The sequence below is a fragment of the Microtus oregoni genome, unplaced genomic scaffold (genome assembly GCF_018167655.1).
Source record: "Microtus oregoni isolate MIOR12 unplaced genomic scaffold, Mior012 000025F_ref0000491, whole genome shotgun sequence".
Classification (NCBI taxonomy): Eukaryota; Metazoa; Chordata; class Mammalia; order Rodentia; family Cricetidae; genus Microtus; species Microtus oregoni.
Window position 1 is genome coordinate 25108896 of NW_024543084.1, and position 66749 is coordinate 25175644.

The 66749-nt window shown below is 54.5% G+C and overlaps 6 protein-coding genes across 8 annotated transcripts; 3 read left to right on the forward strand and 3 right to left on the reverse strand.

The window, feature by feature from the left end:
* Positions 1-7525: 7525 nt before the first annotated feature.
* LOC121462739 (plasmalemma vesicle associated protein) lies at positions 7526-19267 on the forward strand. The gene is made up of 6 exons (XM_041674607.1): positions 7526-7955; positions 12064-12160; positions 12263-12972; positions 13538-13595; positions 13695-13776; positions 18812-19267. The coding sequence occupies exons 1-6, from the start codon at positions 7590-7592 to the stop codon at positions 18816-18818; spliced, it is 1320 nt and encodes a 439-aa protein (XP_041530541.1). The 5' UTR covers positions 7526-7589; the 3' UTR covers positions 18819-19267.
* Positions 19268-25544: 6277 nt separating this feature from the next.
* On the reverse strand, positions 25545-30586 carry Gtpbp3 (GTP binding protein 3, mitochondrial). Its single transcript, XM_041675182.1, has 9 exons — positions 29861-30586; positions 29484-29731; positions 29288-29374; positions 28336-28538; positions 28109-28181; positions 27872-28015; positions 27605-27770; positions 26921-27205; positions 25545-26720 (listed from the first exon to the last, which is right to left on the reverse strand). The coding sequence occupies exons 1-9, from the start codon at positions 29911-29913 to the stop codon at positions 26495-26497; spliced, it is 1485 nt and encodes a 494-aa protein (XP_041531116.1). The 5' UTR covers positions 29914-30586; the 3' UTR covers positions 25545-26494.
* A 1949-nt stretch (positions 30587-32535) lies between these two features.
* On the forward strand, positions 32536-42767 carry Ano8 (anoctamin 8). 2 transcript variants are annotated; one of them, XM_041674406.1, is made up of 19 exons: positions 32536-32875; positions 33529-33639; positions 33736-33868; positions 34013-34151; positions 34222-34318; positions 34982-35098; positions 35179-35306; positions 35385-35546; positions 35810-35962; positions 36062-36188; positions 36286-36341; positions 36444-36518; positions 36720-36851; positions 37198-37998; positions 39716-39907; positions 39986-40117; positions 40203-40313; positions 41858-42380; positions 42461-42767. In XM_041674406.1, exons 1-19 carry the CDS (start codon positions 32770-32772, stop codon positions 42601-42603), a joined length of 3438 nt encoding a protein of 1145 aa, XP_041530340.1. In that variant the 5' UTR covers positions 32536-32769; the 3' UTR covers positions 42604-42767. The 2 variants fall into 2 exon arrangements, with proteins under 2 accessions (XP_041530340.1, XP_041530341.1); XM_041674407.1 differs by lacking the exon at positions 36720-36851 and having other exon boundaries at positions 32538-32875.
* An 894-nt stretch (positions 42768-43661) lies between these two features.
* Dda1 (DET1 and DDB1 associated 1) lies at positions 43662-49809 on the reverse strand. 2 transcript variants are annotated; one of them, XM_041674408.1, is made up of 5 exons: positions 49675-49809; positions 46737-46817; positions 46608-46659; positions 44902-44963; positions 43662-44282 (listed from the first exon to the last, which is right to left on the reverse strand). In XM_041674408.1, the coding sequence occupies exons 1-5, from the start codon at positions 49675-49677 to the stop codon at positions 44172-44174; spliced, it is 309 nt and encodes a 102-aa protein (XP_041530342.1). In that variant the 5' UTR covers positions 49678-49809; the 3' UTR covers positions 43662-44171. The 2 variants fall into 2 exon arrangements, with proteins under 2 accessions (XP_041530342.1, XP_041530343.1); XM_041674409.1 differs by lacking the exon at positions 44902-44963.
* A 4222-nt stretch (positions 49810-54031) lies between these two features.
* Mrpl34 (mitochondrial ribosomal protein L34) lies at positions 54032-55928 on the reverse strand. Its single transcript, XM_041674632.1, has 3 exons — positions 55529-55928; positions 54727-55270; positions 54032-54553 (listed from the first exon to the last, which is right to left on the reverse strand). The coding sequence occupies exons 2-3, from the start codon at positions 54876-54878 to the stop codon at positions 54337-54339; spliced, it is 369 nt and encodes a 122-aa protein (XP_041530566.1). The 5' UTR covers positions 54879-55270; positions 55529-55928; the 3' UTR covers positions 54032-54336.
* A 188-nt stretch (positions 55929-56116) lies between these two features.
* Abhd8 (abhydrolase domain containing 8) lies at positions 56117-63500 on the forward strand. The gene is made up of 5 exons (XM_041674631.1): positions 56117-56317; positions 57820-58543; positions 61452-61622; positions 61730-61946; positions 62863-63500. The coding sequence occupies exons 2-5, from the start codon at positions 57828-57830 to the stop codon at positions 63040-63042; spliced, it is 1284 nt and encodes a 427-aa protein (XP_041530565.1). The 5' UTR covers positions 56117-56317; positions 57820-57827; the 3' UTR covers positions 63043-63500.
* The last annotated feature ends 3249 nt before the right edge of the window (positions 63501-66749 follow it).

A 66749-nucleotide genomic window follows, 5' to 3' on the forward strand; every position in this document is an offset into this window, starting at 1 on the left:
CTCCAGACTGCTCCGGAATCCCGACCCAGACACCCTGCACTCAGCCTAAAGGACACTCGGTGGCCAGATGCAGAAGAGACTTGGTTTAAGGATAAAAGCAGCTTTGTACAGAGCAGACTAAGGTACGAGAGGGCAGCAGTGACCACAATGGATGACCCATTGCCAGCGGGCACCTCTGCCCAGAGACCTGAACTAACAGCACTAACCAAGGCTTTAAAGCTGGGACACGAAATAAAATTAACAATTATACAGACAGTCGCTACACCTTTGCAACAGCCCACATACATGAGGCTGTATATAAAGAAAGGGGCCTCCAGACTGCAGAAGGAAAGACTATTAAAAATAAGACTGAGATCTTGGAACTTCTGAGGGCCCTATGGGGGCTATTATACACTGTCCTGGCCATCCAAAAGGAGATGGGCCGATACAAACAAGGAAACAATTTGGCTGACAGGGTGGCTAAAGAGGCGGCAATGACTCCTGTCCTGATGCCAGTCCTGGAAGACCCCAGGCCACCAGCCTTGTCATAGGAGCCAACGTGCATGCAGCCTTCCTAAGGCACAACAAAAGTAAATGTTTTTGAAGTGTGATGCAGGAGTGGGACATGGTGGCTTATACCTTCAATGTGGAGGCAGAGGCAGGTGGAGCTCTGAGTTAGAGGCCAGCCTGCTCTACGGAGCGAGATACAGGACAGCTAGGGCTACAGAGAGAAGCCCTGTCTCCAGAGAAAAAAGAAAGACGGGAGGGAGAGAGGGAGGGAGGGAGGGAGGGAGGGAGGGAGGGAAAAAAGAAGTGTGGTACGGGAGAGCCTGGGAATGTATATCGGTGATGGGGTTGTGGGTTTGGAGCCCTAGACACAGTATCTTAAAAAAAAAAGAGTAAATAAAAATAAAATGAAAGAAAAATGACATTTTTGTCTTCCTTTGGTTAGTTGGAAATCAGATCGGAGGGTTTTCTAGTTGCCATCCCGCTGCTTGCCAACAGGGGTCGCCGCAGCCTGCAGAACGACGAGGGTGGGTCTGAGCCCGGGTAACGCAGCTCTGAGAGCTGGGAAAGGCCTATTATGATGAGGCGGGCACTGGACGGGGTTAGGAGCTCAGGGTCAACCTTGAAAGCTTGAGACTAGCCTGAGCTACAGAGACTGCCACAAACAAAAGCCATCTCAAGCGGTTGCTCCCACTCTGGCTGAGGCAGGATGATTATCAGGCTGGCTAACAGTGAGTGGGGGTGGGGTGGGGGAACTATTCAGAAAATATCGTGTCTACACACGGAGAGCAAAAGGGAGCCAAGCGCGGCTGTGGGAGAGGACGCTGCGAGCCACAGGAATTCAAGGTGACTTGAAGTGAGGGCACACCCAGAGCTGAGTCATGTGACCTGCCTGCCCCTCTGCAGGCAGTGCCAAGCCTGGTTTTTGTTTTGTTTTGTTCCACTGATTTTTTTAAATGTATTTATTATGGATATAGTGTTCTGGACACTAGATCTCATTATAGATGGGTGTGAGCCATCATGTGGTTGCTGGGAATTGAACTCAGGACTTCCGAAACAGCAGTCAGTTCTCTTAACCTCTAAGCCATCTCTCCAGCCCCTGCCTCTGATTGTTTTGAGATAGGGCCTCATGTAGCCCAGGCTGGCCTCCAATATGCTATATAGCTGAAGATGACCCAAATCCTGATCCTCCTGCCTCCATCTCCCCTGTGTTGGGGACAGGCAGGTACAGGGGACAGAGCCCAGGTCTTCACACATGCTGAACTAAGCTATCTACAGCTCATGAGTCATTTTTGTTTGTTTGTTTGTTTACAGGGTTGAGGATAGAACCCCTGGCATAGCCAAGTGCACACACAGCAATCGCTCCACCCTGAGTCAAGAGTCTCAAAAAATTATTATATTTTTTTATTATTGTTTTGTGTGTGCAGGTACAATGCTGCTCATTCGGATTTCAGAGGACCTTGCATGAGTGGATTGTGGGAATCGAACGAGGGCCTCAGGCTTGGTAGGGGAACGCCTGTCATCTCTGGCCTTCTTTCCCACTTGTCTCTTACCTGCGTGTCTACTTCTGTCCCCAGCTCATGCCCCTGGACAACTGTCCCTACTGTCTGGTCTCTGCCCACTCTGAGATCCCTCCTGAGAATACAGGAGTCGGGGTGGGGTTGGGAGCAGCAGCCCCAGAGTGATGATGACAGGCCTCCCTAAAACTCTCACTCCAGAGTCCACACCCCAAGGGACTCCGAGTCCCAAGGAGCTGCTCCCAATCTCAATGCAGTTCTGCTTCACTTTTTCCTAAGAGCAGAAAACATGTTTATGGGAAACTGAGAGGGAGGGTGTGTCCAACTGGCAGGAAAACCCTTCCCTCCACCAGGTTTGGTGACACACATACACACCTTCAGTCCTAGCACTTAGGATTCAGAGGCAGGAGGATCTCTGTAATCAGAGGCCAGTCTAGTCTACGTCAAGAGTTACAAGGCGGGGCTGGAGAGATGGCTCAGAGGTTAAAAACACTGGCTGCTCTTCCAGAGGTCCTGAGTTCAATTCCCAGCAACCACATGGTGGCTCACAACCATCTGTACTGAGATCTGGCGCCCTCCTCTGGCGTGTGGGCATACATCAAGGCAGAATGTTGTATACATAATAAATAAATAAATCTATTTAAAAAAAATCCAAAAAAAAAAGAGTTACAAGGCTAGCCAGGGCTATCTTAAAAAAAATAAAATAAAATAAAAATGTAAGGAAAAAGCCATTTCTTCCTTTATAACCTCCCAGGTGGCACACTTCTGTCACCCAGCACTCTGGAAACTGAGGCAGGAGGATTGCTGTGAGTTCGAGGCTAATCTTCAAGTAGCCTCAGACTACCTGGAGTACACAGTAACACCCTGTCTCAGAACAATCAGACTACCTGGAGTACATAGTAACACCCTGTCTCAGAACAATCAGACTACCTGGAGTACATAGTAACACCCTGTCTCAGAACAATCAGACTACCTGGAGTACATAGTAACACCCTCTCTCAGAACAACCAGACTACCTGGAGTACATAGTAACACCCTGTCTCAGAACACTAAAACAAAAAACAAACAGTAATTTTTTTCTAACCAAGATAAAACCTTTTTCAACCTCCTGTCTCCAGGAAGACTGAGCTGTTTAGCTGTGGCAAGTGCCGACTTCCTTCAAAAGGTTCCCACCTAAACAAACAACTCAGGCTGAATTGATTGTTTTCCATTTAGAGAGAAAGAGGGGGTGGGGAGCATCCGTGAGGATCCTGAGCCCAGCAGCCGAGGGACCAGGACACAGCATAAGCAAAGTTTCCTGTGACCATGACAAATTGTTCTCCGGAAAATCACAGAGCAGTCAGTGCCCCCAGGGAATGAGGCTGACCTGGCAGGGTATCTTCCCTCCCTTAGGGACAACCTGGCCAGGGCCGCAGGCAGAAGGGCTGCATTTATACAGTTCTGCTGGAATCACCAGGGACACTCTGGTGGCAGCTGTGTCAGTGAGAGACAGGGGGTTGACTGGACAGATTGGCTTATAGGATTTTCCCCACTGAAGGAAGTAAAGGAGGTGCTGCCAAGAGCCATGACTGCCACAAGGCTGGGAACCCACACAGAAAGGCAAAAGGCTCCGTGGACCTGGGAGGCAGGCAGGGCAGCTGAGTGGCAGTGGAGTCTGGGCTTCCACCACCAGCCCCAGGATGACTTGAGTTCAGGCCTCAGGACCCTCAGGAAGCAGAGACTCAGTTCTGAAGGTCGTCCTCTGAGCTCCACACACTAAGTAAGGAAATGGAAGCGTTGGGGTTTTTAAAACAGACACAAAAGAAAAAGAATCTTAAAGCAAAAATATTTAAAATTAATAAATTTAATATTTAATATCATTAATAAATTTAAATATTTCTGGGCGGTGGTGCGCACACCTTTAATCCCAGCACTCGGGAAGCAGAGGCAGGTGGATCTCTTTGAGTTTGAGGCCAGCCTGGTCTATAAGAGATAGTTCCAGGACAGGCTCCAAAGCTATAGAGAAACCCTGTCTCGAAAAACCAAATAAATAAATAAATAAATTTAAATATTTATTGTTTTTTCCTACCTAAAGGAATAAATATTGCTAGGCGGTGCTGGTGTACACCTTTAATCCCAGCACTGGGGAGACAGAGGCAGGTGGATCTCAGAGAGTTAGAGACCAGCCTGGTCTGCAGAGCTAGTTCCAGGACAGACAGGGCTACACAGAAAAATCCTGTCTTGAAAAATCAATCAATCAATCAATCAATCAAACAAACAAACAATCTAAGGAGGGGCTGGTGAGATGGCTCAGCAATTAAGAGAACTGGCTGTTCTCACAGAGGACCCAGGGTACAGTCCCCAGCACTGGAGGATCTGATGTACCTTCCAGCCTCTGAGAGCATTGGATGTGTGCGCGCGCGCGCACACACACACACACACACACCTGTTACTGCAGTAGTCTCTTTTGAGAGGGCCAGGGAGCCAGACCAGAGCCATGACAGGTTTCTAACGGACCCTGCCAGGGACCAGGCCTTGGTTTCAGTTTCATGGGACCGGCTGGAACTGAGCAGTTCCTGGGAAAGCCACAACCCCGGGGCAACCAATCTGAGGGTGCCCCACAGGTTGTGCAAGTTTAAGAGAACTAGAGACAATTTCTCTGGGCCACCAACCAATCCTATAACAACTCCCAAACTGTCTAAAACCATCAATTAATCAGCCCCAGACTAATCTCTCCTCCCTGGAATTCCCCTAGCCCGGTTTAAAAGGGGTTAAAGGAGACTGTGGGTTTCTCTCAGGCCGCCATGCGCCACTGCAAGGTTGGAGCTAATAAAGAGCTCTTGTTATTGCACAGGTGACAGTTGGTCTTTTCTTGGGGGCTTCTCTCGGACCCTAACACCTATGGTAGCCTGGGCTACATGAAAACTTGCTTCAAAAATGAATCAAAACTGTGAGACTGGATTATCAATGTGGAAGGAAAATAACATTTTGAACTTGATAGAAATGAAGTTGGGAGCCGGGCGGTGGTGGCGCACGCCTTTAATCTCAGCACTTGGGATCAAAGGTGTGCTCCACCACTGCCACGCACGACTATATTTAACACATTTATGTGTTTATTTGTGTATGGTGGGTGCTCACACATGCCCCAGCACCCGTCTGGAGTCGGAGACACGGTCCTGGGAGTCAAACGCACACTGTCAGGCTGGGCAGCAGGCACCTTTCCCACGGAGCCACCTCAGCTGACACACAACAGCTCCCGCACATCCCACGACACTGGGAACTCTTCTTGAACTGAGCCTGAGTGCTCTCAGGATCCTTGTTACACACATCCCACCCATTGTTGTCCCTGTCCTCTGGGCTTAGGGACAGTGCCCCCCACTGCCTCTCAGCCTGGCATCATGTGACAGCCAGAAGCCACATGGTGAGAGTTTCACTCTTCACTGCCTACAGAAGTCCCACCGCTTAGTGATTATGAAAATCTAATCATTTGATTTCATGTGTCTGGGTATTTTGCCTGCATGTATGATTGTGTACACATGTGTGCATGGTACCCTCAGAGGTCAGAGATAGACATCAGATCTCTGGGAACAAGAGGTTCAGACGGCTATGAGCCATTGTATGGGTGTTGGGATTCGAACCCAGGTCCTCTGAACTGATGCGGCACCCTCCAGCTGAATGTGCATCTGGCCCTGTAGGAAAGCCTTGGGAGCTATGTGGGGTGCTGGGAAGATGGCTTTGTGAATGAAGAACCTGCAAAAAGGTGGAAGCAGAGAACTGACCGCACAGACTTGTCCTCAGTATTCACGCTGACTGGGGCACCCGAGACACACCATAGACAATAGTGATCAGTTGGGAGTGTGCTCGGTTAGCGTGGACAAGGCCCTGAGTTCCATGTGCACACCCGTCCTCCCAGCTCCTGGAAGCTGGAGGCAGAAGAATCAGGAGTTTCAGGCCATCCTGAGCTACAAAACCGCTTGGAGGTCAGCCTAGGCTACATGAGACCCCCTCTTAAAGGGAGCAAAAAACTGCCATCTGTAAACAGGATAAAAGCAGAATTTCAGGGGAGGAAGTAAGTTTTCTGGGGTCACATGACAGCCAGGTGGTGTGCCAGACCCCAACTTGACATAAAACTGTGGCCCCTGTCTGCCTGGCCAACCTGGAGCCATGGGTGGTTGGGCCCCAGCTGCAGCCCCCAGTACCACTGCCCCACCCCCATGGCTGGCCAGGAAGAACCAGGAATTACCAGGTGGCTGCAAAGGCCAAAGGTCACATAGGGTTTCCTGTCTACCCCTGGGAACTTCCTCCTTCCCAACCCCACACCCGCCTGCCCAGCTCCTTCCCCATCCCACTCCTTCCCAGGCTTCTGGACCCCACAGCTACCACCTAGCCAGCTCCTGCCCTTGCCCCAACAGGTTAGGGCTGCCCGGAGGCAGGGACAGGACAGTGGGGTTAGCAGGTAAAGATTTCAGAAAACTCTCCCAGAGCTTTGGGGGCCACCCTCAAAGTCCTTTTCTCTGTGACCCTGAATTCTCACATCTTTGCCTGGGAGTTGTTCCACAGAGACCCTAGACCCTCCTCATGGAACCCCATCTACCAACAAGGCTCCCTGCCACCTCCTGGGACCCTGAAATCACAGCAGGCCAGAAACTAAGAATACTCTAGTCAGAGAGGGGGAAACTGAGGCACAGATTGGAGCAACCCTTGTCAGAGTTCACAGAAGCCTTTCTTCCCTTTCCCCACTCCAAGATCCTGCTCTCCTACTTCGGATCCCACAGATATTTTTGGAGTGTTGGGGGGAGTCTAGGCAGGGGCTCCAGCTCTGAGCCACGCCCCAGCCCCTCCATGTGGAAGTCTAGGCAGGAGTTCTAATGCTGAACCAGGCCCTAATCCTAGAGCACTCTGGGGACACCTATGTGTGCGTGCTGGCCGAGTATTTGTGGGAGGTGGTACCACTGTCCACCAAAAATCAGGCCTCTGTGAGGCTCCTCTGTGTAATAATTGAGCACCTACTGTTGCCCATAATGGAAACCGTCCCCGGGGCTCCTGGGTGGGAACTCACTCCCGCATCCTTTGCCTTGGGTCCCAAACTCCTGGTGTGGGGGTGCCTGAGAGCTGCCCCAGGGTTGACTGTTGACAGGGGGCACCTTGGTGACCTGGGCATGTTTGAACCCAGCCTGCCACAGAGTAACGACTGGGCCACAGGGCCAGTCTCTTGTCACAGCTGTGCCTCAGCTTCCCCTCCCACATAATGGGCCTAAGCACGGGCTATGACTGAGAAATAGTCCCAAGTGCAGAGTCGATCGCCTGGCCGACCTAATTTGGGGTGTTGTTGGTGGAAACTGAGGCCGGGCCAGGCGGAGGAGGCCAGTCTAGCCACCCAGCAGGAGCCGCACCCCTCCATCTATCACCTCTGCCTAGACTATTAGTCCTCAACAGCCAGGGTGGGACTGTTGTGATAACCCACAGCCCCCATTTCCTCCTGGCCAGGAAGGAGCCTGGCAGAGGAAGTATTAAGAGAAGTAATATAAACACTCCCCCTGCTTGGCGCAGCCCAAATCTGGCCAGGCAGGCGAGGGACAGTGAGCCTGTCCGACTGACGCTGCGCAAATGGGGCTTGCCATGGATCGCAGCCCGTACTCCCGCACGGGGGACGCGGCTCGTGGCTGCTGGTACTACCTGCGCTATTTCTTCCTCTTTGTGTCACTCATCCAGTTCCTCATCATCCTGGGCCTCGTCCTCTTCATGATCTACGGCAACGTGCACGCCACCACGGAGGCCAGCCTGAAGGCCACCGAGATGCGCGCTGACAGTCTGTACAGCCAGGTGGTGGAGCTGTCGGCCGTGAAGGCTAACCTGACCAAACAGCTGAACATCAGCTTGCACGCCAAGGAAACGGTCATGCAGATGCTGCTGAGTGCCAGGCGCGAGCTGGAGCGCCTCAACGCCAGCTTCCGCCAGTGCCAAGGCGACCAGGTAAGAGGCGGCCTGTGTGCCCTGGGCCGCAGCACCGGGTGCCCCCAAATTCTAAACTGCACCCGAGAAAACGTAGCTAGTCCTCCCGTTCTTTGTTTCCAACGTAGTCTTATGTAGTTCAGGCTGTTCTAGAACTTGCTGTGTAGCAAAGGATGTCCTTGAGCTCCTGACCCTCCTGCCTTTGGGATTACAGGCCGGTGTCGGTGTCGCCACGCCTGGTTCATGTAGTACGTGCTACACCAGAGAGCGACAGCCTTTCTCTCTCCTTAACCCCAGCCCCAGATAGGGCCTCACTATAGAGCCCCCCAGACTTGTTTAGATCTCACGGCAATTCCTCTGCCTTAGTCTCCTGAGTGCTGGGGTGACAGTGGTGCCTCACGGGCTGGTGAGATTCTTTAACAGTGTGATCGCCTGCCAGAAAGGGTCTGCTGCCCGCAGCACGATTTTTAAAGTTAGGTTTACTTATTCCACATGTATGTTTGCCCACCCGCCATGTCCGTGTGTGGAGGTCAGAAGATGCCCTTCCACCGTGTGGGCCCCAGAGATTCAGCTCAGGTTCTCAGCTGAGCTGTCTTTACTGCTGAGCCACCTTGAAGGCCTGACCACTCTGGAACTCATTGTATAGAGCAGGCTGGCCTTGAACTCACAGAGAACCACCTGTCTCTGCCTCCTGAGTACTGGGATTAAGGCCACTATACCCTACTCTCTGGAATTCATAATTTCATGGCTAGGCCCGTCCACTCCAGAGGCAGAATACCCTCTCAGGAAACTTTCTGGGTGAAAGCGGGGTGGGAGCAGGTGTAGACCCCAGCATTGTCGACTGCAGTTGGGGTTTGGCTGGGGTCCTGCTCACGGCAGCTTCACAGAGATGGGGAAATGGATTCTTCCTCAGTGTGACCCTGACGAACTGAGCCCAGGCATGGCTCAGAGCTCGGCTCTTGCCCAGCATGCATGAGGCCCTGTTCCATCCCCAGCACCCAGCACCCAGCACACAACCAAAAGGAATGCCATCCTGGGGCGTGGTAGCACACACTTGTCACCTTACTGCCTAGGAGCTGGAGCAGCAGGAGCTCCAGACAGCCTAGACTACATAGACTACATAAGATACACCGGGGTGGGGGGGCACTGAGAGACAGAGGGAGGGAGGGGGAAAGAGAGACAGTGGGGGGAGAAACACTGAGGGAGAGAGACAAACACTGAGAGAGACAGAGGGGGGAGGGAGACAGAAGGAGGGAGGGAGGGAGGGAGAGAGGGAGGGAGGGAGGGAGGGAGGGAGGAAGGGGGAAAGAGAGACTGGGGGAGAGAAACACTGAGGGAGAGAGACAAACACTGAGAGAGACAGAGGGGGGAGGGAGGGAGAAAGAGAGACAGAGGAAGGGAGGGAGGGAGGGAGGGAGGGAGGGAGGGGGGGGGAGGGGGAAAGAGAGACAGTGGGGGGAGAAACACTGAGGGAGAGAGACAAACACTGAGAGAGACAGAGGGAGGGGGAGGGAGACAGAAGGAGGGAGGGAGGGAGGGAGAGAGGGAGGGAGGGAGGGAGGGAGGGAGGGAGGAAGGGGGAAAGAGAGACTGGGGGAGAGAAACACTGAGGGAGACAGAAGGAGGGAGGGAGGGAGGGGGGAAAGAGAGATGGGGGGACACTGAGAACACTGAGGGAGAGAGACAAACACTGAGAGAGACAGAGGGAGGGAGAATGTAATTCCATAATTTGAGAATAAAATGTATAAGGATGTGTGCTCACCTAATTATCTTCCCCCTACTCCTCTTAAACTCTTCCTTTCTCATCGGTGAAGCAACTCTGTCCTCTGAAAAGAGCTTCCAGGGAACTGCAGACCTGTGGACTGATTTAAATGACAGGACCAGGATTCCCTTCTCACGTGTTTGCCCCCCAACACATACTCAGTTTTCCACCTCTAAAATGAACGATCTCTTAACCAAGTAGAGTATGTCTAACCTCACTACAGTAGGGAAAGGCTTAACAAAATGATTCTTTCTTTTTTAACCTTGGTTCTTACCTATCGATCTCCTTCTTCTCTGAGGTATTGGACATTGTTTCAGTTCGATTCTAAAAGGTTTCTGTGTGAAAGGCCTGCTGTTGGGCCTCTGAGAGGTGACCAGATCATAGGGGAGTGAGCTAGTCAGGAGGTCCTGGTGGGACCTTGTGTCCCACCCTAGGACCCCATCTTACCCTGTCTGCTTGCTGGCTGCCTTGGGGCAAGACTTTTCTACCATGGTTTTCTCTTACCATTTTTGCTTTAACACAAGCTGACAGTGAAATTGCCACTGAGCAAACCTGGTAAGGAAGCCTCGGTGACATCCTCTTTGGGTTAGGTCGCTGTGACACCTTGAGGCAATTCAGAGCGAAAACAGTTCATTTGGCTTCCAGGTTAGGCACACTCCATCACTGAGGGAAGTCAGGACACTAGGTAGAGTGGAGACCATGCAGGAATGCTGCTTACTGACTCGGTCCCAGACTCTCATCCAACTCTCTTCCTTCTACCACTCGGGCGTACCTGCCCAGGTATGACAACACATATGTACATTAATTAGTAATCAATAAAATACCCTCACAGAGACACCGAGTCTCACACTGAGAGACATTGGGGGGGGGAGGGAGAAGAATGAGAGAGGAGAGAGAGAGAAAAGAGAGAGGGTGTTTTAGGCCCTTTCCCAGGTGGGGCTGAAGCCATTGCGTCCTGTGCCTGTCACAGACCTGAGATCCTGGAGACAGCAGTCCCCACACAGACCCCAGAGTGTCAGGCACTGCTGACCATGTTCACCCAACACCTCCCCACACCACAGTGAGACCAGGACGCTGCAGCCTCAGGCAGCTTCTGGCCCAATAACAGGGGTGCTGGCAGCCGCCAAATTAGGGGTAAAGCAAGGATTCTCCTGGAGAGGACAGGGTCCTAGTGTGGCCCAGGATAGTAGTCTCCTCCTTGAGACCAGTCTGACAGGGTGCACAGTCCCCTAGCCACTTGCCACCCAGGGTCAGGATCATTGCCAACACCCACCTGGCACCCCACACTCCCTCACTGGAGAACACAAGGTCCAGGCTTCTGGGCTTTACTTTTCCCAGAGGCTCCTCAATGCTAAGTGAGCACTGTCACCTTGTCATACCCCAGCCCTGATTCTACATTTTTAGACTTTCCAGCCTGGGCTACATGACCTCCTGACTCAGGACACTGCAGTTCCTTGGCAAGCTGCCTTCCCTATGGTGGCCAGGAGCCCAGTGGCCACCCGAAATGCACCTTACTGGTGTCTGTCTTGTCTCCCTTCCCCAAAGGACAAAGAAATGTGATTTTTCGGCCATGCTTCCTCTTCCTCTGCCCCTTGTGCCTCATCTCTGACTATGTCACCCAAGATGACCTTGAATTTAGAGTTCCCTCCTGTGTGGACTGACAGGCGACAGTCACAAACCACATTTTGCTTCTGTGGTAATGGGCACAAAACACAGAGCCCCAATCTCAGCCTCTGTGTTTTATTTTTTTTAATTTATTTATTATGTATACAATATTCTGTCTGTATGCCTGAAGGCCAGAAGAGGGCGCCAGACCTCTTTACAGATGGTTGTGAGCCACCATGTGGTTGCTGGGAATTGAACTCAGGACCTTTGGAAGAGCAGGCAATGCTCTTAACCACTGAGCCATCTCTCCAGCCCAGCCTCTGTGTTTTAACCCTAGCACTTAGGAAGCACAGGCTGGAGGACCTCTGAGAGTGGGAGGCCAGCCTGGTTCATACAGGGAGTTCCAGGGCAGCCAAAACTCCAGACCCCATCTCAAACAAACAAACAACAAACAAGACCGCCTTTCTCTGTGATCCAGGCTGGCCTCTAACTCCTGGGGGTTGTCTTACTTCATCCTGAGGTTACAGGTAAGAGGTGTCACACCTGGTGCATGAGTCTGGGGTTTGAACTTGGGGCTTTCTGCAAGTCCCTCACCAACTGAACGGGCTCCAAGCACTCAACCAATGAAGGAGCTCCAGCCCAGCTCTAGTCAAACTTTTGGAGGTCACCCAGACCTCCAACCCTCTAAGGGTGTGGAGGGGGCTACTGCGTGTGTGGCCCTGGAGATGGGTGCTCAGCCGTGTTGTATGCCCACACCTGCAGGCCACCTACGTAAACTACCACCGGTTCATGGCCGCCATCATCCTGAGCGAGAAGCAGTGCTGGGAACAGGTGAAGGAGAACAACAAGACCTGCGAAGGTAAATGCGGGTCCTGGCGGGTGGGTGGGGAGTAGGGGACGACGACAACCTCAAAGCTTAGGGGCCAGCCTGGGCTCACCTCCTCTCGCCCCCGCCCCGCAGCCTTGCTCTTCAAGCTGGGCGAGAAGGCAAAGACGTTGGAGATGGAGGTGGTCAAGGAGAAGGCAGTGTGCGCCAAGAACAAGGAGAGCCTGCTGGCGGAAAAGCAGCGTGCGGAGGAGCAGCTGTCGGCCTGTGGCAAAGCGCGGGAGCGGCAGCAGCAGGAGCAGCAGGTGATCGAGGAGCAGCTGCGCAAGGTGCAGTCCATGTGCCTCCCGCTGGATCACGACAAGCTCCATGCGGATGCGCTGAGTATCTGGCGGGACTCGTTGATCCCGCGATCCCTGGATGGCCTGAGCTACCACTACCCTTCGTTGGCACCCGAGATCGTGTCCCTCCGCCGGATGTGCGAGCACCTGCCCACTCTCTTGAGCAACAAGGTGGATGAGATGGCGCGCGGGCTGCGCATGAGCATCGAGCGCGTGACCCGCGAGAACGCGGAGTTGCGGCGGCAGAAGCTGGAGGTGGAGCGCGGGGCTCAGAGCACGCAGGAGGCGCGGGCGCGTGTCGAGACGGAGGCGAAGGCACGCGAGAGCCAGCTGCGGGCGGAGTGCGCGCGCCAGACGCAGCTGGCGCTGGAGGAGAAAGCATCGCTGCGCTCGCAGAAGGAAGGCCTGGAGCGTGAGCTGGAGGCGCGCAAGCGCCAGCTGGAGCAGCTGCGCACCGAAGTGGACGTGCGCATCAGCGCGCTGGACACCTGTGTCAAGGCCAAGGTGGGTCTGGTCGGCTGGGTGGAGATGAGAGCCCTGGGAACAGTGGGATCCTGGAAGGGTCAAACTGGGAGTGGGTGGGAGCTGAGGACGGAGAATGCCACTGAAGGAAGGAAGCTGGGTCAGGGTTAGGGCCAGGTGAATTTAGCTCTGGCCAGATGGTGGGAACCGGGTTTGGAGTGGAGTTGAGTCCAACTGAAGGATCAGAGGTTCGCTGAGGGTTGCAGGTGATGTCAGCCTTGTGGTGGCCTCGATTTCCCGCCTAAGTTAAGCTCCTCCGTGATGCCTCAGGATGGTCTGGGTTAAGATCTAGGTTCCTTGAGCCAAGCATGGTCTCTAATCCCAACACTCAGCATTCACAAGCAGAAGGACCTCTATGACTTCGAGGCCAGCCTGTTCTAAATAGTGAGTTCAAGGACAGCCAGGACTACACAGAGAGACTGTCTCAAAACACAAACCATCACCAAAAAAAAAAAAAAAAAAAAAAAACCCACCCAACTAGGTTGCTTAGGCATTTGCAGGGCACAGAGGGCACCAACTCCTCCAACCTCTCCTTCTCTTTCTCCAGTCACAGCCAGCCACCCCGCCAAGACTCTTCAGCCCACCCCCAAACCCTCCGCCTATAGGTGAGTGACAACCAGAAGGGTCAGGAAACGGGACACCTGGCTCCCCACCCCATCTCTCCTCTCCGAGGCTGCTCACACGAACCCTCATTTTTCCTGCAGATCCTGCTAGTCTGGAGGACTTCAAGAAAAAGATCCTGGAGTCCCAGCGTCTCCCAATGGTCAACCCCGCAGTCCCACCCAGGTGAGATACCCACCCGCTGAGATCCATCCCAGAACCATGGATAAAGAGGGAGGCAGAATTCACACTTTCTGCCTCTATAATGGAGGGATGGCAGGTATACCAGGGCATAATGGAGTGCCTGCTGTATACTAGGGCATGGCAGGTATATCAATGCAGGACTTTGGACTGTGAGCTGGAGGAAGGAAAGCAAAGGGCCTGGTGTCCTGGGCAGCTGGGCTGGGCGGAGAAGGTCTGTGGATAGAGACCATGAGGCATACCCTGAGTGCCTTCGTGTACTCTGTACCCTGTGTACCCTGTGCGTGTCTGAACGTGCAAACTGGAGCCCAACCCTGGCTACCATTTCTCATCGTCACCCATTGTGATTCTTCCCCGTTCATTTATCTGTGTGTGGATGAGCATGGGTCCTGGGGATGGACTTCACCGCTCCACCATCTTGCCAGCCCAGCCACCATGGTTTTCGTCTTTCTCTTGAGACAGGGCCTCTATATTGGGCAGACTGGCCTGGAACTCACAGATCTGGTCCGGAGTGATGAAATTAAAGTCATGTGTCACCATACCTAGCCACCATGGTTTCTGACCCAGGGTTTCAAACTGGCCTGGCTGACCTGGGGGACTCCACCCCCCAGTCCTGTACAAGTGTGCCCATCCACCACATGTGGTAGCCTTTTCTTTTTCTTCCTTCCTTTCTCTCTTTCTTTCTTTTGTTTTGTTTTGATTTTGTTGTTGTTTTGAGACAAGGTTTCTCTGTGTATCTCTGGCTGTCCTGGAACTCACTCTGTAGACCAGGCTGACCACAAACTCACAGAGATACACCTGCCTCTGCCTCCCAGTGCTTGGGTTAAAGGCATGCGCCACCACCGCCCTGCCCACACACAGCTTTTTAACCTGTGTTCCGGGATTGAATTCAGGTCCTTCTGCCCCACAGCAAGGTTTCATGGAGCTCTCTCCCTGCCCCAGCGCCTCGCAGAGTGGAAGCTGGGTTGGTGACAGGTCAGTGGGTAGAGGAGCTTGCTGCTAAGCCTGACAGCCCAAGTTCCATCCCCAGGACCACACAGCAGGAGGAGAGGGTGGACTCCAGCTGTGGCATAGGCGCACTCCATGTAGTCATGGGAGCCTGTGTGGTGCACACTGGGAAGCCTGGGGTCACAGCATGAGGCAAGGTGAAGATCGTCAGATGGGAACTGTAAAGTGATGTCCACAGTCAGAGACAGGGACCAGGGCTGTCCTTGGAGCATGCCTAGGGCATCTGGCCCAACACCCACACCACCTTAATGTGTCAGCAGCCCAGGGTTTCTCTGTGTAGCTCTGGCTATCCTGGAACTCACCCTGTAGATCAGGCTCGAATTCACAGAGATCCACCTGCCTCCGCCTCCTAAGTGCTGGGATTAAAGGTGTGTAACACATCACCTGCCCCAATGTGTAGCCCAGGCTGGCCTCAAACTCAACCTTCTACCTCCACGTCTTTAGCATATCCTGCTGGCTCACACCACATCAGCCTTTTTATCTCATCTCTGTGTGTGTGAGGGCCCTGGTGTCTGGTCCTCTGAAGGAGCAGCAGCCTTACTGCTGAGCTGTGGTGTGTTTTGGAGGTGGTGTCTAATGTATGGGTTGGCCTCTGGCCCTAGATCATCCTGTGAAAAGGTGGGACAGTGAAAAGTCAGCTTTCATGGCACAAGCTATGAACCCAGAACTTGGAAGGCTGAGGCAGGGGGACTACATAATCAATACTTTTTTGAAAGAAGGAAAGTAGGAGAGTAAAGAAAATATTGAACACGATGAAAAGAGACAGACGAGTAGACCCCTCCCCCTCCAGGGTACCCTCCCACCCCATCCTTCTTGGCTGGGCAATCTCTATCCTGATGTCCACTTTTCAGAGGAGGGGACTGAGGACTCATCAGTCTCACGCAGGGGCTGGGCTGCCCGCCCAGGACTGTCCGGTCTCAGCTGAGAACCGGGGGAAGTTTTTGACATTGTTTACCTTGAATGACGTCTGTGCTGAGGGACAATGCTCACTTAGGCCTGTGTTGTCCCCACCAGCCGCCCCCCCCCCCGGATGCTAGTCAGGGCCTTCCCCAGGGACTGGGGCTATGCCTTCAAGGGGCTTCTTCCTCAGCGTCCAGAACCATCCTTCCCTCCCTCCTTGCTCTCACACTTGCGAGGCCGATGCACACTCCCTGTCTGATTGTTTTATTTTGAGACACCATCTGGTTATACAGCCTTGCTGATTCCAAAATTCAGGCCTTCTTTCACCAGCCTTGCAAGGCCAGGTGCCAGGCGGTGGTGGCGCATGCCTTAAACCCCAGCACTCAGGAGGCAGAGGCAGGTGGGTCTTCCTGAGTTTCAGGTCAACCTGGTCTACAGAGCCAGTTCCAGGACAGCCAGGGCTACACAGAGAAACCCTGTCCTAAAAAGGAAAGAAAAGAAGTAAGTGTGGGGCTGAGTCTGGGGCTGATGCCGGTCTCCACAACCGTGTAATTATTTAGTTTTGTTATTTTGAGACAGGATCTCATGAAGATCAGGAGATCAGGCTGGCCTGCAGCTCATAGAGATCCCCCTGAGCGCTGGGACTAATGGGGTACACCACCACCCCACGTACCACACATTCCCGTTTTGTTCCTCAGTATTTATCTGTTTATTTTAATTTTATGCGTATGAGTGTTTTCTGTGTGTCTGCCTGTGCTCCAGAAGAAGCCTGGAGCAGAAGAAGGTGTCAGATCCCGGAACTGCAGTTACAAGTGGTTGTGAGCCACCATGTGGGTGCTGAGAACCAAAGCCAGGTCCTCTGCAAGAGCAGCCAGAGTGCACTTACCCACTGCGCTCAGCGTCCAGAACCAACTTTTAAAAGAAAAATATTTCAACATCCAAATGTCCTTGTGTATGGTGTATGACCTGTGTAGACCCCTGTGGAAACCAGAGGAAGACAACGGTGTCTTCTGCCATTGTCCAGCTAATGCCCTTGAAACCAGGACTCTCACTGAACTTGGAGCTACTCGGGGCCCCAGCCCCAGCCTCCTGTGACCCAGGTATTTGGGTCACAGCTGCTGGAGCAGAGACACCCAGATTTTTGTTGTTAGTTTTATTTATTTATTTTTGTTTCTTTGAGGCAAGGTCTCATTGAATAGCCCAGGTTGACCTCAAATTTACAGAGATCCTCCTGCCTCTGCCTTCAAGGCCTGGGGTTAAAGGTGTGCGCCACTACACCTAGCCAGCACCCAGCATTTTAACTGGACCCCTGAGGATTCCAACTCAGGTCAGCTTGCTAGCAAGTAAGGTTTCTTCTCCACTGAGCTCCTACGCCTACTCTGTTTACACTGCAGACAGGAGTTGGGGGCAGGGAGGGGAATGCAAACATGGTTGCAAATATCAAACAATTGTTCCTCCTTTTGTTTAAAAATTGCCACCTGATTTATTTGTCTGAGACTGCAAGAGCTACAGCATGCCAGAACCCTGTAGGGATCAGTTGTCTCCTCTACCCTGTGGGTCTCTGGGATTGAACTGATTGAACTCAGTTCATCATCGTGGCAGGGCTCGATGGCAAGCATCTGAACTGGTTCACTGACCTACCATGCTTCTGGTCTGTTTATTCGAGCCAATTCTTCTCTGTGCATGAAGGTTCCATTTCTAAAGTTGGTTTGGGATTATTTTTTTGTTTTCTTTGAGGGGGAGTGTTGAGAAAAGGTCTCATGTAGCCCAGGCTGGCCTCAAACTCCCCGTGTAGCTGAGGCTGGCCATGAACTCCTGATCTTCCGGCTTTCTCTGCCTGTGTGAGTCCTGATACTTAGGTCTCACAGCCTGGAGGAGCTCAGAGGCAGGAGGGGACCATGTGAGGTCAGCTGAGGCAGGCTGCAGGAGTGGGCTGGGGGTCCCACATGGCCCACACTTCTGACTCCCCCCCCCCCCCAGTTGTCCTGCTGAGACATTCACTCTGGAACAACCCATGCCTGGAGACTTATTTGGACAAGTGTGATGAACTGTGTCTGTCTTCTCGGTACCACAGAGGCAGAGGGATCTCTGGGTGTTTGAGGCCAGCCTGATCTACCCAGTGAGTCCCTGTCTCAAAAACAAAGGAAGACAGACCTGAATGTGCTAGCCAAGTATTTGGCGTGCGGAAACGGATGTATCTTGTGAGGTTTCTCACAGTTTTTAAACTGGGACTGATGGCGCATGTGAACACGTCAGAACATGTGTGGGGAGTCGCTCCCTCCTTCCACCCTGTGGCTCCAGGGGACCCAATTCAGACTGTCCTCTGCCCGCTGAGCCCTTTGTGGGAGACACAAACTCTGCTGGGATCTTTCACATGGGCTGCTCATTGAGCAAGGGACTTTTAACCAGGAACCTAGACAAGGGAGGAGCCTGGGGATTCTGGGTAGGGTGCCTGGGAAGGAGTGACCAAGGGAAGAACAATCCTCCTCATGGCTGTGGCAAGGACTTTGTGGGGGGGTCCCCAGAGTCTATGAGCAGTGCCAGGGCTTGGTCTACGTGGAGAATCACTGGTTCACTCTGGTTGATTTGGGGGAAGTGACCGGGACAAGAACAGAGGTCACCAGGCAGTCCTAGCTGGGATCACAGCTGGAGCCAGAGAGGGGACCCAGAGCCAGCCCGACCTAGGGGCCCCAGGGAAGAATTGGGGAAGGAAGGGAGGGGGAGAGGAAGCCAGACTTAGCTGCAGACTCCCCCTCCCCACCAGGAAATGCCTCAGCTCCACCTCTGACCCCACCGAGCTCCTCTACCAGGCTGGGAGGGGGGGCATTCTAGACAGAGATGTTTCGGGGGGCACGGAAGCCTTTCGGAATTGTTGGCACTTGGGTGGGGCTGTCCCGGGCTGGAGGGATGGGGCCTTGGTGTCAGCTTCTGAAGCTGTGGACTCTGCTAGTCCTGAGGGTCATGGAGGGTGTGTGGGGCAGGCTCATTCAGACTTCTGGGAATGACTAAAGAAAGGAAAGAAAGGAGACGCTGAGGCAGGAGGGCTGTGAGTCTGAAGCCAGGCTCCTCGGCCTCTGTTGATTGCTGTGCTTTCTGCCTCTTCCTTCCCCAGTGGCTGAGGAAGCAGCTGTCGCGGGACCCTGGGCATGCGACTTGCCCACCTGTGGATGGGAGCAGCCAGATGCCCACAGCACTGGACACCGGCTGTACCCCCATGGGCAGCAACCTCCATCCCCATGCCGCCCCCCCCCCCCCCACTGCCCGCTGCTCCGCACCATCCCCTGACACTGGGTTTAAGGCACACACAGCTGTGGGGTGACCAGAATGGCACCCATTCGCCCACAGCTCAGCTGACCCAGGAGGTGAGAACAGGAGGCCTAGTCTCAGCTCCCTTGGGACTTTCCAAGCTCCCCTTAAAGGCCCCGGCTGTTTCCAGGTCCTCCTGGAGAGTTTCCAGGCCTCCCCTGGAGGGCTTCAAGGTCCCAAGAAACACAAAACTTCGTTAGATTTTAAACCCTTTTCCAGGCTCCTCTCCTCCCCACAGGCGAGGCCCCCCCCCCCCCCCCCCCCCCCCGTGGATCCCAGAGCCTGGAGGGATGCTTCCTCACACTCTGCCCTTCTTGTATCCCTTAAAGTCATTAGTGGCACATAATAAATATCAGAGTTCTTTGAAGGCTGTCTCTATTCTTTTTCTTCCTGTAGACTGGGTCTCACTGTATTCCTCTACCTCTGCCTCCTGAGGGGTGATTGGTGAGTGCCAATTGGAATTGGGGGCTACAGAGATGGCTCAGCAGTTTAGGGCACTGGCTGTTCTTGGAGAGGACCCGAAGTTGGTTCCCGCACCCACATGGCAGCTCACACCTGCATCCAGGGGATCAGCACCGGCTCCTGGCCTCCCAGGGCAGCACAGAAGCATATAGAGTAGAACAGTACATCTTTAAATCCATGGCCAGCCCCGTCCTGCGCGGCATGGGTGGCACCCCGGGCCCCATCTCCACAGGAACTGGGTGTGGTGGTGCACATTTGCTGTGCCGGCACCGAGGAGGCCGAGGCAGGAGGGTCAGGATTTCAAGGCCAGCCTGGGCTACAAGAGACTCTTCCAATTATCAAAAATAAATTAAAATGAAAGCTATCCTGCCTACTGCTGGTGCAGAGTTTGTAAGGAGTCAGACGCAAAGCAGAGAGTGGCCCCTGTGGAAACCAGCCCAAGAGGTAATAGAATTCAGCCTAGCATGGTGGAGCAGGCATGTCAGCACCGGTGTGCAGTGCGGGTGGGGTGCGGGGCTGAGGCAGGGGACTGAGGTGTGAGAACAGCCCACTAACCCTGACAGTGGAGCAGGCATGTCAGCGCGGGTGGGGTGCGGGGCTGAGGCAGGGGACTGAGGTGTGACAGCAGCCCCCTAACTCTGAAGCTTGTTCCTAAGAATCGGGCCACAAGCAGGAGCCGTCGATGGAAAGCAGGTAAGACGTGCCCAGGAGAAGGCTGCTCCCCCAGCACTGGCCTGGGCGGGAGCAGGGTATGAATCACGCGGCCGGCAATGCCACACTCTGCCACTGCTCCTTGGGGACAAAGCTGCGATATTTCCTGGATCCGGAAACACGGGCGAGAGCCTGTCACTGCAGGAAACACTCAGCTGGGTCCTGGCCAACCGGGCCACAAGGGTCAGCCTGGGAGGCCGCCGGGACAGCCGGGCTGGAGGCCCCAAGGAACTGGGGATGTCCCTGGCCCTGAGCCTGCGTCCTGTGATGAAGCCGACCTGGTGACCACAGCCTGATTAAGAGCTGAAATTCACAGTCCTGGGTGCGAATCTCACTCCAACTCGGCCTGTTTCCTCTCCCCAGACACCATGTCCCAGATCTGTAACCTCAGCTGCTCGGGAGACCGAGGCAGAAGGGAGCTTGAGCCCAGGAGTTCCTGGCCAGCCCAGGCCACACAGAAACCCCACCTCTACCAACCACAGCAACAGTTCCCTCGAGTGGAAAGCGCTGGGGCTCGAGTGGAAAGCGCTGGGGTACACAGTCCTCCCTGACCTGACTACTAAAGACAAGAAAAGGCCTGTTGCCAGCCGTTGCCTCAGTAGGGTCCTGTACTGGCCCAGAGCCGTCTTTCCATCCTGGAGTCGGTTTTTCTCACACCCCCGCCCATGGCTCCCCACCACAAACAAGGTCTAGTTTCTTAGCCCCCTTGTCAGCCCAGACCTGTGCAGCCCTAGCTGCTCTCTGAATTTCTGATTAGGCTCATTTGCTTGGTTTATGTTTGAGACTAGAGTCTCACTCTGTAGTCCAGGCTAGCCTCCAACTCAGAGATCCTCCTGCCTCTGCCCCACCAAGTGTTGGGGTGGAAGACATGTACCCCCACACCTGGCTAGCCCCATTTTTTTTTTAAAAAAACTGTCCCAACATCTGTGGAGCTGACCTTTCATAGCAAGCCTTCTGCCTCAGCCTCCACAATGTTGGCGCTGCAGGTGCACTGCCGGGCACTGTTTTTCCTTGCCTGAGAAACTTCTCTGTTCAAGACAAGGAGTTGCAAAATGAATTGTCAAACCATGCATGGGAGGGTGATGTCTCCGTGGGTGAGAGTACTTGTTGCTCAAGCTGGAGGAACTAAGACTCAGTTACAGAACCCACATAAAGGCTAAGGTGACGATTTACCTTAAACCCAGTGCTGTGGGGAGAGACGGGAGGATGCTGAGCACTGTGACCTGACCTGTAGGGTCGCCCCCTGTGCCCTCATCTGACCTATATGTCCCCTTGGATCCGCACGCCCACAAGTTTGGACTGCGCCACACACACCAACGAACAAGGGGCGGGGGCTTGGCTCAACTTTGTCTGACCCCTCCTCCAAGCAGCCTTCCTTGATTACCAAGGTATGGTCCTTGTCCCTTGGGGCCCCAGTCTCATCCTGGCTCCCAGGCCCCATGCAGTGCTCCCTGTCGGAAAGGGGCCGAGTGCCCGGTCGTAACCGCCTCCGCTGGGTGAGGCCCTGACTCTTTGGGGATTTCCTGCGTCCTCTATAAATAATCCCCCCCCCCCCCCCCCCCCCCGCTGCTTCCCACAAACTCCTCACCCTTCTTGGAAAAAAGGGACAGCGGCCAAGGCCTCCACGCAGCTGTGTGCCAGCCCCGAGGCAGGCGGCCCGCAGTGGGCGAGCTGCCCAGAGGTCTGGCCCCACCCAGGGCGAGGCACCAGGGGACCCTTCCCCTGTTCAAGGCAGGATCTGGCTAAGTAACCCAGCCGGGCCTGGGACGAGCGCCGGAATGACAGGCGTCCTCATTGATGAGGACGCGGCTGGGAGTTACGCGAGGGACGCCCGCCCTCTGCTGGCCAATTACCGCTACACCAGGCGACCCAGCCTCCCTGACGCCCCCTGGCGGCTTCAGCAGATACAGCACAGACGCCTCCTCTTTAAGGTCTGCCCCAAGTCCAGGACAAAGACTTCTTCCTTGTAACCATGCCTCGAAACCCAAGTGCTGACCCCAGTGCCCTACAATGTTGCCTGTTACAGAGGCCCTGACAAAGTTCAACGTGGGGTGTAATTGACTGCTCAAACCATTTCCCTGAGCCTCCGTTTTCTGAACGGTAAATTGGGAACATTTGTGCCCGGTCGGTGGTGCACTGGTGAGGATCCTGGTGACCGAGGCCACCGCCATCTTCAAAGACAACCTCAGAAACTAAAATTAGGGGCTGGAGAGATAGCTCAGTGGTTAAGAGCTGACAGCTCACAACCACCTGTAACTCCAAGACCTGACATCCTCACAGACATACATGCAGTCTAATGCACATAAAATAAAACAAATTATTTTTTTTTAAAAGTAAAAATAAACACAAATTGCGGTGTGGCAGCGGCACATGCCTTTAATCTTAGTCCTGGTCTACAGGGCAAGTTCCAGGACCTGTTCCAAAAACTACAGAGAAACCCTGTCTCAAAAAAACAAACCAAACAAACAAAAAACATTTGAGAAGGGACTGGTGAGACGGCTCTGCAGATAAAACATTTGCAGCTGAAGAGGACTTTATTTTTTGGTTTTTCAAAACAGGGTTTTATTTATCTATTTTGATTTTCGAGACAGGGTTTCTCCGTAGCTTTTTGGTTCCTGTCCTGGAACTAGCTCTTGTAGACCAGGCTGGCATCGAACTCACAGAGATCCGCCTGTCTCTGCCTCCTGAGTGCTGGGATTAAAGGTGTGCATCACCACCGCCCGGCACGAAACAGGGTTTTACTGTGCAGCTTTGGAGCCTGTCTTGGAACTTGCTCTGTAGCCCAGGCTGGCCTCAAACTTTCAAGTGCTGGATTAAAGGTATGTACCACTGCTTGTCAAATAATTTATTTATTTTTATTTTATATGCATTGGTATTTTACCTGCATGCATGTCTGAGTGGGGGTATTGGGTCCCCTAGAACCGAAGTTACAGACAGTTGTGACCTGACATGTAGTTGCTAAGAACTGAACCCGGGTACTCTGGAAGAACAGATAGTGATCTTAACCATTGAGCCATCTCTCCAGCCCAAGGATTTTGTTTTCCAAGACAGGGTTTCTCAGTAGCTATGAAGCCAGTCCTGGAACTCACTCTGTAGACCAGTCTGGCTTTGAATTCGCAGAGATCCACCTGCCTCTGCCTCCCCAGTGCTGGGATTAAAGACGTGTGCCACCACCGCCCGGCTCAAGAGGACTGGAGTTCGGTTCCCAGCAACCATGGTCTCCCAAGCTCCTGTGTCTCCAGGTCACAAACCCACACATCCCCTCACACTACACACACACACAATTAAAACTTGCTATCAGCCCATGGGCCAGAGAAATGGCTTAGCGGTTAAGAGCAGCACTGGCTGCTCTTCCAGGGGTCCTGAGTTTAATTCCCAGCAACCGTAAGGTGGCTCACAACCATTCATAATGAGATCTGGTGCCCTCTCTGGCACGCAGGTAGACTTGCAGGCAAAACGCTGCATACATAATAGATAAATAAAATCTTTTTTAAGTTAAAACTATTTGGCCAATGGCCTAGGCATATTCCTAGCTAGCTCTTACATTATTTAAAGTTTTATCTATCTTAAAATTTGCTTTATTTATTTATTTATTTAATTTAGTTTTTGAGACAGGGTTTCTCTGTAGCTTTGGAGCCTGTCCTGGAACTAGCTCTTGTAGACTAGGCTGGCCTCGAACTCACAGAGATCCACCTGCCTTTGCCTCCCAAATGCTGGGATTAAAGGCGTGCTCTACCACCACCTGGTTTTTATTTTTTTTTTTTTAAAAAGAAAACAAACTTTTCATTTTACATACCAATCCTAGTTCCCATTCCCTCCCCTCCTCCTATTCCCTCCACTTATCCCCCATCCTCCAATCCAATCCTCAGAGAGGGTAAGGCCCATTGTAGTAAATGAAGAGTCCAAGAATAAGAAAATAAAAATGTAGATTCCAGAAATAGGAATGTAGAAATAAAAAATATAAAGTTATAAATCTAGGTGACTGAGAGCAGACTGTCAGCAGCTTTCTCAGCAGATCAAGGATCAGTCATTCACAGTGAACTATTTTCTCAGATGCTTAGGAAGCCTCCATCAGCCTAGGTCATTTCATTTTACAACTGGCTGTTCTATTTACAAGGCCGGAGCTTCTCTCTTCAAACTGAGAGTAATGTCCTGGCCATCCTTGATAAACGACAGGTATGAACTGAGTTAACTTCTAGGAGACAGAGATACGTGACGTCTGGGTTAGACATTGTCTCTGTTATGGGAAACTGGCACCATCAAAAGGGAGGCATGGGGCTCCAGTATGCACTGCCTGGAGGAACCGGGAGAGACAGAGGACACGGTGCAAACACCTGGTTTGACTAATGAGCTCTGATAATGGGGGTCGAGAAGTATGGCAGTCTGTATCTGAGATTTACCTTGAGAAAGTGTGAAGAACTTTCTGCTATCTTCTAAGTTCCCAGCCTAAGAACCAATTAATTCTAATTTGTTAACCTTCTGATATTGCTAGCAGTCCCTTTTTCTAATTAATTGCTAAAGATACCTGTTTTCTTGCAATTAGTGACTTTCACTGTAATCTCCTCTGAAACATATTTCATGATAGTTGCCTAGTTACCCATTGACGGTAGAACTCATTCCTCTCCTTAGGGTCTATGCTGACTGACCTGGGAAAGATCGTAAAAACTCCTTCATTCAGACCTAATGCTTGGTGCCCCTACTATAAAAAGTGGGTTCAGAAACTAGCTTTTGGCCACAGCCTAAGAAACGCCATCTCTGGCTGTGGTCTCAGCTAGCTGATAAGCTTCTGTGCCCCACAGTGTTTTTTTATTTTTTTATTTTTTATTTTTAAGTTTGCTTCTGGTTTTCCTAGGATCTGGTTTCTGGAATAAAGTTTGCTTCTGGTTTATTAGACTTGGTGGTGTTCTCATTTTTGTGCAAAACCCCCTGGACCCAACAATAAGGAGGAAGCAGCTTGTTCTTCCCGGCCATTGGCTATCTTAGCTCCGAAATAATCACATAGAAACTATATCAGTTAAATCACTGCTTGGCCCATTAGCTCTAGCTTCTTATTGGCTAACTCTTACATATTAGTTTAACCCATTTCTATTACTCTGTGCATCACCACACGGTCGTGGCCTACCAGCAATGTTTCAGCACATCTGTCTCCAGCAGCGGCTCCATGGCTTCTATCTCCAACTCTGCCTTCTTTCTCCCAGCATTCAGTTTAGTTTTCTCCGCCTACCTAAGTTCTGCCCTATCAACAGGCCGAGGCAATTTCTTTATTCATTAATGGTAATCACAGCACACAGAGGGGCTCCCACATCAGCCCATTGCTTTGGGGAAGGTCCAAGGCCCTTCCTACTATATCTAGGCTGAGTTAGGTATCCATCCAAAGAGAATGGGTTCACAAGTACAAGCAGTAGGGATAAATCCTGGTGCCTCTGCCAGTGGCCATACAACTGTCACCCACATTCAGAGGGTCTAGTTTGGTCCTATGCTGGTTCTTTTCCTGTCCGGCTAGAGTAAAAAAAAAGCACGGGTTGTTCTCCCACAGGACTCGGGTTTAATTCCCAACATCAGCATATCAGCTCACAACCGTCTCTAACTCCAGTTTCCTAGGATCTGATATCTTCAGAGACAATAAAGCTAAATAAATTATATGCACGTATATAAACAGAACAATGTGCTGCCAAGCCTGAGATCCACGTCACCACTGCAGAGGAGTCCTGAAAGCTCCCCTCTGACCTCCCTGTCTGTGCTGTGCCCATAAACGAACTTTAAGAAACAGAATGCTCAGTAGAGCCAGGTCTGACTGCAGCAATGGGTTCCAATTAGTCGCTTTTTGCATTGACCAGAGGCGATAATAAATAAATATATTTGACATATGAGAGATTGACATAGGACACATCATAGAGAGAACACAGAGGCAAACTTCTTGAAGGTAAGGCTAACTGGTCCTCTTGAACTGACATTTCTGGACCACCCAAACTCTTCATGCTCCTGTGGTACTTAAAAACTAAAAAGCCAGGGGCGTGGCTCAGGGTGGAGCCCCTGTCTAGAGTCCCCCAGTGAGAGGCTGGGGGCGTGGTTCAGGGTTGGAGCCCCTGTGAGGAGCTGGGGCGTGGCAAGAATTTCATCTCCAGCACTATGTACACTTGGCATGGTGAGAAGGCCTTAATCTCAGCAGCCGAGGGGTACCCATCCTGGGATCCCTGGCCTGTCTCCTACTCACTGTGGAGGGAATAGGCTTGAGGGCCAGGGACCCCAAGTGCTCGCCTGCTCTCTGCTGCCATCAGTGGGAACTGAGGCACTAGGTCCCATCCAGCTCTGACCCTTACTTGCCCACACAGAAGTCCCGGAAGATGAGGTCCAGGACCTCTTCAGTGCCTCCTCCTCCTGTGAGGTAGCTCAGGTGCCTCCGAGCCCGACGCAGGGCCTCGGCTGCCAGGGCCAGGTCTGTGGTTGCCTGGTAGTGGCCCAGGGCATCCAGGCAGCTCTGGAGGTGATGCTGGTGCCTAGCCCGGGTCAGGAGCGGTGGTCCCGTGAATGGGTCCCCACACCTGCCAGAAACAAGACTTGGCATTTCACTTGGCCTGTGCAGCCACCTTTTGAACAGCCCCCCCCCCCACCACCACCACCAAAGTACTCCTTTTACAGAGAGAGATACTGAGGCTGAGGGACAGGCATGAACCCAAAGCCAGCAGCTCTGCCTGCACCTGAACTTGAGTTGGAGAGTGGAAGGGGGCCAAGGGAGACTCACACGGCAGCCAGCTCGGTCTTTAGGGCCTGCAGGAGACCGTCCAGCCCAGCTCCGGTGAGGCAGGACAGCAGCAGGTGCGGCATCCCTAATAAGGCAGTGTCGCTGGCGCGGGGACTAGTGGGAAGCAGGTCAGATTTGTTGAGCAGCAGCAGGAAGCGCTGTCTGCCGCTGTTGGGTCTCTGCGCTGCCAGTGAGGCTACCACAGTGTCCAGGAAGCTGCAGCAGGAGGGGGAGGCCAGGTCGGAGGCATCCAGGACCCCCAGGATAATGTCAGCCTGCTCCAACCTGGGAAGGAAGGAAGCCACGTTGTGGGGCACAGTCACAGAAGCCTAGGATGGCCCTGTGGGTGACGAGCAGAGGAGGGGTGCACCTGAGGGAGGGACAGGCACTGCAGGGTGGAGGCAGGGGCTTGGCCAGGTCTGTTAGGGAGCATGGGCGGGGCACAGCAGAGGAACTGGAGGTCAGAGCCTCTGGTGGAGAAGGGTTTGAATGATGCAGGAGACAGGGTGGGGCAAAGAGGGGGAACGGAAGGGAAGCCAGCCAAGCTTGCATCTCAGTCAAACTACGAGGCTCCCCGTACCCCTGGCTTTGGGGGAACTCAAAATCTTTTGTTTCAGGAATAATGAAATAGACTAGAGGGGAGAAAAAGACCCCAGGTGGCTTTGTCCCCAGCCCTGCACCCACCGCTGGTGAGCCCTTCGCACGCCCTCCTGCTCAGCCACGCCCACGCCTTCCCGCAGCCCAGCAGTATCACTCAGCAGCACAGGGAAGCCAGCCAGGTCCACAGGCGTCTCCAGCACATCTCGGGTGGTCCCTGGCTCTGGGGACACGATGGACACGGGTTTCTGGCCTGAAGGTAGACAGGGTGTGATGAAGGGCAGTAGGGTGAAGGTAAGAGGCCCCACCTTCCCACTACAGCCCTGCCCAGGAGTCTGCCAGAACCCCACATACTGAGAAGATTCACCAGACTACTCTTGCCCGCATTGGGGGGTCCAGTGACCACAACGTGCGCCCCCGAGCGGAGCCTCTGACCACGCCTGGCATCTCGTAGGTGGGAACCCAGTGCACCCTCCAGGGTTCGAACGTCTCTGTCCACTGAGAGAGGGAGAAGTTAGGCCGAGGAAAGGCGATCAGGAGGATCTCTGGGGTGCTGAGACGCCAGCCCCACCCTCTCAAAGGCAGACATACCCTGCTCCAACACATCCTCTTCCAAACTGCCATCCTCTCCAAAGTCAATATAGGCTTCTACATGGGCCAGAGCCTGGGAGGAAGGCGAAGACGTCATGGGTGCTCCTGGGAACCCATGGTCCTCGCTCTAAACCCAGCTCCAGCTTGACCTAAGTGACCAGACTGGCATTTCACAGGTCTAGAGCTTTTCTAAGAAAGGGATGGACGGGTGAGCAAGCAGGTCTTGCCTTGGTGAGGGTCTTGGCCCAGCCTCGGCACAGTTGGCCCAGCTCCCCATCCAGCTGCCTCAGGGCCTGGCGCCGCTGGGCCTCAGTTTCTGCGTGGATCAGATCGGCCAGTCCCTCCACTTCAGTCAGGCTCAGCTTTCCGTGGGCGAATGCCCTTCTGGTGAACTCCCCAGCCTCAGCTGGTCGCAGTCCTGGCACACTACCTGAAAGCATCACAAGGTCCAGGCTCCTGATCCCAATGGCAGGTTCCACACAGTTTCCAGGTTGGTGCCCCGCCCCCACTGTATGGACAGTCAGGAAGCTGGCTGGTTCCCAGAGCTGGACTCGGATGGGTATGACCCAGGTACCATGCCTGGGGGTTAGTTAGGAGATGTCTGTCAGAACCCAGGCCAGCTGCTGCTCAGGTCACCTGCAGCTGCCCCTTCCACATAGGCCTACACAGACAGACTAGAAACCATTAGAGGTCTCCTGTGGCAAACTGGTTTGTCGGACACACAGTTCCTGGAAAGGCAAGACCCTCCCTGACTCCACCACCCAGCAATCACAGGCAGGCTGGCTGTAAGCTGGTACCGTGGGCCACTCAGTCAGCTCCCTGCATAGGATCTAGCCCTTCCTCAGAACAACTGCCACCAAACATATACCCTGCTCCCGAGTCAGCTGTCTTCACAGGCCTCCCTATACTGCAGTCTGCCTATGGCATTAATCGTGTGTGTGTGTGTCTGTCCGTCCAGGAAGTCAGAGGACAGCTTGCATAAATCAGTTTCACCACAGAGATTGCGGCATTGGAACTCAGCTCGGGCTTGGCAACCATCACCTTATCTGGCTGAGTCAGCAATCTAGAAGGACCACGTTAATGATAAACCTCTTCCCACAAATGACATTCTCTATCTTGCAGCCGACACCAGAGATCTTTCAGTCTCTCCGGGAACAGTGTCACAAAACAGAGCCTCACCCAACGCCTGCAGGACGCCGCTGACCACTGCGGGACCTCCGTGCACGTGAAACTCCACGCAATCCTCACCCGTGAAACTCCGGGGACCTTGTACGGCAAAGAGCAGAGTCAGACGATGGGCACGGCCCGGGCTGACTCCCGGAGGGGGCTGAGGCTGGGCTACTAGCGCTGTGGGATCCTGGATCGAGCCCCTCACCTGGAAACCAGAGGACGAGCGCGCGGTCCAGCGGCTCCCCGGAGAGCGGGTGGCGGAGAAGGTGCAGGCGGGCGCTGCGGGCCGGAGGTGGCTCCCGGGACGCCGTGAGGCTGCGGAGCGCGATCCCGCTGGCCGGGCCGCTGGTGCGGATCACAGCGATGGCGCAGCGGCCCTGGCCGGAGCTGAGCGCGAAGATGGTGCTCTCGGGGGTCCAGGACCCGGCGCCGCTGCTCCGGCATGCGCACAGCCTGGGGGCCGGGAAGTAGACGAGTAAGCGCACCCCGGACGCCGAGCCTCGGAGTGAAGGACGCCGCCCGGGGATGCCCCGGGGCCTAGAGCAGCGCCCCCCGCCGTGACAGCGGGTCTGTCCCACCCACCTGCGGGGCGCCCGCGCCGCCCTCGTCGCCAGGGCACTCAGCCCGCGCCACATGAATTTCCAACCAGCCAGCTCCCTGCCCGACGTCCCTGCGTGGCTTCAAGTTCCGGGAGGAAGTCCCGCCCCTTCGCGGCGTGACTGGCAGTGCGCCCAGCGACTCTCCACTACCATTGACCGTGGTTTCTATTGGTTCACACAAGGGAAACCAAGGGGGTGTGCGCAGCGCAAGAGTGTCCCCCGGAAATATGAGACCCAAGTTTTTGGTTCTTAGACCGGCTGGGAGCCGAGACAGTGTGAGGAAGAAATCCCAGGCTGTCACAGGGAGAAGGCTCGCGTCTCGTTCTTCCCTTGTGTGCAAAGCTTTAGAGGCGCCAAGAAGCTACGTGTGCAGTTTCACTTCTAGAAGAGGGCAGCTCAGCTGGCAAAGGCCTGAGAACCCGAGTTTGAGTCCCGGGACCCCGCTTAGTGAAGGATGGCAGACTTGTGCAAGTTGTTCTTAGACCTCCACACGAGAGAGAGAGAGAGAGAGAGAGAGAGAGAGAGAGAGAGAGAGAGAGAGAGAGAGAGAGAGAGAGAGAGAGAGAGAGAGACTCCTCAAAGCATCTTAATAAGTGCTTGAGATGAGTTCCTGGGAAAGTCACGCCCTAGATTAGTCAAAAAATCTGGTCCAAACTTTTTGGGAAGTTTGTTCCTGGCCCTTCTTATATCTCTCCGCTGCCCCCTTCCCAAGCTTTGCCAGCGGCAGATCCTAGGCAAGCATTTTAGCCAGGAGCCATTTCCAGGCCTGGTTCCTCCTCCAGGCGGCTCTACTCCAGCCCTTGCTTCCCCGCTCTCTTCTAGGACTCGGTTGGTCGCAGGTCCGATGTGTGCCGGTGGCTCCCGGAAAGGCTCCCTGGGTTACCTTCAGATTAACCTGGGGCAGCGCTGAATTGCGGGGTGAAGGCGGAGGCTCGAATTCCTGGCACCGGGCGGGCGGAGCCTCGGGAGCGCCCTCGCACGGCTAATTCTCCGGTTCTGGACCCGGGCGGGCGGGCGCTCTTTAAGAACACGCTGCCGGGCAGCGTAACGTCGCAAAGCCCTCAGGTCCTCAACTGCCCTACTTTGCAGGCTGTGAAACAGGAACAGTGACGTTGTCCATCTCCCTTGGTTCCTTCTTAACACGTTTACAACACATGCCCATTACATCCTGGTCACCGAGAAGCAAACTGGGCTCATAGTCCTTCAGAGTGGACCACTCAAGACTGGGAGAAGTTGGGAGGCCGGAGCCTGGAGCCTGAGCTCAGTGGGTTAGGCGCTTGCTGCTAAACCTGATGACATGAGTTCAATCCCCCCGACTCACTTGGTGGAGGGAAGGAATCAGTTCTCAAGTTGTCCCCCTGGTCTCCACACACTCGTCAGAACCTCAGAAACAAACATTTTTCTTTTTTAAAGTCAGGGCCTCAGAAAAAAGGGAGCACACCTAAAGCCAGAGGCTTGACCTCTGCAAGAGCGAGCATTTCCCCAGCAAGCTGGACTTTGTTGGGCTTCCCCCTCCCCAGCAGCCCCCCCCATGCAAGTTTCAGAAAAGCAGCCTTTCTTTTCCTTCCTTCCTTCCTTCCTTTCTTTTCTTCTTTCTTTCTTTCTCTGTGTAACATCCTGGAACTCCCTCAGTAGACTAGGCTGGCCTTGAACTCAGAGAGCTGCCTGCCTCTGCCTTCTGAATGCTGGGATTAAAAGTGTATCACCATCCAGTAGGGTTATTTTTTAAGATCTATTTATTTTTATTTACGAATGTGTACTCTCTGTGTTAGGTTTATTCAGAGGCCGGAAGAGGTTGTCATAGCTCCTGGTACTGGAGTTACAGGGTGTGGGACCCGAACTCTGTGTGATCCTCTGGAAGAGCTCAAGTGCGCGGCCATCTCTCCAGCTTGGTCCACCCTTTTTGGACACAGGGTCTAGTATAGCCCACAGTGGCCATGGACTTGCTATGTAGCGGAGGATCGCTTTGAAATACGGATCTTTCTGCTTCCTACGCGTAGGATTGGGAGATCTGTGCCAGCCAGACCAGGGCTATACCGACCGCGTCACCCTGCAGTCTCTGCCCGCCACTCTGGAGACTGAAGGCAAAGTTTTGTGCAGGTTAGGCCAGTCTCTGACACCTCAGCCCTCGGCCGGACTATTTATTGCATTATCTCTGTGTGAGGTGGTGCGCGCCATGCCGGGGGTGCTTTTGTAGGCGTAGGTTCTCCACAGTCGGGATCACGGACACAAACTCAGGTTCTCAGCACCTTGATGAAGGGAGCCGTTCTGCAGGCTCCGGACCATATTTAGTAAACTCGTACCCTGTATCCTGATCCCTTTGTGGAGGCTGGCGTGGGTGCAGAGGGTGACAAGCGCGTTTTAGGCAGGTGAACTCTACTGCAAAGGCCCTGGGGCAGGCTGAACCGGCTGCCATGCCATCTCACTGACACTTCTGTTGTGGTAGTTGAGCTATTGTTCTCAGAAATGCCACTCAACAAGATCCTCCTGCTCCCACATCCTGCAGTAAGGAAATCACGGCCAGCTCAGCTTCCACACCACGTGAATTCTGTGGGTGGGTGGGTAAACGGAGGCTGTGAGGGTGAGTGCGGGAGGGAATAAGCACCAGCGATCCAAGTGGTCGGGTGGGAAGGAAGCTCAGAAAACAACTCGGGCGGAGACGGGAAGCAGAGGCCAGGCGGGCGGGACTGAGGGACTCAGGGAAGAAGAATCGAGGTTTGGCTCGGGCGGGGACGACAATCAAGTGAAGCACAGGGACGGCGGGCGGTGCGGGCGGGCGAGAGCGGCCTTTGTCTCCTCCCGCGCGCTTGGTGGTGCCACTCCGGTCCCCATGAGCCCGCGGCCCCCCGGCGCCCGGGCGTCCTGAAGCCCCTGACCTGCCCTGTCCTCGCCATGGCCGAGGCAGCCTCGGGCGCCGGGGGCGCGACCCTGGAGGGGGAGCGAGGGAAGAGGCCCCCGCCGGAGGGCGAGCCTGCAGCGCCTGCGTCTGGAGTCCTGGGTACGTGAGCTGCGGGTGGCACCGGGACAGGTGCACGGGTGAGCCCTGGGGCTGCAGGGGACGCCGATAGGGGTCACACATCCCGAGCCTGGAGTGTGGCCCAGGGGCCGCTCCTCGTGGGGCTGCGGCTGCGGCACAGCGCGCGGGGTTGGGGCAGAGCGTTTGTATTGAGGGGTCCCCGTTGCGGGGACGTGGACACTCCCCTCTGACAGCCCCAGCCTGACTGGTGTGAGCCCTGCCATCTGGAGACTCCCAGCACAGGGAAACAGGGTAATATGGACAGTTCTGGGTTCGAATCCCACCTGGATTAAGTGACCTTGAGCATCTGGGTACACTCTGGGCCTCAGTTTGGTGACCTGTGAAATGGGGGTAAGGACTTCACTCTGTTCGAGCAGCTGTTTTAAGGACCGCTCTGTCTTACCAAGAAGCGCACAAGGCTTGTGCTTGATTGCGGTTTGGGAGGCGGAGCTGGGCCTCAACCATGAGTAAGATTTTTAAGGCAGGACCTAGGGGGAAGGGCCTGGCTGGTGCAGGGGATGTGGAGAGAGGAGAGAAGCCCAGGCTGAGGATGCTCTGCCCTCGAGAGCTCTGATGAGGGCCGGTCAGGCCACGGAGAGGCCTGATCTCAGCCGGACCTGCCACGCTGCCCCTAGATAAACTATTTGGGAAGAGGCTCCTGCAGGCTGGCCGCTACCTGGTATCCCACAAGGCATGGATGAAGACGGTACCCACCGAGGACTGTGACGTGCTCATGACTTTCCCAGGTATGCACACCTGCCTGTCCTGGGCCCTGATGCAGCGTCTGCCACTTTGGCCGAAATGTAAAGTGAGCACTTGTGGGTCCCTGTGCTCCTTGGCAGACACCACCGATGACCACACGCTGCTATGGCTGCTGAATCACATCCGAGTGGGCATCCCCGAGCTGATCGTGCAAGTTCGCCACCACCGCCACACGCGTGCCTATGCCTTCTTTGTCACAGCCACATATGAGAGGCGAGTGCCCTGCCTCCACCTCCCTCTGGCCTTGTCACCTTTCTGAGGGCCAACTGTGCCCACTGTTCGTTTGTCCTAAGATATGGCTCGCGAATCGTCCTTAGCTTGGTGATGCGAACCTTCTATGCCCTGTCCTGCTCACAGCTTGCTCCGGGGGGCCGATGAGCTGGGTCTGCGAAAGGCAGTGAAGGCCGAGTTTGGCGGGGGCACCCGCAGCTTCTCCTGCGAAGAGGACTTCATCTACGAGAATGTGGAGAGCGAGCTGCGCTTTTTTACATCGCAGGTGACCGCCCTGTGCCCGCGTCTCTGCACCCACGGCCCTCCGTGCCGAGCTCACACCCGTCTCCCCACAGGAGCGACAGAGCATCATCCGCTTCTGGTTGCAGAACCTACGGGCCAAGCAGGGGGAGGCGCTGCACAACGTGCGCTTCTTGGAGGACCAGCCAATCAGTGAGCAGGGCGAGCCGGCCTTCCAATTACCTACGGAGAGGTGGGCGTGTCTGTTAGAAGATAGGTGTAGGAGGGTGGAGCTTACGGGCTAGGAAGAGGGTAGGAAGAAGTTGGGCATCCAAAGAATCCAATGGGCTTGACCTCTGCCGGGCACCTGGTGCAAGAATGGGAGAGGCGGTCCAGGTGAGAGAAGGTGCGAGCAGGACCACGGACAGCACCCATATGCTAGGTGGTGAGGCCTACTGGGAAACCAGTTCTCAGAGGTTCACGCTTCTATACCAGCCTGTCATTTCTTAGACATTCAGGGCCAGAAATGGGGGTTAAATCCTAAAATACACTTGACGGGCGCGGTGAGGACATACATGCCTGTGTTCTCCCAGGCCCTGGGAGGCTGAGGCAGAGAGCTTGTTAGTTTAAGATCAACCTGGACTTTGTAGTGGGACTTGAAACCCTCCTGGTTCCCGGTCATCCCGGCCTCTCCCAACCCCACTTACCCAGCTTATGCCGTGCTGGGGATGGAACCCAGGCCTTTGAGTATGCTAAGCAAGCACTCTACCAACCAAGCCACATTCCCAGCCTTCTATAGGCTCCAGAACAAGGTGGGCTGCCCGGGCTGTCCATATGGTGCAGAGGCAGGGATCATTCTCTCTCTTCCTCCTGCAGTCCCGGAGCTGGCTGCCCGAGGCATCATACAGCAGGTGTTTCCGGTCCACGAGCAGCGCATTCTGAATCGTCTCATGAAGTCCTGGGTGCAGGCCGTGTGTGAAAACCAGCCTTTAGGTGTGGATTCATGGCTGAGGAGTGGGCTAGGGTCCCAGGAGACTCCTGGAGGTGACCCAGCCTCTCTTGTCCCCTGGCAGATGACATTTGTGACTATTTTGGGGTGAAGATCGCCATGTATTTTGCCTGGCTGGGCTTCTACACGTCGGCAATGGTTTACCCTGCTGTCTTTGGTTCTGTTTTGTATACATTTACTGAAGCCGATCAGGTACTGGGCAGGACTGGGGGTGGCCTTCCTCCATAGGCTGGCTGTGTCATTGACTTGACTTTCCTCTGTCACCTGCAGACAAGCCGGGATGTTTCCTGTGTTGTCTTTGCTCTCTTCAACGTGATCTGGTCGACACTGTTCTTGGAGGAGTGGAAACGGAGGGGTGCAGAGTTAGCCTACAAGTGGGGGACATTAGATTCACCCGGGGAAGCTGTGGAGGAGCCACGACCCCAGTTCAGGGTCAGTCTGGGGCTGAGGCTCAACATTCAGACAAGGCTGGAAAGGCGAGAAATGTTGCACAGAAGAAGGGCACTGGTGTGTGTGATGGGCGCCATCAGAGTAGAGTGTGCGCCTGAAGGGGTTGGATTTGAGCTTTTAGAAGGCTGCAGAGAAGACTTGTCTCTTGTGAGAGAAGTGGCTTGGCCAAGGGAAACGGGGCTCCTAGGATCAGGAGGTGGGTGTGGCCCCTGGTCTCACACACTGCCCCTTCTGCTGGTTGTCAGGGTGTCCGACGCATCAGCCCCATCACTCGGGCTGAGGAGTTCTACTACCCGCCCTGGAAGCGACTGCTCTTCCAGCTGCTCGTCAGCCTGCCTCTGTGCCTGGCCTGCCTTGTCTGTGTCTTTGTGCTGATGCTTGGCTGCTTCCAGTTGCAGGTAAGCCCACAGCCCCCACCCTTGCCCTACCCTCTGCCCACTGAGCTCCGGGCCCAGCTTCACTCGCCTGAGCCCCCTGCCTTGTCCTGCCCCTTTTAGGAGCTGGTCCTGAGCGTGAAGGGTCTACCCCGCCTGGTTCGCTTCCTGCCCAAGGTCATGCTGGCCCTGCTGGTCAGTGTGAGTGCTGAGGGCTACAAGAAGTTGGCTGTGTGGCTCAATGACATGGGTATGTGCAGGCAGGGGAAGTCCCCACCGTCCTGGGGATCCCCATAGCTCTCGGGGGGGGGGCAGAGTGTCCCCTCATTCACCTCCTCGGCCCCTAGAGAACTACCGGCTAGAGAGCGCCTACGAGAGGCACCTTATCATCAAAGTCGTCTTGGTGAGTAAACACGCATGACCAAAGAGGCTAGGAGGATGGGAGAGGGGTTTGGAGAACCCGCAAGGCGGGGCTGCAGGATGACCCAGGCCGCCTGCCTCCCAGTTCCAGTTTGTCAACTCGTACTTGAGTCTGTTCTACATCGGCTTCTACCTCAAAGACATGGACCGCCTGAAAGAGGTGAGGACCTGCCCAGCACCCCAGACGCAGCACTCTGACCCCCTGGGGACGGACCCATGTAAGGGGTCCAGGGCTCTCCAGCCCCTCCCTCCCCTCCTCCATCCTTCTCTCCTTTTTGTCCGTCTGTCCGTGCGTCCTCTCTCTGCCCGTCGTTCCCCTCTCCCATCTGTCCGTCCACCTGTCCCGTTGGTCCCTCCACAGCTCCTGCTACTCCTGTCCCTGACCCAGAGCCTCGAGCGGCAGCTGCGGGCGGCACTGGTCCCGCTCGTGGCCCTGCGGTTCCGCCTGCTCCTCCTGTCCCTCCGGGGTTTCCTGCTCGTGGCCCGGGCCAAAGTACGGGCAGGTGGCGAGCCTTCCCACGGTGTGGGCAGCGTGGCTGTGCTGCGGGTGGGGCACGGCGAGCATAGGGTGCATGCGCAAAAGGGTCTCCCGTGTAGGCTGAGGAAGGTCCACCAAGGTATCCAGGGCCCAAGGCAATGCCTGGGCAGGGTGGAGATAGAAGAGCTGAGATTCCTGGCCAGTCCGCTGGTTGGCTGTGTCTCTGGGACTGAGCTGCGGCCTCAAGTCCAGGGTTGTCCAGGGGCTGCAAGAGCCACCTGGAAGGGCATACGCGTCTTCGAGGGTGTGACCCTACGGTGCCCGGCTCGGCCCGCCCCACGCGGCCTCTTTCTGTCTGCAGATGCTGGCCACTCTGCTCATCACTCGGCAGCTGCTGCAGAATGTGCGCGAGGTGCTGCAGCCGCACCTGTATCGCAGGCTGGGCCGCGGGGAGCTGGGTCTGTGCGCCATCAGGGAACTGGCCCGGGCCCTGCTGGGCCTGCTGAACCCCTTGCGCCCGGACCCCCGAGGGCACCTGGAGGCCCAGGCTGATGAGGGAGGATCAGGGAGCCACAGGTGTTTGGGTGGAGGCTGCGGGGCGCCGGAGGAAGAGGAAGAGACAGCGGTGGAGCGGAGGCTGGCAGGGGAAGGCGGAGAGGTCCCAGATGGGCCTCGGGGTGGCAAGGAGGAGGAGGAGGAGGAGGAGGAAGAAGACGAGGAGGATGAGGAGGACGAGGACGAGGGCGAGGAAGGCGGCCTCCTGGACTGCGGGCTGCGCCTTAAGAAGGTCAGCTTTGCGGAGAGGGGCGCAGGGCGACGCAGGCCAGGCCCGGGTCCTGACGGCCTCCTGGAAGAGGGGAGCCCCACCATGGTGGAGAAAGGGCTGGAGCCTGGCGTGTTTACTCTGGCCGAGGAAGACGATGAGCCAGAGGGGCCTCCCGGCAGCCCTGGGCCAGAGCCCCCGACCATCTTGCTCCGTCACGCAAGTGGCGAGGGCCGAGACCAGGGTCCTGATGGAGGTGGAGACCCAGAGACCAGCTCCAGGGACACGGCTGGGAGACAGAGGAGGAACAACAGGTCCTCATGGATCGACCCACCAGAGGAGGAGCATTCGCCACAGCTCACGCAGGCAGAGCTGGAGAGCTGCATGAAGAAGTATGAGGTGAGAGAGCAGAGCCTCCGCCACCCTGGCTCCTGGGAGGCGAAGGCATGAAGGCTGGAAGTTAGAGGACAGCCTGCTCAACAAGAAACTCGAAAGAGAAGCAAACAGGGCTGTGTTGATAGTTTAGTTGGTAGAGTGCTTGTCTAGCATGCATGAAGCCCTGGGCTCCATCCCCAACACCACATAAACCGGGCATGGTGGCACATGCTGGTCATCCCAGCACTGGGAGTTAAAGGCAGCGGGTCGAGAAGGTCAAGGTCCTTCTCTGATGTGGACTAAGTACTGGGCAAGCCTGGGCTACAGGAGACTCTCCCTTAAAAAAATAAACAGGAGGTGGGCAGTGTTGGCACAAGCTTTTCACTTAGGAGGCAGAGGCAGGTGAGTTGCAGGACAGCTGGAGCTAGGACTGGAGTCTTGACTCAGCAGGGAAGAGGGCTGCTTGTCGGAGTTCTTGGCTTCTCTCAGCCACTCAGAAAAGCTGCTTGCTCCAGCTCCAAGCGATCCAACATGGCTTTTAGCCTCTGGACACCTGCACACACACAGACACACAGGAATTCGCACATGCATAAGTAAAATACATTTTAAATAAATAAAAAGAAAATAAGGACTAAGATGGTAACGGCACTTGCCACGAAGTCGTGGCGACCTCAGTTCCACCCATGGGACCCAGTGGGGGAAGGAGAGGACGCACTGACAAAGTTGTGTTCTCATATCCACGTGTTCTGAACTGCACTCCGAACGACAAGGCTATCTGCAGCTAACCCCTGGCCTTCACACAAGCTCTCACACACACCCTGCCTACACACATGCACCTGAGGAAACCATGCAAAGAAGCACACTGTCCCTGCCCGCGGGCTGCTGACAGGAAAAGCATGTGGTCAGGAGAGCATTGTTGTTTCTACTCTTTGGGGGTCGGCCACTCAGCTTCCAAATAAGTCACACACAGACACTTAATTCTTACTTATAAATGTGTGGCCTTAGCTTGGCTTCTTTCTAGACAGTTTTTCTTAATTTAAATTTTCCCACCTACCTTTTACTTCTGGACTTTTATCTTTCTCTATCCCTGTAAATATTTTAATATTTTCTTTCCTTTTAATTCCATGTCTGGCTGTGTGACTTGCCCCTTCTTTTTTTTTTCTCCTTCCTTTTCTTGTTCTTGGTCTTCCTTCTCCCAGATTTTTGCTTCTATTTATTCTCACTGTCTGCCAGCTCCACCTATCTTTCTCCTGCCTCTCTATTAGCTGTTCAGCTCTTTATTAGACCAGTCAGGTGTTTTAGACAGGCAAAGACTCACAGCTTCACAGAGCTAAACAAATGCAACATAAAAGAATGCAACACAGCTGGATGGTGGTGGCACATGCCTTTAATCCCAGCACTCAGGAGACAGATGCAGGCGGATCTCTGTGAGTTTGAGGCCAGCCTGGTCTACAAGACCTCGTTCCAGGACAGCTAGGGCTGTGACACAGAGAAATCCTGACTTGAAAAACACATCTGTGCATCATTAGCAAGTGTTCCCCAGCGTAAACAAATGTAACCCATCGTAAACCCGTGAAGGTGGTGGCAGGCTCGCAGGCGGGTGTGTCAGGGTGATCATGGGACTCTTGGTGTGGTAAGTGCGAGAGCCCGCTAGTGGCCCATGGACTTGTGCAGGCAGAGTGTGGAAATAGGGAGTGAGCCTGGGCCTAGTGCCTAGCCTGATGGGAGCTCCTGTCCTCAGGATACATTCCAGGACTACCAGGAGATGTTTGTGCAGTTCGGCTACGTAGTGTTCTTCTCTTCCGCCTTCCCCCTGGCCGCCCTGTGTGCCCTTGTCAACAACCTGATTGAGATCCGAAGCGATGCCTTCAAGCTATGCAGCGGCCTACAGCGGCCATTTGGACAGCGAGTGGAGAGCATTGGCCAATGGCAGGTGGGCCAGTCGGCGAGGCCCAGAGGGGATGGCAGCCCCTGTGGGGACCTCTCCCTGAACCTCCTGCCTCCTCTACAGAAGGTCATGGAGGCCATGGGCGTGGTGGCGATCATGGTGAACTGCTACCTCATTGGCCAGTGTGGCCAGCTGCAGCGCCTGTTTCCCTGGCTCAGCCCAGAGGCGGCCATCGTGTCTGTGGTGGTGCTAGAGGTGCGGCTGGTGGTCCCCGGGGTGGGAGCGGGGCGGAGGAGTCGGGCATCCCTGAGCCCGCAGCCCCCGCGTCTGTCTCCCACAGCACTTGGCTCTGCTGGTCAAGTACCTCATCCATGCAACCATCCCTGACATCCCTGGCTGGGTGGCTGAAGAGATGGCCAAACTGGAGTACCAGCGACGAGAAGCCTTCAAGGTACAGGACTGGGGTTTGGCTGATGCGGTGTCAGGAGGGAATACATTTTAGGCTGAGTCCCTAGTAAAAAACCGTAGGCAGCAGAGGGGGTATCCCAGCCCCTCATTTCAGGTTCTGCACCCAAAGATTCCACCAACTTGGATGGAAAGTACCCAGTATTTGTAGAGTGTGGAGGTGCACTGCTGTCAGGCCCACACCTAGGGGTGGGCCCGTGGCCGGGCGCTCAAGGCCAGCTGGGCTATGCTGTGCTCTCTGAGAAAACAGCAGGATTTGCATGTGTACCAATGCACAGACTGCTGCATTTTCCTTCTTGTTTTGAGACTTAGCCCATCCTGGCCTCAAATTTGCAATGCCTGTGTTAACCTTCTGAGAACATGTTCCGCCACACCTAGTTTGTTTTTTTTTTAAATTATGCATGCCGTTAGTTGGTCTTGTTGTGCAGGCCAGGCTTGGGGCTCCATCCCAGCCTCTCAGTTAGCTGGGATTACAGTGCCCCTCAAAACAAATGTTCATACAACATTCCCACTGAATCACCTAGAGACTTTCTTTTTTACATTTATTTTACTTTATCTGTTGCGAATGATTTGCCTGCATGTGTATGTGCACCCATGCAGTGCCCTTGGGAACCAGCAGGGGGCGTCAGACTTCCTCCTAGAACTGAAGTTACAGATGGTTGTGAGCTACATTCAGGGTGCTGGGGACTGAACTGGGGTCCTTTGCAAGAGCAGTCTGTGTTCTTTACCACTGAAATGTATCTCCAGCCCCATCTAGGGACATTTCAAGTCTACAGGAAGGGGTGAGCAGATAACAAGCAGGGTGCCACTGTAGAAGGGACCGTTGTACCATACATTGGGTCCTGGAGCCAATCCTTCGTGGGTGCTCACATCGGCGGGTGTTGTCTAGATTCTTGATGACATAAGCTCCAAGCTCTCAAGAATGCTCATTCTTCAGACTGCCCGTTTGCCTCTTCCAAATCCCTCTGCAAACTGCATGAAGGGCCAAGGAGCTGCACCTTCTCGGGAAGACTTTCCTAGTGTTCCAACCGGGAGCCAGGATTCTAGGCTGTCACTCTACCTTCTCACTGGGGCTCCTAGGCTGTCACTCTACCCCAGCCACGCCCCCACCTCCTCACTGGGGGATCCTAGGCTGTCACTCTACCCGAGCCACGCCCCACCTCCTCACTGGGGAATCCTAGGCTGTCACTCTACCCGAGCCACGCCCCCACCGCCTCACTGTGGGGATCCTAGGCTGGGGCTGTACTGCTGATCCTCAACAGTTCCAAACTGAGTTTTAATTGACGGGCCCTGAGTGGTGGCTCATTCCTGTGATCCCACACCTGGGAAGTTGAGGTTGGAAGATTCTGAACTCTAAATTCCAGCTACACAGTGAAACCCTGTATCAAAAACATACAAAGAAAAGGAAAAGGGAGGAAGCAGTTCCTTTGAGAAGGCCCGGGGTGGAGGTCTACAGCCTTCCCACATGCCCTTCTCTCTGTGCACCGGGTGGTCAGGGGTTCGGGGCGCTCAGGCCGTGTCTCCCCACAGCGGCACGAGCGGCAGGCGCAGCAGCGCTTCCAGCAACAGCAGCGGCGACGGCGCGAGGAGGAGGAGCGGCAGCGGCACGCGGAGCAGCAGGCGCGGCGGGAGCGCGATGCGGGCGGCCGCGAGGAGGCGCGCGCGGAGGCCCCGGGTCCCGACCCCGCGGCGGAGCGCGGAGCGGCCAAGGCCAAGGGCGGCGAGCGGCCCCGACGGCCCGGAGCGCTGCTGCCGCCCGGCCCGGTGCTGCGGCTGAAGCAGATAATCCCGCTGCAGGCCCGGCCGCCCGCGCCCGCCGGGTGCGCGCCCCCGCCGCGCTCGCCCGCGGATACGCGCCTGCCCGCTTTCCTCAGCCTGCGTTTCCTCAAGGCGCCCGAGCGCGGCCCGTCCCCGCCGCGGCCCGGAAAGCTGTTCGCCTTCGCGGCGCGCGAGACCGCGGCCAACGGGGCTCCCGGGGGCGGCGGGCGCGCGCACAGGAGCGCCGGGGACGAGCCCGCGGCCGCAGAGCCTGAGTCGCGGCCCGAGGACGCAGGTCACAGGCCTTAACCGGGACGCGCGTCGCGAGGGCCGTGGGCACCGTGGGGCCCCGCGAACCGCGCTCTCCCTCCGCAGGGCTCGCCTCGCCGCCCGCCGGCTGCTGGCGCTGGGACGCGCCCTGGGGCTGCGGCGGCGACAACCCGCCCCGCGTCCCGGGCCCCGAGGAAGCCCCCGCGCGCCCCGCGCAGCCCGCCTGCTGGCCCGCAGCCCGCCACTAGCCCCGCCGCGCCCCCGCCGTTTCGTCGACCAGGATGGGGGCCACGAGCGGAACCCCACAGAACAGAAAAGTACACAGGATGGGCGGTTATTTATTTGTTTTTAATTTATTTTGTCATATTTTTGTAAAACGGCAGAAATGCAATAAAAAGTTTATTTCAACAGTGCTCGAGGTCAGAGCGGTGGAGAGACCTCGGGGGATCCGTAGCCGGTGGCTGGGCACTCGGTTCTCCCAGGATGAGGCCTCTAGAGGGCCCAGGGAACCCATCAGGGTGGCGATTTCGGGCCTGGATCCGGATGCACGTATGTCGCACCCTACGCCAGATGGGACTTAGGGATGGTGCACTCATGAGGGTGCCCAGAACAGAGGATCCGCACCGGTAACAGCCCACTGTGACTTGGTCCAGAGGTCATCCTGCCAGCCTGCAGAGACCTGGGAGCTCAAGTGGCGCTCCGGAGGCTGCACAGCTGTGCACAGCAAAGGCAGAGGGAGACAGAACCCCAGTGTGTTTATGAGAGTTGATGCCACCTGAGACAGGGCAGTTCCAGGAAGGGTGTTGCGGGGTGCTTGGGTTGGGACGCATAAGGGTTAATAGGGCTGCCAGGATCCAGTCACTGTGTGAGGCTGGGGTGTTACTGGGGTCACAGTGGGGTGATAGCTCCTGGGGAACATGGAAGCCTTGGGCCTTGCCCACAAGCAGGGACCCCAGAAGCCCTCTTACCTGCGGCGTATACCATGCCCCAGCTGAGGGTGCACAACCACTCTAGTCCAGGGAACTTTCCTTCCCTACCCTCAGGACAGTGGGGCCACCTCAACCCCCAACAGTGTTCCCCAGCTTAAGGCTACTGGGCCCAGATTGGCTGGTGCAGGGGCCTCCAGTGGCCAGAGACTAGTGCTGGCAGGCGGGCCTCCCACATGATGATGGGTGGCTTTCAGCTCTGTCCCCCAGGGAAATGTGAACCCAAGGATCCCTGGGCAAGGAGGTGTGGCAGTCAGTCCTATGCCAGTCACTCGGGTCCCAGTGGCTCCAGCCGAGGTGTGCGGACCAAAGACGCTGGGTGAAGTGGGAAAGATCCTTTTATTGGGATGGAGGAGGAGCACGGGCTAGTCCATGATAAAATGACTTAAGAGAAAGATCCATAAGGGCCGGCTCTCTCCTGCCCTGGCGTGGGCTCAGAGTAAGGGCTGGCATGGGAGGGCCCCGGGAGGTTCCAGGACCGAGACCCAGCAGGCCTGTGGGTGGGAACAGGGAGGAGCGTGCGAAGGCAGCTCGCTTGTTGGGAGACCAGGCCGCCCCAGACTTTGGACCCTGGCGTTGTCTCTGGCGGGTGGCTGGGTGGGGGACACCACTGTGCTTTAAAAAAAGCATCTATGAACACCTCACGGCGCTGGGCCTGACGTCCCTTTAACCAATGCTTGACACGAGTTACAGCATAAATAAAAACTCAAGGAAAATAAATACATGGGTCCTATGAGGTTGGAGGGCGCGGGCTGGGTAGGAGGCAGGCTGCGCTTACACACGCGGGCAGGAACGGACAGAGCAGACAGACGTGGGGCGCTGTGTGGGGCCTAGGTGTCCTCGGGCATGTCGGGGCTGTCGGTCCGGGCCACCTTGCGGGGTGGTGCTGAGCTCTCGCCCTCCGCCTCCACCTGTTCTTGGTCTCTCTTTTTGGCAGCGTTCTGGAGGGGTGGAGAGGGAGAGGCTGGAGTGAGGACAGTGAGGATAGCATGGGAGAACCAATAGCATGGTTCTTTCTCCCTCGCTCCCCCACCCCACCCCATAGGGTCTCTACATAGCTCTGGCTGTTGCTGTTCTGAAACTATGTAGACCAGGTTGGCGTCAAACAAACACAGAGATCCTCATGCCCCTGCATCATCACCATGCCCTGCCCACGGGGACACCCTGCAAGGTAACTCGGGCAGGCGGCATGGGTGTGCTTTTTTACATACTATCTAAACGGCTGAAGAGTCAGAGGCAGGAGGATCACTGTATGAGGCCACCCTAGACTCATACTGGTCCCGAACACCGTCAGCTTCCTGAATGCTGGGGTGACAGGCATGTACCATGTCATAAATACATTTTACCATTAAAGTAAAATGTCAGAAACAAGAGACTCAGCTTGACGACTGGGTGCTAGCTGTGCAATGAAGAATGCCCCAAGTTCATCCCCACTCTCCCAAGTGCTAGGAACCCACGAGCACACACCCACTGGAACACTTCTCCCCAGGACGGGTCTTCTGAAGAACTTCTATTCAGCCCTCAAGGCCCCACTCAAACACCCCCAGCCAAGAAGCTTGCCTTTTTGTCCCATTGCTGGTGCAGGTAGCGCAGGAGGATGTTCGTCTTCTCTGTCACAATGACTGAGAAGCAAGGAGAGAGCGTGAGAAAGATGGAGGTGCTACGGCCTCCACCTTGGCCTCACTTTTCTGGGGTGCAAACTTAGCAGTAAGAGAAGATTGCCGCATCCCTTGTGAACACAGCCGAGCACAGCCTCAGGCACTGCTGCCCTGGTCCACCTGGGACTCCATTCTCAGGCTCCTGGGCTAGGACCTGCCCTGGGCAGCTCTCTTTGGAACACCCTTGGGTTTTGTCCTGGTTTTGGTGCCAAGGATGGAGCCAAGGTTCTGGAACTCAGGCCAGCACCCAGCTGCAGAGCCCTCCCATCTCCTGAGACAACACCAGAGGAAGTACCCACGTCAGGCTACAGCGAGGTTGGGTGCTCAGGACGAATCCACAGCCTCACCCATGCCAGGGAACTGCACTGCCCATGAGCCTTGCTCCTTTCCTGGACGGATCTGTTTTTAAGGATTTACTTGTATTATTTTAAATCTGTGTGTCTGTGTGTCTAATGAAGCTACAGGAGGGCTCTGAGTCCCCTGGTGAGCTGCGCTGTGGTGCTGGGCCTGGGCTCCAGTCCCCTGCAGCACAGCTAACCCGAGAGTCTGTGTAGCCCCTTGCATGGTTTTTAGCTTGTGTTGGGTGGGTGCATGTTTTGGTCAGAGGACAATGGTGGGAGCCAGTTCTCTCCTCCTACCATATGGATTATAGGGACTGCATCAGATTCTCAGGCCTGGTAGCCATCTTGTGGAAATCAACGTTTTTGGATTGTTTATTTTTTTAAGACAGGGCCTTACTATATAACTCTGACCTGGACCTCGCTCTATAGACCAGGCTGGCATCTCTGCTTCCCGTGTGCTTGAATTAGAGGTGTGTGCCAACCATATCTGGCTTCCAGACTCTAGATTGACAGACAAGCACTAGGCCCTTGCTCTCCTATGCCACAGAGACCATGGCCTGGACACCACTGCCCACAGGCCCAGTATGGTCACTGCTTCCCCCACTTCCACAGCCACAAAGACTCTGACTTGTGGTTTCTGTGGGCATGTGGAGGCGTGTGGGTGCACACTGACCTCGGCTGGAGATCAACCTTGGCACTGGCCCTCACCTTCCCTTTGTTTGCTGGGCTCTCTTGTTCTCTGTGCCAGGCTGGTGGGTCCTAGGTTGCCCAGTGGGGCGGACTCCAACTATAGACCCTGTCGAGGCGCCTGGCTTTCACATGGGTTCCAGAGATCTACAGTCAGATTTAAACTCCGCTTCCCAGCCGGGCGGTGGTGGCGCACGCCTTTAATCCCAGCACTCGGGAGGCAGAGGCAGGCGGATCTCTGTGAGTTCGAGACCAGCCTGGTCTATAAGAGCTAGTTCCAGGACAGGCTCCAAAACCATAGAGAAACCCTGTCTCGAAAAACCAAAAAAAATAAAAAAATAAAATAAAAAAATAAACTCAGCTTCCCCTGTCTCAGCATCCAGAGCGCTGGGGTAGGTGTGCTCAGCTCGCCCACTTCACGATGGAGCCCAGGGCTCTATCTCCCAGTTCGGTCCCAGCTTACAGTCTTGATACGCAGATGGCAGGGGCCATCCCACCTGGTCTGCAGGGAGGACAGGCCAGCTTGGGCCACCCTGGCCCCTCCTGGCTGCTGCGGAGAACGAAGCGCTGCAGTACTCACTCTGTTCTGATGGGTACTCTCGGGTTGGCAGGTAGACTGAGGGACGGCGGTTCTGTGAATGGGGAGGGGGGGGTTAGCTGGCAACTCTTGCCCTCAAGACAGGGATGCCACTCCCAGCCCCACACTCACCGAGGCCTTGCACACGGAGTCCGCGTGGAACCTGCTGAAGTTGCTCTTGTTGTAGACGGGCAAGCCTTTCAGAAAGTCTGCCTGGAGACAGGGGTGGGTATGAGGCCTCTGATGCCGTCTGAGAACACACCTGGGCTGCCACCCGCCTGGTCCTCCACTGCTCTCCTAGGGACCAGGCCAGAGGGAACCCGAGGCTGGCTGCTTATGGAATACTTCTTCTACATGTATTCACTGTGCTCTGTGTGTCTGTGTGGGGAGGGTAACACGTGCCACCATGTGCGCACTCACGGCCTGCCCAGCCGTCTCCACGGGAGCTGTTTAAAGGGGCACTTCCTTGGGGCGCAGTAGTGCATGCCTGCCATCTCCACTCCATGAGGCCGGAGCAGGGTCCTTCTCAAAACAACAACCAAGGCAATAATGAAGCCAGGTAGTGGTGGCGCAGGCCTTTAATCTCGGCCCTCGGGAGGTAGAGGCAGGGATCTCTAAGTTTGAAGCCAGCCTGGTCTATATAGCAAGTTCCAGGGCAGCCAGGGCTCTGCAGAGAAACCCTGTCTTGAAAAATCAAAAACAAACCAAAAAAGCAAAAGACTATTTCAGAAGATGGGCTCGGTGGTGCACGCCCACTGTCCCAGCACTCGGGTGGGGTGGGGCAGAGGTTGCCTGGCCTGGGAGCCTGTCCCACAACACACACCAAGGGAGCTGACTGCTGAGCAGGTAGCCCTGCCTTGAGACCACCTAGCTCGCTCATTCTCCAAATGTCACTCGGGTCTGGGGAGGGGTAGTGTGATCCCTGGAAGACGTCACTGTGGATGTCCCGGCACAGATGACCACAGGGCCCATGTTACTGCTTCCCTGGGACATTGCTAAAGCTCAGGTCTGGCCGCCTGGCTGACCTTATGGTGAAGCAGAGGTGCCTGCCCCGCCCCCCACCACTCTGCTGGCCTGGAATGTGGCCAGGCAGCCTCAGTGTACCTGTTCTCTGTCTTGTGGTCCAGTGCCCCCCACCCGCAGGGTGTCCTGGCCAGGCCATTAGTACACACTTGAAGGGTGGGGTGGGGTTCCAGAGCAGAATTGAGGTGTCTGGGGCCATCAGCCCCGTGGGTGCTGTGTGTGGCCTGGTGGCAGAACGAGTCCGGGTTCAGGGAGCTGCCCTGGGGCACTCATGTAGAAGGGAGCCTGCCCTGCTTATGTCCCCACAGCTGCCATCTCACTCCAGCTCCACAGGGACACCCAGTCTCAAAATAACAAATAAGCAATCTCGACTCTTCCCACCGGCACTGACTGTAACACGGTGTACCACCATCTGGGACACGCCCTACAACTCTCCCACTATCTCAAACCACTTCCCTGAGCTGTACCATACTGCAGTACATGTCTGGAGCCCTAAGGCCTTGGGCTGGGCCCTGGCAGAACTCAGAGAGGACCCAATGACACCAAATCCAGGCCTGCTGTGAGCAAAGTGACTTCCTCACCAGGCTGCACCCCCCCCCCCACCAAGCACAGTTCAGAGCGGCAGTCAAGGCAGTCAGGGCAGAAAGTGGGAACAGAGGTCCCTCAGGGCAGGGCAGGGACATGTATCTGTCTGCACTTCTAAAAAGAAAAGATCGGGCCTCCTCAAGTGAGCTGACAAACAAGGCCTCAAGACAAGGGGCCAGCTCCCTCATGGGCCTTTGGGGTCAACAGAAGCTGTGCTCCAGGAGGCCAGGTGCTATGGTGGAGGCGAAGCTGGTGCAAAGGCCCTGGGGCAGCAGGAACTTGGGAGTCAGAGAAAGAGAAAACAAGGCAGTGTGGCTTGCTGAGCAGCTGGGGATGAGGTCACAAAGGGCACTGCCCCTGAATGGAAGCCAGGAGCAGACTCGCCACTGGGAGCCCCAGGATGCTACATAAGCTACAAAGTGTACAAAATGATGTCTTTGAAAACCCCTGATTCTAGGTGAATTAAAGATGGCCAAAGGGTTGGGGTGGGAAAGGGGTAGGGAGGAGGCTGGACAGGCCTGAGTGAGAAGTGGCAGGCTCAGGTGGGTGCCCTGGGGAGAGTCTTGGCACAGGGAATAAGGCTGCAGAGGTGAAACGGGGACCCCCACAGCCATGTTTACCCCTTCCAGGACCTCTTCTATATGACTCATTACTATTCTTCAGGGTGTGGGCTAGGATCTGGACTCGACTCTGCTCAAATCTGAGGTATGGCTTCACCCTGGGTCAGAGAGAAGCCCTCATCCCAAAGAACCACGGGGATCACGACCCCTGAGGAGGTCAGGAGCGCCCATCAGGTCACAGGGATCACCCCTCTTGAAGATAGGAGTGAAGCGAGGGGAGGACGTCCCCCAACTCATCTATGGGCAGGCCTCTGTGCTAGCCCCTACCGGTGCCTCATTCTAAGGGGTGGGCACCCTCATTTTGCAAACAGGGAGACAAAGCTGTTACCTCGTTAAGAACAAGTGTGGGATCGACAGAGAGGGGTGGGGACCTGGGAAACGGGTCTGGCGCGATGTCGCACTTCCTTTGGTGACAAAGCCCTGCATGACATGGTGACAAGCCCCCTCGCAGCCGAGCTGCCCAGACCCGCCCCTCAAACGCCCGGAACCCGAGGAGCTTCGTCGAGGAACAGTCCGGAGCGGGGGTCTCGAGGGACCCCACCCCACCCCAAGCGATTTCCGGGGCGGGGGACGGACACACACACACACACACATACACACAAGAGACAGTCGCGACCCGGAAATTAAAGAGTTTTCAGAGCCTGGAAGCCTAACTAGGGTCAGGGGTAGAAGAAAGAGCCGGGGTAGGGTCGTCGGGCAGCCAGCGGAGGGGTCGGAGGTCATAGGTCAGCGCGAGGGGCGGGACCGAGACTAAGAGGGGGTCGGGAGAAGGGTCTCGAGGACAGTGGAGGGACCCACGACGCCATGCCGGGCGAAAGGGGAGGCCGCACGGCCGCGCTCACCATCGTCCGTGTCCTCCGCCGTCCCGGCCGCCGCCGCCACCGCCGCCGCCGCCGCAGCCTACTTCCCAGTCGCGGCCGCACAGCCACTTCCAGTCGCCGCGAAGCTCACGCTGATGGCTACAGCGCCGCGCGTCATTGGCCTGCGTGTGGCCCCGCCCTTGGCGCCCGGCGCGCTCCCATTGGCCATTCGTACTCACGCGCGTTGCCATTGGTCTGCACACCTCCGCCTTCGTCGTCGAGTTCGGTTGAAGGAGCAAACCCCGCCCGGGACTTGAAATGCAAGGGGCTTGCGATCCGGAAGTGGGCGGAGACTGCGCGCGACGTCTCCTGGGAGTTGTAGTTCTTCTCGTTCGTGGTCACGCAGGTCTCCTCTCGTTTTGGGGCTGGATTGATGTCCCTGGATAGCCTCGCTGTAACAAGGCCATTGAACTCCCGACTTTCTCCGCTGAGTCTCAACCTACAGATTCTTTTATTTGTTTATTTATTTATTTATTTATTTATTTTTTAAATATTTATTTATTTATTTATTTATTATGTATACAATATTCTGTCTGTGTGTGCCTGCAGTCCAGAAGAGGGCACCAGACCTCATTACAGATGGTTGTGAGCCACCATGTGGTTGCTGGGAATTGAACTCAGGACCTTTGGAAGAGCAGGCAATGCTCTTAACCTCTGAGCCATCTCTCCAGCCCTATTTGTTTATTTTTGAGTTCACGCCATAATACAGGCTGACTTTGAGCGTGCAACAATCCTCCTGCCTCAGCTTCCCAAATTCCTGGGATGGCAGGTTGTGTGTGTGTGTGTGTGTGTGTGTGTGTTTTACTTTAGGTAGAGCTAACATGGATTTAAGAAAATTTAAAAAATTGGGCGGTTTGAAAGCCAGGTGAATGTGGCACATGCCTTTAACCTCATCTCTTGGATGTCCTAATGTTAGTGACAGAACTTGCAGTAGATGGCAACTTTTTCCCGGCTTAGAAATCTAACAGCCTAGCCGGGCGGTGGTGGCGCACACCTTTAATCCTAGTATACAGGAGGCTAGTTCCAGGACAGGCTCCAAAGCTACAGAGAAACCTTGTCTTGAAAAACCAAAAAAACAAAACAAAACAAACAAATAAACAAAAGAGAAATCTAACAGCCTGCCAGGTGGTGGAGGCAATTCTCAGAGTTTGTGACCAGCCTGATGTACAAAACGAGTTCCAGGACCGCTATGCAGAGAAACCCTGTCTGGTTAAAACCAAAAGGAAAAAAAATGAGACTAGGAAGGGCTCTGAGGGAGAAATACCTGTTTCTAAAACATTGTTATATAAAACTTTTAAATTTACGGTCCTCATGTAGAGGACAGTTTTCAAGAGCCAGTACCACCTGTGTGTTCCAGGGTTTAAACTCAGGTCACTAGGCTTGGTGGGGCGAGCTCTCTTACTAGGTGAGCTGTCTGGGCAGCCTACTTTTAAAAAAAAAAATATTTATTTATTATTTATTGTGTATACAATATTCTGTGTGTATGCCTGCAGGCCAGAAGAGGGCACCAGACCCCAATACAGATGGTTGTGAGCCACCATGTGGTTGCTGGGAATTGAACTCAGGACCTTTGGAAGAGCAGGCAATGCTCTTAACCTCTGAGCCATCTCTCCAGCCCCCATTTTTTTTGTGTATTTTTTTGATCCAGGGCTTCTCTGTGTAGCTCTGGCTTTCCTGGAACTCGTGCTGTAGACCAGGCTGACCTCTAACTCAGAGATCCACCTGCCTCTGTCAACCGAGTGCTGGGATGAAAGACGTGCTTTCAAACTTGAATTTTCATGCACAGTCTCTGAACTAGCTACTGAATTTGAACTGACAGCTCACACTATAGTAAAAAACAATCCCCCAAAAGCAAAAACCAAAACCAAACAGAACAGACTTGTGCTTTTGTGCTGTGTGTTTGTGTGTGTGTGTACAAGCAGAGGTGTGGAGGCAAGGTTTGGCACTGTGTCTTCGCAGCTCTCCAGCTCACTTCTTGATCTGTTTCTCTGAGGGTGTGGAAGGTAGAGGACAGCTATACCCTAGATCAGGCTGTACCCTAGAGCAGGCTGTACCCTAAGATCAGGCTGTACCCTAAGATCAGGTTGTACCCTAGATCAGGCTGTACCCTAAGATCAGGCTGTACCCTAGCCACCTTCACATGGGCTCCAGAATAAGCTCAGGCCCTCAGCTTGACCACTGAGTGCGGCCTCATGTAGCCCAGGCTGGCCTTGAACTCCAAGATCTGCCTGCTTTTGCCTCCTGAGTGCTGGAATTAAAAGCACTTGCTACTACTGCCCAGCCATTTTCTTAGTGATTGATGGGAGATCTAGCCCACCCTGGGAGATGACTTCCCTGTGCTGGAGATCCTGGGTGTTGTAAGAAAGCAGGCTGAGCAAGCCATGAAGAGCAAACCAGTAAGCACACCCTCTATGACCGCTGCATTAGCTCCTGCCTCCAGGTTCCTGCCCTGTTTGAGTGCCTGTCCTGACTTCCTTCAATGAACAATAATGTGGAAGTGTGAGCCAAACAAACCCTTTCTTCTCCAGCTTGCTTATGGTCATGGTATTCATCACAGTCAATAGTGACCCTTAACTTAACGAAGCCTCCTTGCCACCTTTTTATTTAAAGAGACAGGGTCTCAGGGATGGAGAGACCCTTCAGTGGTTTACAGTACTTGGTACCCTTCCAGATGACCCAAGGCTAGCCGGGCAGTGGTGGCGCACGCTTTTGTGTGTTGGGAGCTATAGATCTCTGCCCTCGCCCCCTTGATCTTGCCTGCCTCAGACCCTTTGCCTGCTGGAGTGAACTGAGCAAAACAACTTGTTTTCGCCGGGCAGTGGTGGCGCACGCCTTTAATCCCAGCACTCGGGAGGCAGAGGCAGGCAGATCTCTGTGAGTTCAAAGCCAGCCTGGTCTACAAAAACTAGTTCCAGTACAGGCTCCAAAGCTATAGAGAAACCCTGTCTTGAAAAAAAAGAAAAACCCAAAAAACCAAAACATCCACCTTGATTTTCTCTGCTCTGAGCACAAGACCTTGATGGCAGGCTGGTGGGTCTGCAGGTGAAAGATCCCGGGAGCTGGGGCATGGCCAGAGCCTATATAAGCTTCCCCTGAGCACAATAAACTTGGCTTTATTTATTTATTTATTTATTATGTATACAATATTCTGTGTGTATGCCTGCAGGCCAGGAGAGGGCACCAGACTCCATTACAGATGGTTGTGAGCCACCATGTGGTTGATGGGAATTGAACTCAGGACCTTTGGAAGAGCAGGCAATGCTCTTAACCACTGAGCCATCTCTCCAGCCCAAACTTGGCATTCTTGTATCAAGAGAGACCATCTTCTCTGTCTCTCTCTGTCTCTGTGTATACATGTGTTTTTAAGTCTCCTAGTTCCTGGCATGGGAGCTACAGGCATAACACTGTATAGCACACAGTACAGGCGTCGGGGTCTAACGCTAGTAGTCCTGGGTTCTCTAATAAAGCTGGCTGAGCAAGTCAGTAAGCAATTCCCCTCCATGGCCTCTGCATCAGCTTCTGCCTCCGTGATCCTGCCTGATATTCTTCAGCCATGGACCGTGAGCTGAGGTGAAATAAATCTTTTCTTCCACCAGCTGCTTTTGGTAGAAAACAAACTAAATCATAAGTGAAACAAACACACAAAATAAAAATAAGTAAATCTAAAATTAAAAAATGTGAGAGTGGGTGGTCTTGAACTTGCTACACGGAGGAGGATGGCCTTGAACTTCTCACCCTCCTGCCCCCATCACGGGCTTGCGGGACAGGCAAGCAGCTCAGTCTGGCTCCAATAGCTGCTGCAGTCCCCCACTGGCCCAAGGTTTTAGGTCTACCTCAGGAGCCCAAATTCCAGGTCCCTCTGCTGTCTTCCACCTATGTGGGTACTCACCCCAACCAATCCCTTCTGCAGACTCAGCCCCTTCCTCCAGGAAGCCTTACCTGACTGCTCTGTTGTCAAGAGCCAAGCCAGGTATGTGTCCTCTTTCAGGGTCCTTTGTCCCTATGATTCCACTTTCAGATCTGATCCCCGTGTTCTAAATACACATCACCCACTAGAGTCCCTTCATGACAAGCATGGGCGGGGTGCTGGTGACATGGCTCAGCAGGTAAAGGCATTTGTGCAGTGCCTGTGTTCAATCCCTGAAATGCATACCATGAAAGGACAATCACGTGCTAACTACAAGATGGGGACATCAGGCCAAACAGAAGTCAGTCTGCACTTTGTATGGGACATGGAGTCTTGGGGCTAAGGCCTTGCCCACCTCACAGCAGGGGCCCCAGATCCCTGACCCCTCCCCACAACAGAGCTAGCTGTATGTTAGTATACATGCAGCGCGCCTAGAAACGGGAATGTTTATTAGCAAGCCGGTAATATTTCCGAGTGGCTGGAATCACCAGGGGTGGTGTGATATTTTAAGGAGCCAAGCTTACAAAGATGCCTTCAGAAACATGAACAGAAACTGCAGAGATAACGCAGGAGGGGGCGCCACCGCTGAGGACTCAGGGACGCGCGGATCTAGGGGCTCTGCAAATTCTGAATTCTTCATACTCCAAAAGCCTAGGAAGGGACGGCCTCCAACTTCTTGGCCTCGGCCAGTTCTACCGGCGTCTGAGTCTATTCCCGCAGGCGCCGGGCGCCGTTCCTCAGTGGCTCAGGGACTTGCGGCCCTTCAACATGCGGCGGAGGATGACCTGCACGCCAGTCGGCGTGCTCAGCCGGCGGATCCAACCGTGTTTGTGCTTGCGCTTGATGTTGCTGGGCTGGTACTCGTTCCCGCGCGTGCGGCCGCGGGTCTGCTGCTGCACGGAGGGGAGACCCCAAGCGTCCGGGAGCCCCATCCAGACCCGAGGTTGGAGCCACCTGTGGGACCAGAGAAATGGCAAGAATGGTTGCTGTGTGACCCCGACGCATTGCTCAGCCTGAGTCTCAACTTCGTAACGCGCAGGGCAAACAAAACAGCGTGTATGCAAAAGATGCTCCGTAAGTGCGCGTGGTAGTCGAGATCTGGAGCAAGGTACCCCCTCAATACTTACCTGCCACCCAACTGGACCACCGATCTGCAGGCGGGGTACCCAAAAGTCCTGGCTAGGAAAGCCATGTCCAGCGGCGGGTCACTCTGTCCCGGCTGCCGCCAGTTCCTAGACCGTGGGCTCAGCGACAATGCCTCTGGGAAATGTAGTTCCATGTGTTGCCGCGTGGCACTCCGGGAGTTGTAGTTCCACGCCTGCGCATGATGACAAACAGGAGGTGTTGTCCTAAGTGGCGTGTAGTTCTCCGAAACGACCAGCAGATGGCGAGCGAGTGTCGACTCCTCAATCTGCGCGTGCGTACGACAATCTGTCTTCGTCTTCTGGGAGCTGTAGTTCTTCGCTTGGGACACTGGTAGAGGGCGCTCCAGGGTGGCGGTGACGCCGCTGGCTTCAGCTGGGGGAAGTGGCTGCTGGCCTTTTCAGTCGCCCTCACTGGGGACAGGCAGCTGGCACGCAGCCGCTGGCTGGCGGCTTCTACGCTACCGCAGCCAAGGCTTCTCCTCTTGGCGCTCAGCCCGGACGTCCTCGAGTCCTAGCTCCTCACAATCTGGAAAACTCGTGCGTTGTGAATTTGCCCTGGCTAGTTTAATCCCTCAGGCTGGCCTAGACGATTTTTTTCCCCCGCAGCTCAGATTTGGACTCCTGCTCATACACCCTTCATAGCTCCCCATTGCTCTAAGGTGCCCAGCCTGCCTGCAGCCACGCGAAGCCTGTACATGAGCATCTCTGAAGTTGTCACTATGCTGTGGTTCATACCCACCCTCTAAAACGGCCACTTGTGCCTGTCAATAATCGGTGGACTTACTGTGTGTAAAAGGGATGCTGGCCAGTGTTTGGGCTGCACCGTGAGCCCAAGGCCTGGGAGGGAGGAGGCTCAGCCTTGGCTTCCTGGATTCCAGCTCTCCTAGGACTCAGTATCGGTGTGGCTGAGACCCCACTGAAGGGATACAATTCCTATTCGCTAGCTTCCACGCTCCGACACTTCTATTTCATTCCCAGGACTCTGGACTGACACAGCCTCTTCTTGTTCAAATGCCAGCCTTGACCTTTTTTGAGTCTCGGTTTCCCCATCTGTAAGTCTGTTTGCAGAACGGAAAAGTCAGCAGAGAGGGGGCACACGGCCCGGCGGGAGGTAGAAGCTGGCTGAGACCCTGTTCCAGACAGAACATATCCCCCGCCTCCCATGCCACCTCCGGGCTGCAAGCCCTTCTCAATCCTGGCACAGGCCCATCCCACCCCCCAAGGTCTCCTAACCCTTCACAGGGGCGGGGCTGCTGCTCGCAGAGCGCTAGCAAATCTGGAAGCGCAGCCTCTGGTTGGACGGTTATCTAGGCCAGGTTGGCTTGCGGCGACAATAGGTCGAGATGCCCGTCCATCGGCTTGAGGCCCCGCCCATACTAGGTGGGACTTACGGGGCCGGTTTGCTGCGCCGCTGCAGGATGCCCCTGCGCTGACCGCCCCGGGCCTGCGCCTGCCCGCGCTAATGCGGCCGACCCCGCACCACCATGTAAGCGGCACCTGCAGGTGGATGCTGGCTTTTCCGCCCGGGACCCCTGAGTCCTGCCTCGGGACCCGGGCCCCTCAATAACCTCAGGTGAGCTGGATCTGTTCCCTTAGAATCCATCAGGCTGCTGGGCCTCCACTTGGGGCAGGAGAAAATTGCCAACCTCTGCTTTCGCGCTGCTAGGATGCTGCGGAACCCCAGTGGCCTTGATCCCACTGCGGGGATGACTAGCGCCCGGGGAAAGCGGGTCGGGGTCTGGGAAGCAGGGCTGGTGCTGCGCTTTAGAAAGGCCTCCGCAGTCGGGGTTGCAGGGTGCTAAAGGTGGGATGCACGGCCTGCTTTTCCTTTAGTGAATCCAGGCCACCACAAGCCGGGTGGCCTGGATGCACTAAAAGAAAAGCATCACCTCAGCGGTGCTCAGGCAGCGAAGGAAGAATGAATCTGGCCCCATCCCCATGCCTCAGACAATGGGGGTGCGCTGCGCTGGTGTCCCTTGGAGTTATGTAACCGCCTGTGGTTGTCATGGACACGGGGGGGGGGCTGGCCAAGGGAACCGGATGGAGGCCCAGAGGCCCTCACTCAGGTCCTGCCTTCATCCTCCTGGCTGCCACTAGGGGTTGTGTTGCCACCCTTCAACACAGGGTACCAGGGTGCTGAGGGCAGCCTCTTCCAGCCGTGCTTGTTGCTCAGTTAGCTTAAGCTCCCTCTCCTGGACCTGGGACCGTATAAAACCTTTGAGTCCCCATGGCCAACATCTGCCCTGGGCCTCATCTTTGATGGGTCAGATTTGCAGCCTGAGGCCTGAGCTGGAAACCTTGACCATTCAGGACAGAAGCCAAGCTTGGTGGTCTGTCATCTTAGCACCCAGGAGGGCACAAGGTTGAGACCAGCCTGGGCTTCAAAATGAAACCTATGTCAAAAGTACGGTGGTGATGGGGGTTCACACCACTTATGCCAGCACTGGGAGAGGCAGAGGCAGGAGGTTTGCAAAGAGTGAGGCCAGTGTCTGGCCCAAGACTACAGACCAGGGCTGTTGTGTTCATGCATGCCTGTCACCCCAGAGCTTAGGGATGTAGAGGTGGGAGGGTTGCACAGAGTTTGGGGTTCCCTGGCCTTTGGAGGCATTTGAGATATGGAGCTAAAGCAAGCACACTGCATGCCGAGCTTGCTACAGCTCCAGAGGTGACATCCAGAGTAAAGGCTGTCTGGGCAGCACAGGGATTTCCAAGCCAGCCTGGGCTTCGTGAGCTCCTCTCTCAAAACCAAGCAAGCAAATCAGCTTGCATGTATGCTCACATAATTCAGTGTGTGAATAGATGAATACAAACATGCCTGCTTGCATGCATGCATGAATGATTGCATGCAAAAGGCATGGATTTCTGGATAAATGAATGAATAAACAGCTGATAGTATAAACTCCAGCTGGTAGGGAAGGATGTCCTCAGGAATGGGCATTTGCTTTAGCGTCCTCTCCTTCTGGAAGCCCCCCAATGCAGTATCAATGGACCCCCTAGAAGAGCCTCCAGGTCCTGCTTACCTGATGCATGAGCAGAGCCCTGAGCAAGCCGCTGTCCCTTTCTCTCCGGCTCCAGGACACACCATGCTGACCGGGGTGACAGATGGTTTCTTCTGCTGCCTACTGGGGACACCCCCCAACGCGGTGCGGCCACTGGAGAGCGTTGAATCCAGCGACGGCTATACGTTTGTAGAAGTCAAGCCGGGCCGGGTGCTACGGGTGAAGCACGCTGGTCCCGCGCTTATTCCCACACCGCCGCCGCCACCCGAAGGCGATACTGGGGTCAAGACGGGCCTCGTGCGTTGCCAGCGCCGCATCACGGTGTACCGCAATGGGAGGCTGGTGGTGGAGAATCTGGGCCGCGCGCCACGCGCAGACCTGCAAGGGCGCAGTGGCTCTGGGGACCCGCCCGCTGCTCTCGAGGTGGAGCTGGCAGAGCCCGCAGGGGGCGATGCCCGGGCCACCCCAGGCAGCGGGCGACGAAGGCGCCCCCGGCGTCCCAAGAGGACCATCCACATCGACTGCGAGCAGCGCATCACCAGCTGCAAGGGCGCGCAGGCTGACGTGGTGCTGTTCTTCATCCATGGTGTGGGAGGCTCTCTTGCCATCTGGAAAGAACAGTTGGACTTCTTTGTGCGACTTGGCTATGAGGTGGTGGCACCTGACCTGGCGGGTCACGGGGCCAGCTCTGCGCCACAGGTGGCAGCTGCCTACACATTTTACGCACTTGCGGAGGACATGCGGGCCATCTTCATGCGCTACGCCAAGAAGCGCAATGTGCTCATTGGCCACTCTTACGGGTAAGACCTAGGGTGGGCTGCTCACAAAACATTCCCATCCCCCTGGATGTAGGCTGAGAAAGGGCCATCTGTAGTCCAGGCTAGCCTTAAAAGTCATTATGTAGCTGAGGCTGACCTTGAATACCTGATCTACACCCCTAGGATTACAATGAAAGACTTCTATGCTACCCGATCCAACTTCCCTCCTTGCAAAATGTGATCGGGCTGGGATTGTGGCTCGGTAGAGCACCCATCTAGAATTCTCCAGTGAGTGAGTGAGCCTAGAACCCCTCAGTGAGGAGGTAGGGGTGTGGCTAGGAGTGGAACCCCTGCCTAGGATCCCCAGTGAGGGGCTGGGGGAGTGGCTCAGGGTGGAGCTCCTGCCTAGAATCCCCCAGTGAGGGGCTGGGAGTAGCTTGACACTATGGTCTCTGACCTAGCAAATGTTTGTCGTTAGTATCTGCCAGTGGGTGGCAGACGTGCATCATCTCTATACTCAGGAGCTGATGCCGGAAGATAGCTAAAAATCTGAGGCCAGCCTGGGCTACAAAGTTATTTCCAACCTAGGGCTATACCTACGTAGCAAAAACCTGTGTTAAAGCCTGTTTTGATGGCGCACGCTTTTAATCTCAGCACTTGAGAGGCAGGCGTATCTCTGAGTTCAAGGCCAGCCTGGTCTACAGAGTGAGGTCCAGGTCAGCCAGAGCTACACAGAGAAACCCTGTCTTGAAAAACAAAAAAGAGGGGGAGAGGGGAGGTGGTTTGGGCATATACTCACCCCTCTTACCCCAGAACTTCCAAGACCAAGGCAGGAGGATTGCTATGAATTCAAGACCAGCCAGGGCTACAGGATGAGACTTTTTCTTTCTTTCTTTCTTTCTTTCTTTCTTTCTTCCTTTCTTTCTCTTGGTTTTTCGAGACAGGGTTTCTCTGTAGCTTTGGAGCCTGTCCTGGAACTAGCTCTTGTAGACCAGGCTGGCCTCGAACTCACGGAGATCTGCCTGGCTCTGCCTCCTGAGTGCTGGGATTAAAGGCGTGCACCACCACAACCCGGCTTCCTTTTTTTAAAAAAAAATTATTACTTTATAAATAATAACATTCAAAATTTCCACTTCCTCCCCTCCTCCCACTTTCCTCCCGCTCCCCCTCATACCCTCCCCCGACCCCCCTCTAGTCCTAAGAGAGGGCAAGGTACCCTGCCCTGTGAGAAGTCCAAGACCCTCCCCACTACATCCAGGCTTAGGAAGGTATGCATCCAAAGAGCCTAGGATCCCAAAAAGCCAGGACATGCAGTAGAGACAAATCCCAGTGCCATTATCATTGGCCCTCCAGTCTGCCCCAATTGTCAGCCACATTCACAGGGTGAGACTTTGTCTCAAAAATAACAACATACATTAAAAGCATGGTAATGGCAGCCTTCACCTGCCATCCCAGCACTTGGGAGGTGGAGACGGAATCAGAATGTCCTGGTCACCCTCAGCAACACAGCTCCCAGGCCAGCTTGACATACATGAGACCTGACATAATCAGGCGAGTGTACTTCCCCCAACAAAACCAAGGTTGGAGTGGCTCAGGTAGATACTGGGTGTGCACAAGGCCATAGGTTCAATCCCCAGCATCTCCAGAAAGAAAGAGAGTTAATAAATGTGACATTTATATTTTTAAACATTTATATCCCTAAATATGTCCTTAAACAATTAAAAACTGATTTTTTTTTTTTTTTGATACAGGGACTGTCTACATAGCCCAGGCTGTCCTAGAACTCACCATGTAGACCAGGCTGGCCTCAAATTCACAGAGATCCACCTGCCTTTGCCTCCTGTGTGATTAAAGGTATGTGCTACCATACCTAGCCTAAAAATTAATTTTTAAAAGCTGGGCATAGTGGGTCATGCCTATAATCTGAGACAGGGGCATTACTATGGTCTCAAAAATGTCTTTTTTTTTTTTTTAAAAAACATGTAATAATTGCCCTCATGTATGGGTAACTGTGGGCCCACATAGTGTGTGTCCTAATAGTCAGGCCCATTCCTGCATCTGTCCCTTCTGTCTGGAGCCTTCAAGCTATTAGCTGGCTGGACACATTGATGAAGGCTTAGCTCAAGTTCAGCTTGGGCAATAGAGACTTGGTATCTTAGGAAGAGCAAAAGAGAAAGCCATGGGATGGAGCTGCCTGTAACCCCAGCGCTTCATGGCTGCGGTAGGAGGATTGCCATCAACTCCGTGGTAGCCTGGGCTATACAATTAGGCTGTCTGGCACAGGGCCGGAGATCTGTAAGTAATGTAGTTATTTGGTACCAGTGATTCATCCAGCGCAGAGCTGTGGCGTCAGTGCCTTTGGGTCTGCCCATGGCGTCTTCAGATGCTGAACAGAAAGACTGAAGGACTGCTGAGGGGGTTCCAGAATCCAGCTGCAGCCAGCAGGGCTAACCACACTCCCCTGCTGAATGTCAGTCTCTCTGACAGAATGCTGCCACAAGCCTTTTAGCAAGCACGGCCCCAGGAGGCACATTCCCAGTTGGGGTAACTTCAGAGTAAGAGACAGCCGAGGTCACTGTGTTAGTGATTACAGACAGCCATGTAGATTATACAGGAGCTTGCCTGGGAGGCAGGCACATCTCTGAGCATTCTGGGCCAGCCTAGTCTACACAGCCAGTCAAAGCTACATAGTGAAACCCTGTCTCAAACAAGAAATACCCCCAAACTTGCAGGGGTGCATGCTGTAGTCCCAGCTCCCGGAGGGTACAGATAAGCCCTGATGCTGTAGGTTGTATGTGACTTCCCGAGGACTTGCTTCGAGAACCCAGGGGCTAAGCCCAGAAAGCAAAAGCCCTGACTCCCATGGCCAGCGCTGTATAGGGGCACCGCCTATGTCGGCCAGGCGGGCCTGCCTAGTGTCTGCTAACGGGCTCTTCCCTTCTGCCCCCAGTGTCTCCTTCTGTACTTTCCTGGCCCACGAGTACCCAGATCTTGTGCACAAAGTGATAATGATCAACGGCGGAGGCCCCACAGCGCTGGAGCCCAGCCTCTGCTCCATTTTCAACATGCCCACGTGCGTCCTGCACTGCCTGTCGCCCTGCCTGGCCTGGAGTTTCCTCAAGTGAGTGGGATCTGGGAGAGGGAGGGGTTCCTCATCTCAGGGCTGACTGGGGATCTGTAGCATTGGTCCCACGTGGTCAGGCTCCAAGGACGTCTTTGCACCCCCAGGGCCGGCTTTGCTCGCCAAGGGGCTAAAGAGAAGCAGCTACTGAAGGAGGGCAACGCATTCAATGTGTCCTCCTTCGTGTTACGGGCCATGATGAGTGGCCAGTACTGGCCGGAGGGCGATGAGGTCTACCATGCGGAGCTGACGGTGCCCGTGCTGCTGGTGCACGGCATGCATGACAAGTTCGTGCCGGTGGAGGAGGACCAACGCATGGCTGAGGTAGGACCTGCAGTCCGGGACCACACGTGCCCGCTCCCCAACTGTGGAGAGGATCCAGGGTCGCGGCCCTGGCGTGGCTTAGGGGGTGAGTGTGGGCCCAAGACCCACATCCCGTTAGGATTCTGAGTAAGCTTGACCTTTGGGAAACCTGGCTTTCTAAAACGGCCTGGCTGAGTGGGTGTGGACTCCCTAGACGGGTGTGGCTTTCTGACAGCTGGGGTGGGAGAGGTCTCTGGACAAGGGTTTGGTTTATGTGGGTGTGGCTTCCATTGGTTAAGGTATCTGAATGCTGTGGCCTTTGGAAGGGTGTGGCCTCTAGACAGGTGTGTTTTTAGGTGGGCGTGAATAATGCATGAGTGTGGTCCTGGGTGGGCTTAATTTTGTAGTGGGTGGATGTGGTCACAGGTGGGTAGGTGTGGTCTCTTAGGAGGCCCCCGTTTCTGGGCTGAGCCTGAAGGAGAATATAGATGAGGGAACTTCTCTGGCCGAGCACTGGGTCTTCACCCAGGGAGTGGGTCCCTAATGCTGGAGGGGTGGAGATAGGTGGTGGAGTACAGGATCTGGGTTTCTTAGGACTTGGGGCTGCTCAGGATGTGTATGTGGAAGGAACCGAGGACTCTCACCCAGGGCTGGTCTGTCATCAGGATCCATTTGTGGACAGGGGAGGAGGGCAGAGTTTCCTTGGCATCCCCGAGTGGGGGAGTCCAAGGAGGCTGCCTAGCACCCTACAACACACGATGTCCCTACAGCAACGACCCAACCCCAAGTGTCAGCAGAGCCAAGATTGAGAAGTCCTATCCCAGGCATACTGTAGGTGCCTAGTAGGTGTTGACCGAGCGAATGAATGCCTGGCGAGGTTCCAGCAGGGTGAGGCTAAAGGGTGGACTGCAGGAGGGACTTCCCTGTGTGCCTGCAGATCCTGCTGTTGGCCTTTCTCAAGCTCATCGAGGAAGGCAGTCACATGGTGATGTTGGAGTGTCCCGAGACAGTGAACACGCTGCTGCACGAGTTCCTGCTGTGGGAGCCGGAGCCAGAGGTGGAGCCACAGCCCGAGCCACAGCCATTGCAGCCAGAGCCGACTCCAGGCGAGAAGTGACCAGCGGCTGCAGGCCTCCTGGATCTTGTGTAGCTAAGGTTCCCTTGAACCCGGCATGGGCTGGATGGGTGGGGGCCTCATGCCAATGGGCGGGGCCTATATAGACCACGCCCCAGGGGAGGCCGGCCGTAGCCAGAGTTGGAGACTCAGTCAGTGCCCAGTGCAGCCACGGGTGGCTGCAGGGCGTGACCTTGTACAGAGTCCCCTCTCTGCCTTCCCAAGTCCCTCATGCTGTAGCGGGTGGGCTGCCACCCCGCTGGATCTTTCCCTCCGCTGTGCTCCACTCCGCACCTGGAAGCCCCCAAGGGGAGCTCTGGAGAGGGGTTCCCATTCAGTCCGGGTGGACCTGCTGTGTTGCCTGCATTCCTTGAGACTGGGAGCTGGCACGCAAGGAGGGAGTGTCCCGAGCCACAAATACCAACACATGGCAACTTGTAACTCAATTAAAAAAGTGACAATCCAAAGTGGCTCCAATTCGTGATTCTGCCTCAGCATCTCGAGGGCTGAGATGATGTGCAAGTAGCTTTGTTTCCGGCTCGCTCTCTCTCTTCCCTTTCTCTCTCTCTTGCCCCTCCCCTTCCTTCCTCTTTCCATGTTTGCTTTCCTGGGACGACCATACCTAGTGAGACAAGATTTCTCTGAGTAGACCTAGCTGTCCTGAAACTCGCTCTGTAGAGCAGTCTGGCCTTGAATTCACAGAGATCTGCCTGCCTCTGCCTCCTGAGTGCTGAGATCAAAGGTGTGTGCCATCACTGCCCAGCTCACTGATATCTTTTAGTGGGCTGAGAATGATTATAAGTAGGCACTATGAAGGCAATTTTTTCCTCTATCCTGTTCTTGTAACGATATTGTGAAGAAACAGTCTTTTAAATCAATCAGCATGATAGATCGTCCTTTCGCTAATAGCCCAAATGTCTGAATTACTTTATTTATAGCTCTTAGATATTTATCCATTTTCCAGATTTATTTTTAATAACAAATACAGGAGAATTCCAAGGACTGGCCAGTTCTTCGATACATTGAACATTTAGCTGCTCCTGTACCAACTGTTCTAGGGCTGTGGTTTCTCTGATGTCACAGACCATTGTTCCACCCAAACAGGTCAGTTAACCCTTTAAAGGCAGGGCTGTTGATACCTTTGAAAGACCAGCAGCTGTTGTGACCTGTTTATGTACAACCTGACCAGTCAGTGACTTCTTTATAGTACTTTTAATATTTTCCCAAGAAAGGTATGTTAGTTTAGGGTTTGTTTCTGAGATTGGGGGAATATTAATCTGAGTATTTCATTGCTGTGACAAATAATGTCCCCATAAATTCTTTGCTATGTTAGCCACATATGGCTTTAATTTTCCTCTCTGTCCTGGCCCTATACATTCAACCTGAGATAAAGTTCCAAACCCTAAAAGCTGAATGTCTCCTCTTGAAGAGGCAAATCTGTTGCCATGATTCTGGAGTAATTATAGTCACATCTGCCCCTATGTCTAAAAGACTGTCAATCACAGTGTTATTTATTCATACTTTTAACTTTGGTCTTTGATCATTTATAGAAGTTTGTCAAATATTTACTTTATAGTTTATTTTCTCCTAGTTTTTTTCTTTTTTTATTACTTCATAAATAATACCATTCAAAATTTCCACTTCCTCCCCTCCTCCTACTTCCCTCCCACTCCCCTACCTACCCACCCTCTTTCCCTCCCCTTCCAGTCCTAAGAGAGGGCAGGGTACCCTGTCCTGTGGGAAGTCCAAGGCCCTCCCCCTCCATCCAGGCTTAGGAAGGTGCACATCCAAATAGAATAGGATCCCAAAAGGCCAGTACATGCAGTAGAGACAAATCCCAGTGCCATTATCATTGGCTTCTCACTCTGCCCCAATTGTCAGCCATATTCAGAGGGTCCAGTTTGATCCCATGCTGTTCAGTCTCAGTCCAGCTGGATTTGGTGAGCTCCCATTAGATCAGGCACACTGTCTCAGTGGGTGGACCAACCCCTCCCGGTCCTGACTTCCTTGCTCATCTTCTCCCTCCTTCTGCTCTTCAACTGGACCTTGGGAGCTCAGTCCAGTGCTCTGATGTGGGTCACTGTCTCTATCTCCATCTGTCGCCAGATGAAGGTTCTATGGTGATATTCAAGATAGTCATCTTCTAAAGCTGTTCTATCATTCAAGCAGTATGGGTATTTTTTTTTTTTTTTACAGTAGGCATTAGGTCCTTTAATTTTTCTGGGGAGGAGTTTCCCCCACAGTGAATGGTTAAACCAGATTTGACATAGGGGCCTGCGAGAGACCTCCCAAGGTATTTCCCAATGGCAGAGGGTTACCTTGTCTGTCCCTTGTTGATCTGTATTCATTGGTCCTGTATTGGCCTTTGCTGTACCTTCTGCATACTCCAAAAGGCCTTTCGTTAGTAATCTCTAGAAAAAACATTATTTCTAATGTCCTGCCCATAATCCCTTTTTAGATGACCTTGTTTACTACAATTAAAACATATGACATTTTAATTTTTCATCAAGCCTTTTTGGAAATCACCTCTCATATCCAAGCATCATCATGGTTATGAGAGTCAATATTGACTGCATGTTATATCCATTCCTCTATGGGGTTATATTATCTTTAAAGACCTAATTGCCCTTTTGCATTGTGAATTAGCATTTTTTTGTTTCCACCTCCTCCCAGCCTCCCATTTCCCTCCCCCTCCTCCCACCCTTCTCCCCCTCCTCCCATCCTTCTCCCCCTCCTCCCACTTCTCTCCCTCTCCCTCTCCAGTCCAAAGAGCAGTCAGGGTTCCCTGCCCTGTGGTAAGTCCTAGGTCGTCCCCTCTCTGTCCATATCTAGGAAGGTGAACATCCAAACTGGCTAGGCTCCCACAAAGCCAAAACATGAAGTTGGATCAAAACCCCGTGCCATTGTCCTTGGCTTCTCATCAGCCCTCATTGTTCACCATGTTCAGAGAGTCCAGTTTTAACCCTTGCTTTTTCAGTCACAATCCAGCTCCCCTTGGTGAGCTCCCAATAGATCAGCTCCACTGTCTCAATGGGTGGGTGCACCCCTCGTGGTCCCGAGTTCTTTGCTCATGTTCTCCCTCCTTCTGCTCCTCATTGGGACCTTGGGAGCTCAGTCCAGTGCTCCAGTGTGGGTCTCTGTCTCTATCTCCATCCATCACCAGATGAAGGTTCTATGATGATATGCAAGATATTCGTCAGTATTGCTATAGGCTAGGGTCATTTCCGGTTCCCTATCCTCAGCTGCCCAAGGAACTAACTGGGGACCTTGGCTTGGGCTCCTGGGAGCCACTCTAGGTTCAAGTCTCTTGCCAACCCTAAGGTGACTCCCTTAACTAAGAATTGTGCTTCTGTGCTCCCCTATCCAACCTTCCTTTATCCCAATCATGCTGTTTCCCCAAGTTCCCCCCATCCTCCCCTTCTCCCTTTTCTCTCCCCATCTCCCCTTACCCCCATCCCATCCCACCCCCAAGATCCCAATTTTCTCCCCGGCAATTTTGTCTACTTCCCATAGCCAAGAGGATAACTATATGTTTTTCCTTTGGTTCAACTTCTTACTTAGCTTCTTTAGGATCACCAATTGTAGACTCCGTGACCCTTATTTATGGCTAGAAACCAATTATGAGTGAGTACATCCCATATTCATCTTTTTGGGTCTGGGTTACCTCACTCAGAATAGTGTTTTCTATTTCCATCCATTTGCATGCAAAA

What these genes read in the sequence shown, in the direction of transcription:
- LOC121462739 (XM_041674607.1), top strand. Translation starts at nt 7,590, where the DNA reads ATGGGGCTTGCCATGGATCGCAGCCCGTACTCCCGCACGGGGGACGCG. An exon ending in ACACCTGTGTCAAGGCCAAG is followed by an intron (nt 12,973 to 13,537) that starts GTGGGTCTGGTC and finishes CTCTTTCTCCAG; the next exon opens with TCACAGCCAGCCACCCCGCC. An exon ending in CCCAAACCCTCCGCCTATAG is followed by an intron (nt 13,596 to 13,694) that starts GTGAGTGACAAC and finishes TTTTTCCTGCAG; the next exon opens with ATCCTGCTAGTCTGGAGGAC.
- Gtpbp3 (XM_041675182.1), bottom strand. Translation starts at nt 29,913, where the DNA reads ATGTGGCGCGGGCTGAGTGCCCTGGCGACGAGGGCGGCGCGGGCGCCC. An exon ending in TAGTCTGGTGAATCTTCTCA is followed by an intron (nt 27,771 to 27,871) that starts GTATGTGGGGTT and finishes GTCTACCTTCAG; the next exon opens with GCCAGAAACCCGTGTCCATC. An exon ending in AAGACCGAGCTGGCTGCCGT is followed by an intron (nt 26,721 to 26,920) that starts GTGAGTCTCCCT and finishes TGTTTCTGGCAG; the next exon opens with GTGTGGGGACCCATTCACGG.
- Ano8 (XM_041674406.1), top strand. Translation starts at nt 32,770, where the DNA reads ATGGCCGAGGCAGCCTCGGGCGCCGGGGGCGCGACCCTGGAGGGGGAG. An exon ending in CGTGCTCATGACTTTCCCAG is followed by an intron (nt 33,640 to 33,735) that starts GTATGCACACCT and finishes GCTCCTTGGCAG; the next exon opens with ACACCACCGATGACCACACG. An exon ending in AGCCACGACCCCAGTTCAGG is followed by an intron (nt 35,547 to 35,809) that starts GTCAGTCTGGGG and finishes GCTGGTTGTCAG; the next exon opens with GGTGTCCGACGCATCAGCCC.
- Dda1 (XM_041674408.1), bottom strand. An exon ending in ACTCCGTGTGCAAGGCCTCG is followed by an intron (nt 46,660 to 46,736) that starts GTGAGTGTGGGG and finishes CCCCATTCACAG; the next exon opens with AACCGCCGTCCCTCAGTCTA. An exon ending in ACCAGCAATGGGACAAAAAG is followed by an intron (nt 44,283 to 44,901) that starts GCAAGCTTCTTG and finishes CCACCCCTCCAG; the next exon opens with AACGCTGCCAAAAAGAGAGA.
- Mrpl34 (XM_041674632.1), bottom strand. Translation starts at nt 54,878, where the DNA reads ATGGAACTACATTTCCCAGAGGCATTGTCGCTGAGCCCACGGTCTAGG. An exon ending in GTGGTCCAGTTGGGTGGCAG is followed by an intron (nt 54,554 to 54,726) that starts GTAAGTATTGAG and finishes CTGGTCCCACAG; the next exon opens with GTGGCTCCAACCTCGGGTCT.
- Abhd8 (XM_041674631.1), top strand. Translation starts at nt 57,828, where the DNA reads ATGCTGACCGGGGTGACAGATGGTTTCTTCTGCTGCCTACTGGGGACA. An exon ending in CTCATTGGCCACTCTTACGG is followed by an intron (nt 58,544 to 61,451) that starts GTAAGACCTAGG and finishes TTCTGCCCCCAG; the next exon opens with TGTCTCCTTCTGTACTTTCC. An exon ending in CTGGCCTGGAGTTTCCTCAA is followed by an intron (nt 61,623 to 61,729) that starts GTGAGTGGGATC and finishes TTGCACCCCCAG; the next exon opens with GGCCGGCTTTGCTCGCCAAG.